At 35.7% G+C, this 72,089-nt stretch overlaps 4 protein-coding genes and 1 long non-coding RNA gene across 6 annotated transcripts; 2 read left to right on the forward strand and 3 right to left on the reverse strand.

Annotated features, from left to right (window-relative positions):
- Nucleotides 1–3,048: 3,048 nt before the first annotated feature.
- On the reverse strand, nucleotides 3,049–6,429 carry LOC121266547. The gene is made up of 3 exons (XR_005940826.1): nucleotides 6,239–6,429; nucleotides 5,974–6,039; nucleotides 3,049–3,317 (listed from the first exon to the last, which is right to left on the reverse strand). It is a non-coding gene; the product is annotated as an uncharacterized LOC121266547 (long non-coding RNA).
- Nucleotides 6,430–12,596: 6,167 nt separating this feature from the next.
- LOC121265253 lies at nucleotides 12,597–16,808 on the forward strand. Its single transcript, XM_041168812.1, has 7 exons — nucleotides 12,597–12,949; nucleotides 13,428–14,039; nucleotides 14,496–14,683; nucleotides 15,306–15,544; nucleotides 15,643–15,842; nucleotides 16,257–16,382; nucleotides 16,489–16,808. The coding sequence occupies exons 1-7, from the start codon at nucleotides 12,794–12,796 to the stop codon at nucleotides 16,585–16,587; spliced, it is 1,620 nt and encodes a 539-aa protein (XP_041024746.1). The 5' UTR covers nucleotides 12,597–12,793; the 3' UTR covers nucleotides 16,588–16,808.
- Nucleotides 16,809–16,968: 160 nt separating this feature from the next.
- Nucleotides 16,969–19,809, reverse strand: LOC121265254 (GDSL esterase/lipase At5g45670-like). The gene is made up of 5 exons (XM_041168813.1): nucleotides 19,433–19,809; nucleotides 18,264–18,388; nucleotides 17,901–18,146; nucleotides 17,548–17,803; nucleotides 16,969–17,444 (listed from the first exon to the last, which is right to left on the reverse strand). Exons 1-5 carry the CDS (start codon nucleotides 19,680–19,682, stop codon nucleotides 17,221–17,223), a joined length of 1,101 nt encoding a protein of 366 aa, XP_041024747.1. The 5' UTR covers nucleotides 19,683–19,809; the 3' UTR covers nucleotides 16,969–17,220.
- Nucleotides 19,810–39,930: 20,121 nt separating this feature from the next.
- LOC121264915 (zinc finger CCCH domain-containing protein 6-like) lies at nucleotides 39,931–45,711 on the forward strand. Its single transcript, XM_041168284.1, has 4 exons — nucleotides 39,931–40,304; nucleotides 44,049–44,258; nucleotides 44,404–44,528; nucleotides 44,616–45,711. The coding sequence occupies exons 1-4, from the start codon at nucleotides 40,245–40,247 to the stop codon at nucleotides 45,559–45,561; spliced, it is 1,341 nt and encodes a 446-aa protein (XP_041024218.1). The 5' UTR covers nucleotides 39,931–40,244; the 3' UTR covers nucleotides 45,562–45,711.
- Nucleotides 45,712–47,408: 1,697 nt separating this feature from the next.
- On the reverse strand, nucleotides 47,409–58,430 carry LOC121264916 (floral homeotic protein AGAMOUS-like). Of its 2 annotated transcripts, XM_041168285.1 has the most exons (9): nucleotides 58,144–58,424; nucleotides 57,615–57,850; nucleotides 52,471–52,552; nucleotides 49,717–49,778; nucleotides 49,523–49,622; nucleotides 49,331–49,372; nucleotides 48,645–48,686; nucleotides 48,252–48,421; nucleotides 47,409–47,711 (listed from the first exon to the last, which is right to left on the reverse strand). In XM_041168285.1, exons 2-9 carry the CDS (start codon nucleotides 57,839–57,841, stop codon nucleotides 47,708–47,710), a joined length of 729 nt encoding a protein of 242 aa, XP_041024219.1. In that variant the 5' UTR covers nucleotides 57,842–57,850; nucleotides 58,144–58,424; the 3' UTR covers nucleotides 47,409–47,707. The 2 variants fall into 2 exon arrangements, with proteins under 2 accessions (XP_041024219.1, XP_041024220.1); XM_041168286.1 differs by lacking the exon at nucleotides 47,409–47,711 and having other exon boundaries at nucleotides 48,248–48,421; nucleotides 58,144–58,430.
- Nucleotides 58,431–72,089: the final 13,659 nt, after the last annotated feature.

Consider the following 72,089-nt stretch of genomic DNA (forward strand, 5'->3'; position numbering starts at 1 on the left):
GTACTATTTTATGGTATCGCAGATTTTGATGCAGATGAGGATGACGAGCCTTAGCTTGGCTCTGTTGGTGGAGTGATCTGGGATTGCTCCTGTTTATCAAGTTTCGTTTTTATCAATTTATGTGTTGTTTTTGTAATATATTTGGGATGACTATATAACTCTTTAAATGTAATTTGTTTTGAATATTTGTATTTAAATTTCTGGTACTTAGATGACTTATTTATATTATCCGCTGCGATTTTTATTGTGCACTCTTGCATGTTGCACACACTTGAGCACATTTCGTTGGGATACGTGACCCGTGTTATCATCATCCTGACGTCATGATTCCCTTATTTTTGTACGTGGGAATTGGGGCGTCACATAAGCTGCATTTAGATGTTGAGCTGAACTCTGCTGAGTTGAATTCTTTATGAATAGTAATGAGTTAAGTAGTGAAAAGAGTTATGTAAGACCCATCTAAACTGAGTTTAAAGTGTGTTTAAATATTAATATGAGTTTAGTATTTTTTATGGAAAATTAAAAAAAGTTGTGAATCTCACGTATAAAGATATTTTAAGTTGAAAAAGGTTGTGAGTCCTATGTGTTAGAATGTTTTGAGTTAGGATGAGTTTAGTAATTTGATAGTTGAGTGTTTAGATGTTACACTCAGTTCAAAATTAGACTGAACTCAGCTGAGCTCAGTAACCAAACAGAGCCTTAGTCATTAAGAAAGTATGTTTTAATAATATTGTGATTTTTTTTAAATATTTAAAAGTATTAAGAAATGATGTAAAAAAGACAAAAAAAAAAATCTTAAAATGCATTAGCGAGAGCCCCAACGGTGGATGTAAACCCACACAATAATATTTATTATTCATACACACTACACACTATTTTTTTTTCCTTTTACCAAATGTGTGATATATAAATGATGAGTAGAAGAATTCAATTAGTTTAAGAATAATAAAACAAAAAAAAAATTAAAAAGAAAAAAAGAAAATATGGTGTGTGATGTGTGTGGATGATAAGTAGCAAAACTTATGTAACATATGAGAATACGCTAATTACTATGAGAGACTAAACAACAGGCATTCTGATTACTATTCTTATTTTTTATTTTTGGCATATAGCATTTTGATTACATGTTTTGTTGATCATCATTCTTATACATCACACATCATACTTAATTTTATTTAATTTTATTTATTTTTTTGTTTTTATTTATTTTGTTATTTTATTCTTTCTAAACTAATTGAATTATTCTACTCATCATCCATACAACATACATTTGGTAAGAGAAAAAAAATATATATATATATATATAGTATGTAATGTGAGAATGATGAGTAGAATTTTTCTTTAACTACCATTCACACAATACATGAAAAAAATTCCTTCATGGTGCTCTTCTACACCTTATTGAATTCATTCTTGAATCAGAACTTTAAAATCAAGGACTTGGAACCCCTGCGATACTTCCTTGGCATCGAAGTGGCAAGATCATCACAAGGGATTCAAATATGTCAACGAAAGTACACCCTCGACATCCTAGCCGACTCGGGGTACCTTGAAACCAAACTAGTCACAGTCCCCATGGATCAGAATCATAAAATTAGCAAAGACTTTCGCTCTCCACTACACGACCCCAGCTCATACCGACGACTAATCGGACACCTCCTTTACCTTACTATCACACACCCACATCAGCTACCCAGTCTAGATCCTCAGCCAATTCATGGCACAACCATCGACCGCGCATCTTGCTGCTGCACACAAAATACTGAAGTACCTGAAAGGCACTCTCGGCCAAGGCATCCTACTTTCTTCTTCTTCCCCACTTCAACTCAGGGGCTACTACGACTCCGATTGGGCCTCCTGCCCAGACACAAGACGATCAGTCACTGGCTACTGCACCCTACTAGGCAACTCCTTGATATCAAAATAAAAAAAAAAGAATGTCGTCTCTCAATCATCTGCTGAGGCCAAATACAGAGCTATGGCAACTGCCTGTTCAGAACTCACTTGGTTAGGGCAACTCCTCTCTGACCTTCAAGCGTCGCATCCTCGAGCCGCACTCCTTCTCTATGATAACCAAGCTGCACTACACATCGTGGCCAACCCAGTCTTCCATGAGCGCACTAAACACATAGAAGTCGACTGCCACCTCATCCGCGACAAAATCCAAGACGGCAGCATTGAAACAACTCATGTTCCCACGCAGTCCCAATTGGCAGACATTTTCACCAAGTCCCTTTCATCCAACGTCATCTCCTCTCATCTCTCCAAGATGGGAATAGTAAATCTCTATTTTCCATCTTGCGGGGAGGTATTGGAACATGATGTTTATCTTCATGCACCAGAGCACGCAACAGATACCACGTATAAAGGAAATCCACATCCTCGCAAAGCAATCAAGCCGCAAGTAGAAAATGGATAACAACTCAGTCCGTTGCATTCCAAGGACCCTCCACTACTCTTCGCATTCCTTAATTTATTAGGTTGTTCCTCCACTACTCTTCGCATTCCTTAATTTATTGGCTAACAACCTGACAATTATATATTCTCTCTCCTTTTTGTTAGACAGTTACGTAGCTTAGCTCTATTTAAACAGCAGGAATATTTCCCTTAATGTAATGCATTTTCTTCTTTACGTGAAATAACATTTCTCTCGAGGACTTCACCTCCTTCCCAGACTTTTGTTTACTTTCTTACACGATGATAAGTATAAGTAACATTACTCAATCAAAACACCAAGTGAATCAGAATATATATAATGTACATGTGCGCAAGCGGGTGATACCTTTTACCCAGTTATCAGCGTCAATGAATGGATGTAATGGGTAAATATCATGCATGCAAGTTGCAAGCATCAGGAAAGAACCGTAACACCACCGGCATCATTGCTACAATTAAAACCTCAATATCACAAAAATCAAAGGGGAGAAAATTTCACCTTCATTTCCAAAAAGTATGATCGATCTCCACCCCCTCCTTCCCTTCTCTCTGTTTGGTTATTCCATGACATCCTGGTAGAGTGATTCACCCAATTTTTAACTCTAGAAATAAAAGTATAAACCACCATTTAGGGTTTATTATTGATATAAAAATAAATATATGCATCTCCTTCGACAATTATGTCGCTAGCCACAAGAAGCTAGCCATCTTCCACTGATAAAAGGACATCATGAGCCAACAAGTACCCGAAAAACAATTTTCATCTTATAAAATAAACACAATCTCTTTCTTCCTGCCAGCAGCCCAAAATATGTAACGAACACCACAGTCCATCAGTGATGAGCCTTGGCTTGATCTTTTTGATGTGACTTTGCCTTCGCCTGGCAACAAAGAGGGGAGAAATATGAGTCATAATTTTCAACATAACTGCAGTATTGAATCTTATTTTTCCATTAGATATCCATTTTTGAAGGAGAAGGATAAGAATAAGGAGAAGAGATTATAAAGGAGGGGAAAAGAAATTTAAAAAACCACAATCATTACAATATAGGTGAGAAAAGACACTTCTGGAAAACAGAATAGGTGTACTTTACAATACAGTTGGTGCAAATTGGAGTGCTGAATACCAGGAGTTTGGAGGTACCATTGCAAAACAGGTGATTGTTTGGGAGATAAATAGTGCATAGCAATAAAACTACAAAATAGCAGTGAACTTGTAAAAGCACCACATGCAAAAATGAAAAGAGAGTTTGCAGCTCTGGAAAATCCGAAAGCTGTAAAAATTATTATTTTTTTATTAGTTGAAATCAGTAAGTATTATAAAGTTTTCAAATTAAATACTGCTGTTTTATGGGGGCCTGGGACATTGTATCCTCTCTTGAAATGGTGCCTAAATAGGCATTATCTTAATTCTGCCAACAGAGCATTATCAAAAGAAAGTTTTAAAATCCACAAAACAATCCTCAATAGACAGACCATTCTTTCGTCTATCCCATCTTTTCCATCCCTTTTCCCTTAGCAACCTAAGTATCTCCACCAACTTAAATTAGCTCCATATCACAATGAATCAACACTATGAATCTTGGATTTAATATCAAGAGCAGTTAAAATGTGAGCACAGCTGCTCTGGCTAGCACAACTTCTAGATCCGGCGCATAATAAGGCAGAGGCCAATTGCTTTTGGTGCTTCAAGCATATAGACCTCCAAGCATGGCCCACTGATATTTTTTTTTATTTTATTTTATGTAGGCATCCAAAAAAAGTGCCAAGAAGAATTTCATAAAAGTCATCAATTGGGCTGCGAATGATGAAGATGAGTTTAACCAGAGATCACAATGATGCCTACATAAAAGTTTTCCATGATGAAGGGTTGCGAATGATGGTGGCTCTTTTTTCTTTTGGTATGGAAGATGAGTTAAACCTTAACAGAGTTCACAATGATGAAGGGCATACCACACAAGGTGTTTTGGCTGAGCAGGAATTCCTGCCTCTCGGTTGGGTTTATCCCAAAAAAGTATTCTAAAAATTAAAGGACTAGCTCCCACTCTAAAAATTAAAATCCATCCTGATCAACAATCTCTATGTTTGGACAAAAGCTCGCAACAGCCCCCAAGTTTCCAGCCTATTAGATTTTGAGAATTTTTTTTTATCCTTCTCTCTCCTTGCTTGTTGGGTGTATCCTTTGGTATACTTCCTATGTACTTGGGTTGCACCCTTCTGTGACTTGAAGAAAATTAGCATTACTAATAAATAAAAAATTATATATAGAGGACAAGGCTAGCCTGCATCTTCTCCCCTTCTTTTACAAATGTTCTCTGAATTTAACATATTCTTTATACATACAATCTCCAATATGTAGACTTGGCTCAACAAAGTGTCATCATGTAATCCAAATGCTCCACCTCCCCTATCCCTCCCCCCAAACCCACTCCTTCCCCACAAATGTACTGTCATCTGTTATCAACTACCAGGATTCATGAATCTTTTTTTGATAAGAAAGTATAAATCAACTACCATGAATCTTAGTTCAAAGTATGTATAAAATGTTATTAGCTGATGTATTGCACCATATACAGCAAAATATCAACCTGCATTCACATTTATACTTATAGTGGGAGTTCACTCGGACAATGTATTCATATTAATACTGATACAGTAAAAAAAATCCGCACTCTTTCTTCCTCTGCCATTATTCACTTTCTTTAATACAAAAGCGCTTTCAAAATATTAAGTAATATATCAATACTTTTGAAGATAAATTATACTATTTTATAGGTTAAAAGAAAATTATCAAAATTTAAAAGGCACAAAATATATACAAATTATGAAAATGGTTTTTTTATCAGTAATAAATAATGAAACTGATTTAGGTGTTTATTAGAAAAGAATAGAGAGAGGTTGTTTACATGTCATATCCTGTTGTATTGATGAAAAATGGATCATGCCAACAAATCGTACCAGTATGTATGGAGTGGAATTAATGCCCCAAACCTTTAAGTTTGTTTTTGTTTTAGAATAAATTAAAAATGGATCTTTTAGAAATGAAATAACTTTAATCTGATATCATAAAAAAAGTAAGCATTCTGCTGACTTCTCAAGAGAAAAAGTAACTTAATTCTCTAAAGGTTATACTGGATGTCAAAAATATATAATTGAATCTTATACAATGTTTATTTTTAACCGAGTGATCTAACTAGACCATAAAACATCATTCAGAAAAAAAAGGTCTCTTCATGTAATGTCTTCCAAAAACCATCCAAAAGAGATCGGAAACTTAAAACATCAATGCCACTCCATACATACTGCTTTAGACCACGGATATCTCCTAAGCTTTCAGCCAACATTTATAAATTTGCAACTTGTAGCAATTTCGCATGCAGATGCGCTAACTAAAGTACCAATTCTTTTGATCGTTAGCTACAGCACCACTTCTACAAACAGTAAAAACAGATCATTCTGGTCTAGATCCAACCAGAGAGGAGCACACATAGCAAAAGCTAAAATTAAGTAACAAGCAGCATTCATTCATGAAAGCACCTTGAGAATCTTAAGCTTCAGGCTTCCATAGACCACGCCGAAAGTGAAGGCTGATGCACGAGCCACCTGCAAAGAATGATGAAATCAGATTTCCGATCTTAAAGTTTCCATTCTCTAAATTCAACTAAACGTAAAAAAAAAAAAAAAAAAAAAAAAAAAAAAAAAAAAACCATTTGACTGTAAGGAAGCACGAAAACACTCCAAACTTAATAGGATCCGAAATAAGATTTGACGAAAAACTGAGAAGAGAAGATTGAAGAAATACCAGGGCGAGAGTGCTGGTGCCAGAATAAGGGCCTGGAGGCGGCGCCATCGGATCTCAGACCGAAAATGGTTGAACTTGACAAGTCACTGTGTAAAGAAACCCTAATCGGATCAAAGTTATGAAACTCCAGTCCTCTCTAGTCTCTAGTCTCTAGTATTTGATCCCCTGTGAATGTGAATCGCGTAGGACGTTCGTGTATAATCGGGTTTATTGAAACTGAGCATGTAGACCCGCACCGTTTTGACCCGTACCATTTGGGCCCAAACTCGAAAGGAATGGCTATTATACTTTTTGATCTCATCTAATCTCATTATCATAATTTTTTTAAATTTTTATATAAAATATAATAAATAATTTAATTTTTTTAAAATTTAAAATAATAATAATAATATTAAAAAATAATATTTTAATAATATTTTATTCAAATTTTAACTTTCATCTAAAATCATCTTATCTCACTATCCAAACGAGATCTTAGAATAATAATAAGCTTACTATCTCCTACAACATTTTTTTTCTAATCCTATCTCCTACAGCATGTTTACTATTACATAATGTATTTGAAACTTTTATTTTTTATTATTTTATTTTAAGTATTTTTTTTAATAACCTTAGTCGTTAAGAAAAAATTAAAATCTCAATAAAAAATCATTTTGTCATTTTCATTTTGAATTTTGTCATTCCTTAATCAAATTTTAACAAGAATCTCAATTTTTAATAAAATCTCAATTTTTTTCATTCCTTAAATCAATTTTTTTAACATCCTATATCATCTGAATTTTTTCATTTTCTCACATCTATGGTTTGGTAACTTAAAATCTCAATATTTAATAAAAATTCAATAATGTGACAGATAAGTTGGTGTGATTGAAAAAACAAAATATAATATAAAAAATAAGAGGTATTCTACTTATCATCTCTACACTACATATTTGCTAAAAGAAAAAAATAAAAATAAGTATGTGGTGTAAGAATGATAAGTAAAATTTCTCAAAAAATAATATTTTCAAAAAAAATCAACCAATACACCTCGATTGTTTATTTAACTACAACTTATAAGTGGCGTATTACTTGAGGTAGGCGTAGGAAGGAAGTTTGGCAATTGTTGAAGGCCATTTCAATTTCTATTGATACTCCTTGGTTGGTTTTTGGGGACTTTAATGAAAGGTGGTAAGGTTCGTTTTGAATGGCAGATGTTGGATTTTCGGGATATCTTAGATTATTGTCATCTCAAAAGTTTAATCACAGCGGGTTCATTATTTACTTGGTCAAATAAGAGGAAATGGGAGGCATTCATACATGAAAGGCATGACAGATTCCTTATTAATCCTGAGTGGCTGACCATTTATCCATCTACAAAGGATAGTAATGTTCCTACTTCATATTTTGTTCATAATTGCTTGATTCTTAATACTATTGGAACTGTGAGTGCAACAAGGATAGGTAGGAAACCTCTTAGATTTGAAAATATGTGAATTAGGGCTGAGGGGTGTGAAGATATAATTTTCAAATCTTGGTGTAGTCGAAATGATGTTGATGATGTAATAAATTTGAGAGAGGCTATTTCCCTGTGTAGTAGTAATTTACATGTCTAGAAATATAAGCAATTTGGTCACATTTAAAAAGAATTGCATGCTAAAAGGGAAAAATTGACTAGGGCAGTAGCAGCCAGCTCCTCATTTAGTTTTTTTGGTGAGGAATATTAAACATGAAATTAATCTGTTATCAGAAAGGGATGAGATGATATGAAAACAAAGATCTCAGGCGTTATGGTTGCATTCAAGGAATCAAAACTCAAAGTTTTCTCATTACAAAACTTCTTAACAAAGGAGTAGAAGTTTTATTGATAAGCTTCTAGACGAAGATGGGTGTTAGAACATGTAATTGTTTTACCATATTTTTCATATTTATTCTCTCTTTCTAACCCAAGAGGCATGAACAATGTACTTGATATAATGCAGTCTAAGATAACTACACCTATGAATGATGTTCTTTTGCAACCATTTTCTATTGAGGAAGTAAAGCAAGCTTTGTTCCAAATGCAACCAATGAAGGCACTTGGTCCATATGTGACGTTTCCCATTTTTTTCCAGAAGTATTGGCATATTATTGACATATTTTATAATAATTAACGCATATTAGTATAATATTGAATTTAATTATAGTCTATATAAGTTCTAGATTTTTTATATGAGTATATATGATCAATTGTGTAAAAGTGTATTTACAAAAGAAATATATATATTATAATTTATTATGTCAAAAATGTATTTATCCTTGATATAAATATATATATATATATATATCAAAAGTAAATTTATATTATTAACTTAATATTAATGTTTATGTTTAAGACTAAAATTTATATATTATATCAAATGTTATATTAAAAGTTATAAGATTAATAGACTTGAATAATAAGACTAAAATTTCATGTTATATTAATTATCAATTTAACATATAGTATATATAATATAATATAAAAAATTATAAATATATATACCGGTTCGGTTTTGATATATATACATATAAATTCTCAAAACTGACTTTATTGAGAATGGGTATTGTATATGATAATATTTGTGATCACTGTAATTTGCAACTTGAAGATAACATCCATCCATTATGTTTGTGTTCCACTGTTAGTTAGGCATGGGTTACTAGATGCAATAAAATTTTCAAGTTGTTGTATGGTGAAAATCCTATTGATGTTTTGTTGTGAGATTTAATGGAATATGGTATGTCTATAGCTCCTACTTTTCTTAATATCTCTTTGGGAAATTTGGAAATATAGAAATCTTGGACTGTTTGAGAATTCTGCCTATACAATTCAAAAAGTTGTTGATAATTATTTTAGAAAAATTTTACTCATCATTCTCACACTATACATAATTTTTTAATTTTTTTTTCTCTTACCACATGTGTGGAATATAGATGATGAATAGAATAATTCAATTAGTTTAGAAAAAATAAAACTAAAAAATATAAAAATAAGTATACTGGTATGTGGAGAATGATGAATAGCAAAACTCATTATTTTAACTATGTTGAAAGTTTCAATTCTATTAAAAACTCTCAGTTGATTGTGAGGAATGAAAATGTACTTATATGGAAACTCCGCCATACAGTAAGGTTAAATTGAATTTTAATAGGGCATTAATTTGAAATATAGACACCACAAGAATTGATGTAATTTAAAGGGATGCTACTAGTAAGGTTTTGTTTGCTTTGAGTAGGAAAGAAGTGACAGAATTTAATGTGAATGATATTGAAGCTTTTAGGAGTTTGCAGATGATCTTTCATTTAGGTATTTCTGGTTTGATATTGGAAGGAGATTCTTTGACTGCTATTAATGCTATCAAATCCAAGAACTGATTTTTTTTTTTTTTTAATAGGAACCTTTGTTAATAGAACTTCTAAGATTTCAAGATTATGAGTTTCTTCATGTTGGTATTCAGGATAATGAAGTTGCACATTTGCTAGCGCAACATGCTAAGATATTGGTTGATGATATAGCTCAATGGTGGCATTCTTTTCCAGAAATTGTTTTGAATAGGGTTTGATAGATGTTGATATGTAATTGTCATTTGTACATAATTTGTAATTGTAAGATCGGATGTCATTGTAATTTGTTCATGGTTTTCCAAGTATGAATGAAGTCTAACTTTTATAAAAAATAAAATTTAATACATTAATCATCATTGATGGGAATGCTTTTATCATGGATTTGGTCATTTTAGTCTCACGTACCAATCTGGTATGTCTTAAATGAAGGCAAATTAGTAATGATATAAACACGAACTTTTTTTTTAATTATTATTATTATTAATGTCTGGCTACTAAGATGTTTCAATTCGCCAGGTTGTCTCTTGCCTGCCCATGGATTCAGCAGCAGTTTGAAAGATTGACCTATTCGGGAATCTCCGGATCTACGCTTATTTTCAACTCTCCGAAGCATTTCGTCGCTTACTACGCCCTTCTTCGTCTCTAGGTGCCTAGGTATCCACCGTAAGCCTTTCCTCGTTTGAACCTCGCCCTTACTTAGAAAAATAAGTCAATAAAAAATCATTTCAATCAGTAAGAAACTCAAATGAAAATGATATTTGTAATTGTAAAGTGTACAAATACTGCATAATTCTTTTGAAAAAATTTGAGTAAATATGAGATTTACATGAAAAAAATTAGTTTTTTAATAGTTAATCTCACTCATTTTTAAAAGAATTACGCAACGCTTACGCATTCCACAACTTTATCTGACATTACTTAATTCAAATTTCCTTTTTCTAGAATTAACTTTAGCTCAAAATCAATAACCCCCTAATCCAAATTGTATAATAACAGGTGCCAATAATCAAGTTCATGAGATCCTTCAAGTTGGTATCGAGTCCCAAGTTTGTGTAGCGTCACTTTTTATTTATTTATTTGTTACTTTTCATAGTTATAGTAACACTTAATAATGGATTTACTTTAGTTATATAATTATGATATATGTTTCTCATGAGTCATTCGTATTTACTTTGTCACTCATTTCCGGAATCAAGACGTCAACAACATTCATAGATATTATAAATATGAAATATTTAAATTTTCATGTATTCGAATATATATTAGGTACTAGAAATAAGCAAATTGTCAATTATCATAATAGATATATAAGATATTTTGATTATTTCATTAATATTTAGGGTCAAATTGTCACTAAAAACTTGTGCATGTATTATTAAGAATTTTTTAATAAAATTGCATACCATAAAAGATGTATAATATAAACGGGTTAGTTGGGTCATCCTGTAGGTTCCTCGAGTTGAAAATGATCCAATTAATAATCAAGTTAATTGAGTTTATGTTAAATTGACTCGAGTTAAATTATTTTCTATCCTAATTCTATTATCATGTGTCGGATTTATATTGAATTTGCGGATTGAGGCCTGAGCCATATTTGACGAGATTATATTGATTTATTTTATCTACAATAAAAATTATTTTCCAACTTATTCCAATGTATGCAAAATTCCACTCGACCATTTTAATAGAGATGTTATCTAGGATTGGGCTCCGACTTCGACGGAGTCGGAGTGCTTGTTTCCGACCTCCGACTCCGACAAGAGTCGGAGCCAAATTGGAGCTCCGACTCCGACTCCGAATTGGAGTCGGAGTCCGACTCCGATTCCGACATAAGATCGGAGCTCGACGTGCGCTCGACGTGGCGCTCGAACGGAACTCTTTCAGAGAGGTTCGCTCGACTTCTGCTCGACATGTCTCTCGAGCGAACCTCTCTGGAAGAGGTTCGCTCGACTTCCGCTCGACATGTCGATTGAGCCAATGTTTAACACAACGTGTGCTCGACTTGCGCTCGACACCTCGCTCGAGCGCAAGTGTACAGTAAAAAAAATTTCGGAGTCGGAATCGGAGTTTCTTGGAGCTCCGACTCCGACTCTGACTCCGAATAGATATTCGGAGCTACTCCGATTTCCGACTCCGAATTCCGATGACTCCGACGAAGTCATAGTCGGAGTCGGAGTCGGAGCGGAAGTCGGACGGATTTGGAATTTTCAAAATTTCGCACACCCCTAATGTTATCCCATCCCCATAGGGGTGGGTGAGTTTGGTCCCCGGCCCTGTCTTGTAGGGGCGGGTGATCTCGTCAGAATACATGGCTGATGGATTGACCTATAGGTTCTTTGCCCACTTGTGGTTGTGAGCGATCAATTGCATCGACGGAGATGTGAGTGATCGACAACGACAAGAGTGACAGAAATAAAAATAATGGTGAGAGAACTATTATTATAGAGACATGAGTGACCAATTCTTATCTGAAGGTTGAGAGTGGAAATTGAGCAATGGCGACAAGCTACAACCACGACAATGACACAGTGGCTACTGAAGCTCAAAGAGACTCATAGAGCATTAGAGAGATGTAAGAGATGGGAGAAAATGAGAAATATATTTATACTGCTTTCTTAATTATTAAGTAAAAAAAATAAAAAAATAAAAAGAGTAGTACATGAATGATAGGAAGAAGTAAGGCTATCATTGTCCTTTATGTTATGCATACTTGGTCTAAATGAAATTGTTTATAGAGTTTTTTTAACTTCCTAAACGACGTCATATATATATATATATATATACACATAAAATATAAAATATAGTATATATATTGAGCCGGGCAGGCAGGTAAAAAGAGCAGGCCCAACCCGGCAGCCGTCCATCCGCCGTATGCAAGTGGATGCCCTTGCCCACCTTAGGTGGGGGCCGAACAGATGGGCCGGCCCGGATGCGAAGCCCATGCCTTGATTTTAAGATGGAAATTGGGCCCATGCCTACATTTTAAGATGGAAACTTACGCAAAAACTCACTTTTCATTTCATTTTCCTTTTTTTACTGTTCACGAGAAACTTCCAACTTTCTACCTTCCAACCAAATATACACGAAGCAGTACTCATCGTTGATAGGAGTTCTTTTCATCTTGTCAATGACCAAACGGTGACGATCAGAGAAAAGAAACCTCGCGACAAAATACTGGTTTTTGAGGAGAAAATCGCAGCGGCAGCGAGGATGGGAGCATCGAGTTCGACGGACCAGAAGGTGTCGACTGATCAACGAGAGGTCGAAACCTTAGCGGCTTCTACAGGAGCTCTTCCTATGCTACAGCAAGCTTTTTCCAGGCTTGCCGATCCTCAATCAAATGCAGTTCCCCTCAAAAGCTTGCAGGTACAATAACACTACGGACATCTAAACCTTGCAGCCCGGAATTCAATTCAATTCCCTATTCTATCATCTATGCCTCTATCATCTTTCTTCATGCAAGAACTCTTTCCAAGGAAAGCCGAATTATTGGGTCTTATGCGCTCGATTTGGCTGCCGCGGGAGCCGATGAAAAGTGAATGGAAAAGAAATCTTTGGACTTTACTTTTGTTCTTCGGGAAAATGAAAACTCGAATCAACTTAGCCGAATTGTTGCATTTGTATGGTTTCAATGGAGTTTCAAAGGCTGGCTATGTTTGGTTTTCACTCTTTTTCAAAATTTCTGAAAAAATAAATCAACTTCACTCCAAACATTTAGATTCTTTTGTTTCCTCCTTTTTGTTTTCTTCAACACTGGTTTATTTTTGTCTATTGAACTTAACGGCCTCATTATAGGTCCCAGGGTTTTTCGTTTTGTTCTAATATAGAAACTCAATGGTTACAGCAATGCTTCTGCTTAGCTTATGAAAACCTGATCTCTGAAGCACCCAAGATGCCCGGTACCTTCCTTGTGTTTTTGGATAATCTCAGCTCATCCATTGTTGACGTATTTTTCATGCCCCAGAAAGGGGGAGTAAGTTGGGTCGAGTTTGTTAGAGGTTATGTTAAGTGCTGTGGAAGGATGTCGGCATCAATGTCACTTAATACATTACTTAAAGTGTATGCTGCGACGGTGACAAAAGCGGGTCTTCCTTTGAAACTGGAGTTTGAATCTGATGAGGCTGACTGTAAGATAAACGGTTCACTTTTGGCAAGCGATGTGCATATGCTTCTTTGGATGTGTTGGACTATGTCGTGGGATGTCAGAACATCGAGAATTTCCCAGGCAAAAGCAAATCTATGTCTTCCGGACATCAGTCATCTGGTATTATCAGCTGTCACATCGTGTACTGAAGTTGGCAGTGGCTTGAATGTGTGGTATTGTGATGTCTTAGGCTTGGAGGTTCAACTTCCTGTCGGTAAGTTTCTGACATGGGCTATTAAAACGGCACCGTGCCTCCCGGATTGCTTGACACAATTTGTCCATGCGAGACTCCAAAACTTTCGAGCTGCAGAGGTATTTCTCTCTTTTGAGTTTGAAAATTAATGGCCTTCATGAGTCCGTCCATCTATATGCGGTAGCATTGTGCATATGATCATTTTGTTTATTGAAAGATATTCTTTTTTTTTACAAGTATCAAAACATATTTCTCTTTAAACCTTCTTAAATACCACAACTTCCAATTTGGCTTGAGATTTCAATGGAGTATAAAAAAAGGAGTTTAATGGTGAGTCAATGCTTGGTGTTTGGTCCCAAGGGGATGGGAAGAGTCAAACTAGTGATCTCCACTTCATGGGGCCATAGTAAACCAAGCAGTTTATGCCAGTTGCCACTCTGAAACTGCTAAGCATAATTATATCCCATGAGCTTTCTTTGCTATGATCATTATGTAGTAAACCACACACACACACATTATATATTATTTGATTAGAAGGAATCCTTGGACCAATGTTTTTTCTTAATCTATTTCAGACTGAATGTGCTTCTTCAAGTTCGTCAGTAGGAGATCTTTCCTCAACTAAGACATGCAGTTCTTTCCTTTTAACCCGGGGAAGGGCATGGGCAATTTCCCTTACACTCAGAAGTACCATAAGTGAAGAGATCTCACAAGTTTGCTTTCCAAGCACTGGTGATGGAACACATGAAAACCTACTTTATCAGTTTGTCATCTTACTCATTGATCTTACTTTACTCAACTGTTGCCTATCACATGTTATGCTGGTTGACATTGTTAATGGTCTATGGAGGTCCTCAAATATGAATTGTCATCCTCTTGGGAAATTAAATTGCTTTAGCATTTCTTACTTGATTGTTGCCTGAGGTGTTATTTAGTTTTGCTTGTCCAGATTCTGTCAGATAAGTAAACTTCTGTCCTTAGTATGGCTGGCAATAACATGCAGCCACTTGGTACTTATGGTGTTCACAATTTGTTATTTCAAAAACCAAGTTTCACTTTAGAACCTAAGTTTTTAGCTCCTGTTAAAATATAATTGTTGTTCATGGTGCAGATTTCCACATTATATTCATCACTTCTGCATTTTGTGGCTATGACTTTTCATAAGTCGTTACTTATATATAAAAAAAAGACAAGTTTTTCTATTCTATTTAACACCCTTTAAGCTTATTCTTTTCTACCACAAATTTTATTGTTCTTTTCTTTCCTTAATAATTCATTAAAAAGTGAGATGAAATCATTAAGTTGACTATGATATCATCCTTTATACATCTAGATGCAAAGGCATATGCAGAATTTCTTCTTTAGCATTTGCTACTGTTCTGTAGGTCATCTCTTCATGGGAGAGGCTTGAACAGATTCTGGTCTAATATTGAAGGATACAAAGGTCCAGTGCTGATGTTGATTTCTGCAAGTTCAGGAGATGCAAATGAGAGTGGCACCAATCTTAGGAAATGGATTGTAGGTGCACTTATGCAGAATGGGTTTCAAAATGGGGATCTGTTCTACGGAAGCTCTGGATGTTTGTATGCCATAAGTCCAGTCTTCCATGTGTTATCGTCAACTGGTATGTGACATAGAGGGAGTGTGAAGGGGGATCATTTCCTTTCTCTTTTTTCTCCTGCAAAATTGCTTGCATCCAATTACTTAAGTAACCATTGACAGGAAAGGACAAGAACTTTGTATATAGCCACTTGCATGCTACTGGTAAAATATATGAGCCAAAGCGAAAACCTGTCGGAATTGCTTTTGGAGGAACCATGGGAAATGAGAGAATCTTTGTGGATGAAGATTTTTCTAGAGTCACGATTCGCCATCATGCCATAGACAAAACTTACCAACCCGGTTCCCTCTTTCCAGATCAGGTATAATTGTAATGCTGCAATGACTTATGCCCGCCCTTAGAGTTTGATACCAATATTGCCTTAAATCAAGTGATGTTTTGTATAGGATTTTTACCTGTGATCACTATTATGTGACTTATGTCTGACTTGCCTACCATTTTGTTCCTAGTTTTCAACCTGAATTTTATATATTCGAAAGAAATTTGACTGCTCATTCATGATATTGTAATTATTATTTTTTATTGCTGATCTTATATTTTTTCTTGTGAACTGATGTGATTAGAATATCCTATCATGCACCGAATGGATCTTGAATAGAAATTCATAAAATAAGCGTGATCTTGGAAGCTATGCGATCTTTGTGTTAGCAAATGCCACTTATACCACTTGCAAAGCTTCACTCTGTAAGATGAGATGTGAATTGGTGTATTTCAGGGTTTCCTGCCTGTGGAAGCTTTGATTTCAGAAGTAGAAGTTTGGGGATTTGGTGGGAAAGGGGCAAAGGATGTGCAACATTCATATAAGAAGAGAGAAGAGCTGTTCACCGAGCAAAGACGAAGGGTAACCTATTTATATCAGCTTAAAGGATGTTATATGGTTTTGAATATAGGATTTTAAAGTTGAATGTAAATGGCAATGATACTATGTTTATTTGCTTCTCTCGCAGGTTGACATGAAAACTTTTGCAAGTTGGGAAGATTCACCTGAGAAGATTATGATGGACATGATATCAGACCCCAATGCAGTTCGACGGGAAGATCGTTAAATTCTACTGCACATGTTTAAGCATAATTTTGACACTGTTACTTTTTGGCTGTTTAGTGTTGTATTAGTATTTAGAAGAGGTGAATTGGGCAAATGATTTTCTCGAGTCTAAAGAAAATTCTATGGGAGAGACTGGCCATAAGTTTCGTAGAGCGATCTTGTTACGTAGCTTATGTAAATGTTGTATAGTGTTGTAGATTTATTGTATTGTGCTTACATCAATTTCTCAGTATCATGCTTAGAAGTATAAACAATGTTAAAGATCATAAGAACTCTGAAACCTATCATACTTAAAAGAACTTTTTTCTTCTTTTCTAAAGAAAGAGGATGGATAATTGAGACACCCACACAAGATGGTTGGTGTCATCAAGTTTGATGGAGATTAACTGGAAAGTACATTTCGACTGAATCATTAACTAGAGATCGTACATATAAGCAAAACCTTGAACTATATATATTCTAAACCACCTTCATCCATACATAACAACCAGATGATTTTGCAGTTCGTTGAATTGATCATGATCACAAAGTTCTTAGGTTCAAAGTAACTATAGTAGTAGTGAAACATATATAATATCAGTATCCATAACTTTTTATGGATCTTATCCTGCAACTGCACCCGTTATCTCCCTCTTCAGAGCTGGGCTAAACGGCGGATATCGATCGGGTAAGCGTCCGATGCAGATTGAGCACTATAAGCTCTTCTTCCCACAATTGTATTCCCTGCCTCAGTTGGATGAAAAGCATCCCAAAAGAGATACTCATTCCTGTTTTGGCATGGAGTTTGATAAGGTAGACATGTGATTTGCCCATTGTTCCTCCCTACACCGCAGCACCCAGCATTTATTACCCTAAAACCTGCATGCAGTTTGCCAAATAAATGCAACCATGAATACCTAAACAATGTCACCTTTTTTTTTTTTTTTCACTTTTCAGCTTCAACTAAAGCAAATGTTTTTACCAAAAGATGAAGGGCTGGTTATTATGTCTTGGAAAATCCCATAAGCGTCTATATAGATCAATCTTGCGTCTGCTAGATTGTTGTTGAGATCATTGACAAGAGATTTCAACTTGTTGTTGAAGATTTGGTTGGCAGAATTGATTCTTTGTACACATGTTGAACCGTCCTGACTATTTTGAGCCAATTCATTTGGACTGCAGCCTATTTGACCAACTCCAAACAAGACCATTTTCCTTGCTCCATAGTTATACATGTTCTGTACAACAAATCATTTCAAAAGAGTTTTGTTGGAATGAATGACTAAAAAAGGCAGCTTTTTTGCAAACTAACAATCAGAGAAATATGGAACTGACCCTGATTTGCTCTGAATATTGTTGAATAAGAACATCAGCGTATTGTTCAGGTGTATACTGTCTGCTACTAGAGTAGTATTGGGGCATGAAATAGTTGTTAAGGTAGTCATTGCTGCCCAATCCAACTGAGTATATACACTTGCTTAGATACTGTGCTGCCGAATCTTCATCCCCAAGTAAGTTCACCACTTGGGAGACTGTGTTTTGGTAATTTCTCACCTGCCCACTGAAGCTAATCCGGCCTCCCTGCACAATTTTAAGGGATTGTATATATATATATATATATGAGTGAACCACAACATAGAAGGAATGAAGCCAATAAATGAAATGACAATGAAAATGGGGGCAAGAAATCTTAGGTACCAGTTGCCGCCCAGTTTCCTCTCTAATTCCAGCTGCTGCTGATGCATAGTTCACTCCTTTCAGTATTTCTTGGCCTCTTGCACTCACATAGGGAGGTATGTAATCATCGAAGCCTAAAAGCTCAGCTGTAGATGGAAAAGTCGTTTAGTTTTCTTGCATAGTTTTGCTAAATATTTTTCACTACCACAATCTACTTGTTCTCCTTTCCCCCCTTTAAAGATCTTGTGAAAGAAGGTAAAGGTGGCAGATTCCATGCAGGCACTCAAACCATGTGCAACGAAATTAATATGCTCCAGATACTCTGCACAAGATATGATACGAAAAATCCTTCTTCTGCTTCTTCTTTTGTTTGCATGTTAAACTACTCTGTTAGATTGGAAAGAGAAGAGAGACATGCTTCCATGAAATGTGCTTTGTCGCACCTATTTCTTTTTTGGACCACAAGGAATTGAACTAACTAAAACGACAATCCAAACTCTGCTCTCTTCAAGCAATAAGACTGCATATATGTACCCAATAAAAACAGTTCTCTCTTCTTCTTCTTCTTCTTCTTTTTTTTTTTTCACTCTATAAAATCAATTCAAAACTAGAAACAAATAAATCAGTAGGAGAAAAGGATGTCTAGTTGGGATGTACAGATATTCTCAGGGCTGTTAGACAATTTGACTTTTCCCATGGCCTTTTGATTAGCTTATTGGAACTCTTTTCTTTCGCACTTTAATACAACTAATGGACAATGTCTTTCTCTGGGAAAAAACATAATCTGGGGTTGAATTGTCAGTGTTCGGCACCCTTTAATACGAATAATTTAATATTTCGTTTTCTAAAGACAAGAAAACATAAAATTGTAGTCTCCTTGAGCAGGGAACTGCCTTTTTCATAATAATGATGAGGCTGATAGTTGCTACTGTGTCTCCATAGCAATAGCTACCTTATAAAGAAGAGTATTTAGCTGAATTTTCCATAAATAACACTTCAGAAAGAGCCACATATCTGTCACAAATTGGTGAAATAAAGGTGTCGTGAATCATGCATATATTAATGTGAAGTTCCACGTCGAATAAAAACAACTGTGAGTGATACATGCATGCATACACGGACACACACCACATCTATATATATATATATATGATTAGGTCTAACTTTGGAGAGAAATTAAACTAGCTCACCAATAACATCAACAGTGGTTTTTCCATTGGAGAACCTTCCGGTGGGTCCAGCGGGGAAATCAATCCCATAAGGCCTGTAGTTCGCTTTAGCCAATGACTGGAGTTGGTTGTTATTGCCATTATCCACCAAGGAGTCCCCAAATATGAAGTAGCAAGGTACTTGAGGCTCTGCTCCTGCCAGCTTGCACCATATATTCAACACAAAAACCAGCACACACATCACACCCATTTTCTTAAGCTCCCTCGCCATTGAAACAAGCTGTAGAAAACAAAATAAAACAAAAACTCCGAGGAACTAGAAGGGATCGTATAATACCCGATTAGGTGTTTGTTATGTGTGTGTTTGTGAGGGAGAGAACGAGTAATTTAAAGGCTAGGTATATAGAAGTATATATAGTGGAGGGGAGATAGAAAAATTGTTTGAGGAGAAGGCTTGACCATGGTTTTGCTTTTACAGTTGAGGGAGTTAGATAGAAGCATTAACTTCACGCGGATGTAATGTGGGACTGTGTGGCAAAGGACGGCACTGACACAGTACCTCTCTTTGCTCATTTAGCCCTTGCATGTGGGTTTGCACTGGATTACACTATGGGATTGGGATTTTGAAATTTGTTCTGTGTTTAAAGTGATTTAATAGCAAAAGATCTTGTCGGTACCCCATAATCATGCAACGAGGGCCATCTATATATCTAGCTATATGCAATCACAAATAAATATGGAAAATGAAAGAAGAACAATAAATTATATTGCAGTGTCGGTTTTAGTTTAGTCTTCTAATTAGTAAGACGTAGCTAGGTAGATTATTTTGGCGAGTTTTTGCTGCTATCAGAAGGTACAGCAGTTTTTCATTGAACTGCTTCATCACTTTATTTATCCCTATATATTTTGTACCTTTTTCAAAGTAATGGAGATATCAGATAAGCATGTCTCTTGAGACTATATATAACATTTCAAAACACTTAAGATCGAGTTTATGCTTGTGAGCTTAAAACTTGTTTATATATATATATATATATATATATATATATTATATGTTAAGTCAGCCCCTCATTTTTTGTGGAATTAATATATAATTATCTGGTATGTGTATAATATATACTGTAACTCCTAGATCTTAATTTTTACTGCTATTACTTGCCAAACTCAAACATTTTGAAATATCAGTACTAAGAGAAAGATCAATACCCTGACAGGCACTACGTACCGAGTGTATGCCTTTCCGAAAGTGATGATCATCAGTCATTCGATCTTTCTGGTTCACTTGATCAGTGCATGTGTGTTAAACTAGCTAGCTAGCTTGGATATTTTCCAATACATATGGCTGTCATTATCAAGATATATGCATATCATGATGACACATTATCAAAATATTAGTGCTTAAAAACAAAAAAGTTTTGGTCGACCTAAGGATCATGAATAACGGTAACGCATTTCTCTTTTTTTGAGATGAATATTAATGATGGTAACACTTGCACGCAATAAATAGGTAGAGCCAATGACATCTTTGGATCCTTTTTTTTGGGTTGACTTTCTGACTCTCACTTCAATGCATGTTAGAAAACCGATCGACTAAGAAACGTGTTTATGGCGTGAAAGTTGGGAAAATCAATATATTGAATCAACGGCTGAAAAACAAGATCATTTTGCTACAAATTAATCCAACAATAATATTGTAGCAGTAGTTGTAGTACTATATATGATCTAGCTGGCACAGCTTATATATGCATAACATGCAGAAACCAACCATGCATATATATTGTATGCATAAATGGTTGTGGGGCTAGCAAAAATAAATGTTGTTTTGGCAAAGTCAAATGCCGAGTAATATGGGTCGATCTGCATTAATTCTGCATACGTAGACGACCAAACTATGCACAGTTAAGGCATTGGCCTCCAACATCATTAATATTCAAACTAGGAAAAGTTCAACTCAGTTGGTTCATACAAAGCTGTCCTCATTGACCTAGAACCGTACGTACGCGACGTCGGTGGCAACGTGTGTAACAAATACGCTAGCTCTAAGAATTACTTCACTAAAATAGGTCAATGTGGGAAAGAACTTTAAAGGACAATGGAAAATGTTCCTCTAGTATATTTCATATTGCAATTAGCAATTGCAAAACATAAGGATTGCCAATACCTACCATTACCAAAGACATTCTATGGCTTTTATGTGACTCGACTTAATGGGTTGATCCCTAATCATATAGGAAGCAGTCTCTTCTCTAAGCTTACCATATTCACCCCCTTTTACACGGTGGAAAAGACTGCTTTTTAACACATTTTCAATGTAAAATTAATTTCCAAACAATATGATGATGACAATGTTTTTGTATGTATACCTAGATCTATGCAAACAACGAGACGACAAGGTAACTAATCCTCTCTCTCTCTTTCTCTCTCTCAATGTATATCAAACCCTTCAATTTTGGTACCAGTTAGAGAGTGAAATGAGCTCCTCCCTCTCTGTTTCTCCCCACAGGCCCAATGGTCATTCTTTATCAAGCCTTTTTATATTTGTTATTTTTTTTTTTCTTTAGGATGAAAACGGATTGATGATCTATATTTTGCCTTTCGGCCATTTCCAGTCGACACGGGCCCGATTAGGGCTGTGCAGGTAACTCGAAAATTTGTTGGACTCGATTAAAATGGCCCGATCCAACCCGAAGTTTATCGGGTTATTTGTGATTGGGTCTCTAACCCGACTAATCAACGAGTTTACATTTTGGTTTCAACTCGTTCGAGTATAAAATCACAGTACTTATCTTCAGTTCTCCAACCCTAGCTCCCAAAGTTCTCCAACGGGTCCTTGATTGCCAAGGACAAGTGATATTCATATTTCACTCAGGCTTTCTAGAAACCAGAAAGGGTTGCTGATTGCCAAGGACTTTTCTAAAGCCATTCTACAGCCATCATTCCAGCTCATTTACCCAACCAGGAGTATTGAACGAAGTATTTCTGGTTGGAATAAATAGAGCCACTACAGAGCAGAGTGACGGAACCTAGCGTTGGGCAACGAGCAGAGAGACGCGGTGGTGTGGTGGTGTGGCGTAGAAGTCATCCGTCTGAGACGTGACTTGCTGTTGTATTTTCGTGGGATGAGGTGGTGGCCTGCGTCGGCAATTAGAGAGGAAGAGTGGGCAACAGAGAGAGGAAAAATAGAGTAAGGAGTGTGGACAGAAAAAAATGGAGAGAGAGGCAATTGGAAGGAGAGAAATTAGAGAGAGTTGGGATGCTGTCTGTCGTATGGAGGAAAAACGGAAGAGAAGAAAAAAATAACAGTGGTTACTTCAGCCATTTCGCTGACCAAGTTGAAGCTCTTCGTCTTTGTTCTCAACAAGGATGGGCATTGGTGTGTGTGTTTAGACTGAGTGTGTTTGACATTTGTTATGGCCTCTTGAGGAAGGGGAGATGGGAGTGGGTCACTGGGAATTGCAGAGAAGAGTAGGGAGATGTTCTGTTGATGAATTTTGAGAAACTCCAAACGCAGCACGTTGATGATGGCGAATGGGTTTCTGGGTTTTCATTTGTTGGGATATTTGTTGTCTTCGATTACTTTTTTCATGTCTATAGATCTCGTCTTTGGGAATTTTCATTTGCAGAAAATGGGTACAAACAAGGTCCTTTACAAGCTGTCGATGAAGAAGAAACAGCAGTATTTTTTTTTTAAAACAAGAGGTCAGGTCATACGGGTTCAACCCGATTCTATTTTGATGGGTCAGTTCGGATCGGGTTGGCACCTTAAATAGTAGTGTTTCGGGTCGGGTCGGGCACAAACCCAATGTTTCCCACTCGGGTTGTAGGCCTAGGCCCGACCAAGGCATCCATATGCCACATATCTACCAATACCGCTATAAGGTCTTGCCGCACGGTTGACACAAGCCCATGCGCTACCCAAGCCGTGCATGTATAGTTCACAACTTCACACGCTGCCACTACTCCGAATGTCAAATGCTGCATCGTAAATATTGTGGTTTCTGAACTAGTTTAAGCTTTTCAAGAGCCGACCCGCCACATCCCTCTCTTACTAGCATATGGAGAAAGCTTACACCAAGATACAACCATGCCAAACTACAGGAAGTGCCTCAATTCTAGTTGTTTCGTGTGCGTGCATGGTTTGTGGTGGGTTGAATTAAAATTTTCAGTTAACCAAAAAAATTATAGCTTGTGAACTCAACCAAACTATCTAATAAATCTCCATTGAGGTTTTCGAAAAATATTGGCCCATTAAACGTACCACTTTATGTCCAATACAATTTATCCATAATAAATTTTAGGTGAAGTCGTTACACATAAGTACTATCCCCATATATTATTGTTTTTCTTAGATCTATTCAGCGTTGCACACCCCATGCATGCATATATAACAATTGATTGTAGAACACAACTAGCTAGGTATTGCAGCTAGGGGTGGGCAGCGGGGCTGCGCCCTCACTGCCCCCACCCCGGCCCCGCATGGGCTGGCAGGCTACCCCACTCCGCCCATGCTGGGGTGGGATCCCCCGCCCTGCATGGAGAGGGCCCAGCGGGGGCTGGATGACCCCAGCGGGGCCCCGCCCCACCCCCTGCCCCCGCTCCACATATATTTATATATATATATAAATATATTGTATATAGATATATAAAATTTATTAAAGACTTAAAATTTATTCAAGTTGTTGGATTATCTTGGCCTCCTAAACTAACCTTTAAAGGATAATTATTGTATTTCCATGGTTTCCTATATAAAGGTTGGCTTAAGAAGTCAAGACAATCCAAAATTTAATTCTAATGAGTTTAAGTTGTTTTTATATTTATAAATTTTAATTTATTATTTAAATTATATTATAATTTTGGTCTAAAAAAATATTTTTCGACCAATTTTTTTTTAAACACAGCGTGTTGGCCTAGGCGAGGGACGGCAGATGGGATTCCCCCCCCCCCCTCCCCTCCCGGCATAGGGGTGGGGGGCAGAAGAAAAACCCCAACCCCCACATAGTGTGGGGCGGGGTGCGAGGGAGGGTATCCCGTTCCGCACCATGCAGTGCACCGGGGCGGGGGGCGGGAGAAAAATCCCAACCCCCACATGGTGTGGGGCAGGATGCGAGAGAGGGTACCCCGTCCTGCACCATGCGGTAGCATCCATAATTACAGCTTACTGGTACCATAACTTAAGAAATTACCCTTAGGAGCTAGCTAGCTAGGATCCACTGCCGAATTTCTTTTGATTTTAATTTCAAGGCAAAATTATTTACGAAGAAAAAAAGATGATAAAAATTGAAGGAGAAGCGTTAATTTAAAGCATGTGATTGCAATAATGACACCAAAATTTAAGATTTGTGGGGCCGAAGAGAGATAGATAATTGAATTAGGATGGTTGAAATGTTTAAGCACTCGTATGATGAGTTTCCTCCTTGAACACGCTATTTATCGTGACTAGCTAGGCTAGCTCTATCTGCACTGGCAAGCCTTTGTCCTCATTGTCAAACTTATAATACCTATTCGGTTGAGTTTGAGTTAGTGATGTATTTTCAAAGTATTTTATCAATTGTAGTAAAAGGATAATTAAAAATAATAATAAAATATTAAATAATAGTTAAAATTAAGTGAAAAATAATAATAGAATAATAAATAGTAATGAGATATTTTAAAAATATTTGAAGTATTTTTCCGACTTTTTGTGAAATTATTTTTTGTTTATTTGATTACTTACGGGCTACAATCATTTGTTTTAATTAAATATTTTCTTTACAATTAAGAAAGAGATAAATATATTATGTAGATAAATGTATTTAATATCATTTAAAAATAGTTTGCAAAATCCATTAATAATGGTCATGACTACGTACGTAGAAGCTTAGTCTAGTGTGGCTTCATGCATGCTAGCTAATTAATGTAGCCATATATACAACAATAATGTCATGGTGCAACTCGATTTATTCCCTAATTAAGAAAAGAAATATATATCCCTCAACAACATAAAGCTTAAAGCCTTGAACAACCTGCAAATAAACCCTAGAGAAAACCATGAGGACTTTGGTAATTAATTAGTTGCCTTCTCATTCAATTGGGTTATAATTTGAGGATTTAGGGATGGAGTTCTTGATCATGTAGTTCATGGTAACACGAAAACAACAAAGGCATGCTACATACCTGAACTCTAAAGCAGAGGTGGATTGCGCCCTTACATGAATTATGTTCCGCTTCATTAAAGAATAATTCACCCTTGACAACCAAGAAGAGAAGTTATTCTCACTGCACATGATTCTCTGGCCGATAAACATAGAAAGCCTTTTCATGGCGAACTTAGCTTGGAAGACATTTCATGGATAAGGTGGATGGAACAATCCTCCCTAGAGATGGAATGAGCTGCTATGTTTCGTCCTACTATCTTTCATATATGAAAATAATATAAAACTTAAAAATTATAAAAGAGACTTTCTCATAACTTCAAAATTCAAAATAATATGTATGTTTGTCAAAATATAAGATTGTCACATTAGTTACATATTTAAACCATAACTATTTAACTAGTAGGAATATCTACCATGTTTACAAAATGCTTGTTTTCTCAAAATACATAATCCAAACGGTTTCACAAAATCAACCAAAAACTAAATTTCATTCACTAACCCAAGGCTACTATTAAGCATCCGTCTCTCTCATTCCTGAGTAGTATCTTGCTCTGCAGCTTCATCTTCGTTATTATTTGGACATTTAAAATATTAAACACAAAAGTAAGTCTAATACTCAGTAAGCAGTTATACCATACAATTAAAATAGCATGAAATGCATTCTTTTATGAAAGAAAATGCATCTTGCATTGGACTAAGAAAGATAATGAAAATATTATGAAATGAAAAAGGAAAGAAAAATGAGGTTAAGGTTTTACGTATGAAAATACGTAATGACCAGCGACCAAATGATGATGGTACCAAAGAGAGGCAGATTGTAATGTCGGATCGGTTTCATTGGTAGTGCACCCAGTGGTACCATCCTAACTAAGAGATTCCCAACCCACGACCACGGGTGGAATCGGGTCTAAAAGACCGCTAACCCTAACAAACAGGACATAATAGTGTGTACCGGTCAAAGAAAAGTGAAAATTATTTAGAATGTTCAATTGAATGTTTTAAACTTGTATGAGTTTTCAAAAGAAATGAATATGAAGCATTTGAAGAAAAATAGAGCCTTTAGTAGAAGAAAAATATTGTATAAGAAGCATGGTCATAGCTATTTACCTTCAAGCTCAACATTTGTTTCCTTTTGCACTTCAATAAATCATTTTCAATGAAATGAAATGAAAATATCAATACCCACTTCATACTAAGCTTTCCTAGCCATACTCTTAGTTGTTTACTTTAAATCCAAGAAGGAAGTAAAGCATTTTCCTTTACTTTCTCTTCAATTAAAGAAACTCAACTACAAGGCATAATATCTACCCTTTCAACTTCTTTCCATATCAAACAAGCTCAACAAGAAACTAAGTCAATCCAACTTTATTCGTTCCTCCTCACTCTATTTCTTTAAGGAATAACAATTTCATGTTATACTTCCATACTTAGCACTAAGTCAAGCTATTTCAAACTCCTCATTTCGAGCATTATAAAGAAATTCATAGACATGTTTAAGACTTTTCATCCAGGCCAAATTTTTTTTTCGGTCTGGTTCAGAACCAGGATTGACTTACCCAGTTCGGATGCAGTTATGCAATCCAAGTACTGGATTTAAAACCTAGTAAACGGTTTCTATTTAAAAAAAAAATACAAAACAAGCAATGGAGTAACGCACGGGTAAAATACTAAAACCCTCGAGTCCCCCCAAAACTCAAAAGATCTCTCTCTCTCTCTTTCTCTCTCTCTCTCGTCTAAATAGAAAACCTTAGCTCCGGCCTTGAGAGAGAAAAATTAAATTTTTTGTTATTTTTTATTTGAAAATTTGGAAAAGTTGTAATGAATAGTTTGAAAAAGTTGTAATGATTAGTTTGAAAGTATTTGCATTTGAATGTTGTTTGGAAAGGAAATAAGATAAGATGAGATAAAACATGTTTCCAAACATCCCCTAAGTCCCTAACTGAGTACATATGTGGAGGAGGAAATTAGTGAAAGAAAATAAAATAGAAAAACAAAGTGAAATTTTTTAACAGGAGCTATAAGTACAACCAAGTCTGAAATTGTTCATTTCTCCCAATATTGTTGATAAACTCGTGTACAGGGGATGGAAGGGAACTCAGTACATGGGAATGATGGACTGCCACGATTTGGTTCATGGCTCTGTGCTACTCATACTCCACGGAGAAAAAGTTTAGAAAGACAAAACAATAAGAGTAGAGAAAATGTAGAAGATGAGGGATGGGGGGCTGAGAGGAAGAAATGGAGAAGGGAGGGAGCTTGACAGTAAATTGTAGTTCAGGTTAGGTGGGGGCGAGCAGAAGGAGGATGGTTTGGTGGTCTTTAGAACACCAAGATCTAAGGGAGGTCAGTTGGAACCTGAGAAGATGGGAAAATATGTGGATAATGACTGTGCTAATGAAGTATTTGAAAAAAAGTGGTGAAAGAGTTTAGGAGGGTGGTCTAAGTGCACATACCAATCAGAGGACAGAAGACTAGAGTAACGAGTCAGATCCTATGTCCTTTCTAGAACAGCAGAGTAATGACTATGTTGACATTGATAATGTCAAGGGCCAGATCCTACCTTCAATTGATGACAAGAAAATGATGTCAAGGGAAAGATGGAAGATGAGAGCTAGATTTGCAGGTAATTGTAATATTGTCAGAGCTACCATTGGATGCAAACGTACCTTAATCACTAATGAATATGTTGATATTGATAAGGGGTTAGTAAAAAAAAAAAAAAGGAAAAAAGAATGAGGATTAGATGGAAGTGACAAGTTCTTTGAGATTGGCAGAGGCTACCATTCAGCCTCGCCAACCATTATGAAAATATTAAGCTGGAACTACTGGGGGCTTGGAAACCCCCTGAAAGTTCAAGACCTTCACCATAAGGTGAAGGAGAAGAGACCCAATGTTGTTTTTCTTTTGGAGACTAAAATGGTAGCTAACGAATTTGAAAGTATAAAAAGGAGGATAGAACGAGAGGGTTGCTTTGTTGTAGAACATGTGGGTAGAAGGGGGGATTGGTGTTATTATGGAGTAGAGATGTAGAGGTTGAGATAGTTAATTTTTCTTAGCATCACATCAGTGCATACATTGGTAAGGAGAAGAGGTGGTTATCAACTGGTTTTTATGGCCGTCCAAAGACATACAAAAGAAGAGAAACTTGGAAGTTGTTGTCATTGTTAAAACCAACAAAGGAAATGCCCTGGTGTGTAATTGGTGATTTTAATGAAATGTTATGTCAAGGGGAAAAGGTTGGTGACAAACCCAGAAACTCAAATGAGAGATTTTTGACAGGCCTTGGAAACTAACAGTGTCTATGATTTGGGGTGGAAGGGGTGGAAGTTTACTTGGAGTAATAGACATGCAGACCATACTTTTACCAAAGAGAGATTGGACAAGGCAGTTGCCAACTGCAAATGGTCAGAACTCTTCAAAGATCGAATGGTATAAATTTTAACTGCATGACAATCTGATCATAAGGCACTTTTACTAAGCATGGAGAAGAACAACTTTGTGAGAATGAAGAGAATGAGGGTGTTCAAGTTTGAAGTAAAATGGGTTATGGATGAGGAAGGTGGAGCTACTATAGAAGATGTGTGGGCTAGAAGTGCAGTAGAATAGAACTTGTTAGGACATGTGCAGGAGAAACTGAGAAGCTGCAAAAAAGAATTACTCAATTGGAGTCATAAAAAAGGAAAAAATGTAGAGCAACAAGTAAAGGAAAAAACAGAAAGATTAAGAGATTAACAAGATAATGAAGGCCCTCATAATGCTGAGTTAGTTAAAATCTTACAAAGAGAGCTGGAAGTGTTGCTAAAGCAAGAAGATATGAAGTGGAAGCAGAAAGCAAAGAGGAACGGGTACTAGATGGCTGGTAAAAACACCAAGTTTTTTCACTTGTGTGCTAGTCAAAGAAGAAGAAAGAATTGGGTGAAAGAAATTAAAGATGACCAGGGAAGGGTAGTGACTGACCAAGAAGAGATAGAGAAGGTCTTTTGCAGTTATTTTCAGAATCTATTTTGTTCCTCATGCCCTACAATGGAAGCAATAGAAGAGTATCTAGGAAATATTGAACCGAGAGTTACAAGAGCTATGAATGAAGATCTTCAAAAGGAGTTTACAAAAACGGAAATAGAGGAAGCATTGAAACAAATGACCGCTTGAAGTCCCTAGGTTCTAATGGCTATGGGGCTTGTTTCTACAAAACCTATTGGAATATTGTAGGAGAGGAGATTTGTAAAGCTTTAGTAAGTTTCCTAAATGGGCAAGGTGGGTTAGAAAATGGCACAAACTATACTTATATTGCCCTTATCCCAAAAGTGAAGAATCCATCTGGAGCTAATGAGTTTGGACCCATCAGCTTATGCAATGTAATGTATAAGCTGGCTTCAAAGGTCCTAGCTAATAGATTGAAGAGACTGCTCCTAGAAATTACCTCCAGCAACCAAAGTGCCTTCATACCTAGAAGGCTAATAACTGACAATGTGACGATAGCTTATGAGACTTTGCACACAATGAAGACAAGACAAAGGGGGAGGGTTGGAAGCATGTCATTGAAGTTGGATATGGCTAAAGCATATGACAAAATTGAGTGGGCTTACTTGGAGAATATGATGAGAAGGCTAGGCTTTGTTGACAGGTGGATAAATTTAATAATGTAGTGTGTCACTTCAGTAACATATTCAATCTTGGCTAATAGGCAATTTGGAGTTGTTATTAAGCCAACTAGAGGGATAAGACAAGGGGAGACCCCATCTCCCCTTACCTATTTATCCTGTGTGCAGAAGTACTTAGTTCTTTGATTAATTATGTTGAGAGAAGGAATGAGATAAAGGGTGTAGCAGTATCAAAGAGTGGAACAAGTGTCAACCATCTGCTTTCTAAGTCTTTCATTCCCATGTATTGAGTTCTCTTCCAAGCCATTGTATCCTTTTCTCTCCATGGATAATCATCCCACATTTGAAGCACAGTTTTGGTAGCTTTTCATATTTCAATGGGATCCATATTCTATTTCCCATTATATTTGACATTCTTCCTCTAGTCACCATTTTCTGCAAGTCTATCTCAATTTTTACCCTCAGAAATTTACCCCATCCAATTCCATTCTCACTCACATCCACTTCTCTAACCACCCCTATTGTTGCTCCTATTTGGAACCCAATATGGCATGTCATACATGCTAGAGGAAGGTTATTCAATTGAACCCATGACTCCTCTCTATCAAATTGCATCATATGAGGAGATGTAAAACCTTCGAAAGGTTTAAGAACTAGAAGGTGGTTATCAAATAATCATGACATACCTTCCAGAACTATACCTTTATCCCTCTAGTTTTCAAAGGTTACCACAAATAAATTCGGATTGATCTCATGAAAAGCAAATGATCCTCCCACTCGCCATATATTTGCCATTGTTGATTGAATTACATCGTTACTAATCTTCCTTTCAGAATGCAGTTTCCCTACCAGACTTCTTCCCCCCTCTTCCAGAACCTTCCCCATGTGCTCTGTTCCCAATTTGATAACACCATTATCTTATTTTGTAAGCCTTAGTTTATCCCATATTTCCTTTAAATCCTCAATTACTTCCACCCCAGGTTTGCAAGCAGACTCAGAGGATCTATCCTTTTTCTTACTTAACGAGCAATCTAAGACTCGCACTCCACCCGCGCTTTCTCCTCAGAGAAGCCTAGAGAAGAATCTTTCTATGTCCATTCAGATTTCTTTGGTGATTATACTTGGAAGTTTGGATGGTCGTTTTGTTTTGAATTTCTCTTCGGGGCTATGTAGTTCATGGTTTTGGATAATTCCATTAGATCTAGGTATACAAAACATGTATTCTACCTATTTGTGGATATGCTCCAAAGGACTTGGATAATTTTTGTTCAAGTGACCCACATGTAGCTCTTCACAATAAGACCCCTTTTACTACATCCACATATTAAATGCTTTTGACCCACTTTAAAATGTATTGGCTATAGGAACTTTGTACAGTAAGGAAAAAGTGTGGTGTGTTCTTTGCATTAATGGATGAAGCTTTAGTTTAGATTTAGAATGCACGTATGTGGCATCTCTTTCTTACTTTGGCTATTGTGGTTGTCATGTTGTGTGTAGCAATGGGTTTAAGGGTAGAAATATTAGACATTTTGGCTGGTTGCTTCATGGCTAATATGATAATTAAATAACATCAAAATCATGAGCATAAAGGGTACATAATGGCAAGGAAAATAAATTATATTGATGGTAGGATTACGAACTTTGTACAAGTTCTCATTATTGTTAGTTTGTGCACGACAAGAAATTTTTTTTAGAAAGATAGATGCTATAACTATGAAATTCACTAAAGGTGGATGGATGGTAATGTGACCCAGAATTTAAATTCTAAGACTCGTGATTATGATGGTGAAATTGGGAGTGCTATATATATTGTTAAATTTGTATTAAAACTCATAAGAGCTATGTCGTGTTCATTTCATTGCTTATAGATCCTACCAAATAGAGTATTGCTGGATATAATCATGGGTTGTGTAAATGTCGCGTACTCTTTTTGAAAAAAAGTAGGGTTTATCATTAAAAAATTAATTTTTTTATGTAGATCTTATATTTACTCATTTTTTTTTCAAAAGGAATGTGCGGCGGTTGCGTACTTTATAACTACAAATATCATTTCTCATCTACATCTTGTAGTTATGTAGTGCACTTATTTTTTGTATCAAAGTGTGTTTTCCATTTATATACTTATGTTATTTAAAATGTTATCAGTTATTAAGCCAAAGTAGATTGGGCTAAAGGTTATGGCCCACTAACATCTGTTATGGGAAGTTACCAATTGTTTCTGTTATGGACACTTGATCAGTTAAATGATGGGAAATATAAAGAAGGAAGTTGATTGGCCTTGTGTTTTTTAGAAGTTCTATTCACGATCCCTACACAACACGCTATGCATTATTTTTTATTTTATTTTTATTTTTTCCTTACCAAATGTGTGATGTATGGATGATGAGTAGAAGAATTTATTTAGTTTAGCAAAAATAAAAAAATAAATAAAAAATCATGTGGTGTTGTGTGGTGTAGAAATGATGAGTAGAAAGTCTCTATGTTTTTAAGGGAGTGGCTTATCGGACAATCAATTATGTTGTGAACTTAGTATAATTTATTCATGTAAGAATTGTGTGTTAATTAGTTGGGTACCTTACGATACCACTTGATGTTAAAGTTGCCAATTGAGAATAGAGTTGGTGAAGTCAAGAGCGATTACCTTGCCTCTTGGAAATGCTACAATTTAGCGTTAAAATATGCAAGAGAAATGCTTACAATTGAGATTTAGATGTGAGATTAGTGAATGGAGAGCTAATGGTGGAGATCTCAAGGGTCTTGTATTATCAAACTAGAACATTTAAAGAAATATTATCAAATATGAGTAGTCAATGTACTGGCTCATTAGCCATTTTATTCATGATAAGAGTGCATATTTAGTTAAAGTGAATGTGTAGTTCCTCATCTTTCTAAGGTGCCACTATAACTATGCTCATATTGACTCTCGAGCAAGACACAAAGATCACACTTGGACAAGCTCTTGAGCAAGGCACTAAGACCTTGCTCGGACTGGTCCTAAGCAAGGCACTAAACCCTTGCACGGGCTAATCTCTGACAAGGATCTAAGACCTTATTTCGACCGATCCCAAGAAAGGTACGACAAATTTTCTTGGATTGACTCTTAAGCAAGGCATTAAGATCTTGCTCGAATTGATGATTGATCAAGGCCCTAAGACCTTGCTTGGACTGATAACCATATAACATACTAAGACCTAGCTCAGACTAAGCCTGAATAAGGCATTAAAAAGTTGCTTGGATTGATCCAAGAGAAGGCATCAAGATCTTGCTCGGATTGATCCAAGACAAGAAATTAAGACCTTGCTCAAACTGAATCCTAACATTATGTGACTTGATAACCGATCAAGGCACTAATATCTTGCTCGAATTGAATCTCGGCGAAGGCATTAAGATCTTTCTTTGCTTAAGCCGCAACAAGACACTAAGACCTTGCTCTCATTGAATCCTGAGCAAGGCACTGAGACCTTGTTCGGACTAAACCTCTACATGGCATTGGACCTTGCATGCCTTGATAATCAAGTAACCTTGCTTGAACCGATACTGAGCAAGGCATTATGATCTAGCTCAGGTTGATCCTAAAAAAGGTATTGAAACCTTGCTCAGATTGACTCATGAACAAGGCACTAATATTTTGCTGAAATTGACTCTCAAGCAAGGCTAATCACTCCCACTTTCTTGCATAAAGTTCTTCAGGATGACACTAGAAAGAGCCATAGATGGATCCCGAAAAATAACATGAGGCTTAAAAGATCCTGAAATCCCTTGTCTTTGAGATGTTTGTTGCAAGTTACTAGATGAGGGATTAGTAGGAGCCACAAGGAAACTATGGTTGAGTGGTGGCAGATCGACCAAAACTTACTTAGCAATAAAGAATTCTATTGGCTTAAGTGAGGAAACTGCAACTTGCTCAACTAGGGAGTTCCCATTGACTCAGTAATGGGGTTTCTATCTACCTGGCATAGGAGACTCCAACTTGCATGGCAAAGGAAGTTTCCACTTAATTGGTAAAGGGCACTCCTACTTCCTTAGTGGGAAGCCTCAATTTGGTTAGAATGAAAGACTGCTCCTTCAATAGAAGAATCTTGGTTGTATTAACTCAAAATTCAATTGCCCAAGAGAAAGCTTTGAAAGAGAACTAGCTTTTAATATTCAAAGTCTTCAAATAGCCAAAGAGATGTTGTTAGCTTGCTCAAGATATGAGATGATCAGTACAAGAAGTAAGATCCAAACTCAAGCTTAGTTTTAATACAAAGGAAGTTATCCACTCTCTCTCTAGTCTCTCCCTATAAAACAACTAGAACCAGCTAAAGAAGCTGCCAAAAGAACGTTTAATCTTGCTTTAGTGGGTAGATTGGTGGCAACTAGGCCTATTAACTGCTTTGCTATGCTAGCTAGCATCAAAGTTGTATGGCACTTCATCCCTACTTTCCTTATTAAGGACTTGGAGATCAATTTACTCCTCTTCACCTTCCAATCAATTCACGGAAAAAATCGCATTCTGAACCATGTGCCATGGAAGTTTAAAGGATATTTGATGATCTTAAAATCATGGCTGCCTGGTTGTACACTTTAAGAGACCAAGCTCAACCACACTGTATTCTACATCCAAACAAATTGTCTCCCTTAGAGCTAATGACTTCAGATAATGCTAAAAAAATGATAGGGTGATTGGAGATTTACTTGAAGTATACAAGACTCCATTTTTGTTATAGCATGGAGAAGATTCATTTGAATATGTCTGGGCATCAATATCTCACAACCTCTGAAATCGAGCTTCCTCTTATCTAGACCACCCAATGAGCATACCTGGATATCATTCAAATATGAGAGGTTATCTGGCTACTGCTATGCATGTGGTAGACTTTGTCACTCCCAACTATTTTGTATCTACCTCAAGTTCATTCATTCTACTCTCCCATACGGCCCTTAGCTACGTGCATACAACGTTCACCCCAAGAGGTATGATCGAGGTCCCTCTAGCTCTTCATCGCATTCAAAATACAAGTGGCAAGATAATTGGCTCTACTTCTTAAGACCCCAACAATCAGGACCACACCTCCTAAGGAAAGGAAAGAAAAAGGTATTGGACTTTTGCAAAAGTTTTGAACCCAGCCAACTTGCCACTATCAACCCAAAGCCTACATCTCCATACAACCATGGCAATTTCCTCCAAGGTGCTATTCCACAAAACATTGTTCATGTTACAATTCCAACTTACTCTTTCAATCTAATCTATATTACCGAGCCTTCTACTAAGTTCAATTGTCCATGTGGCAAGGACTTAATGATCCGGAACCATTACCCTGCAGTCTTTGGTGCCCATCTACCTTCTAAAGTCCAACACTTCAACTCCTACAATAAATCCTTTCATCCCCAGTAAATATCTACTTATCTAAAATGAAACACTTCAACGTAACCAACTCCCTCAACTCAACTCGACTCACCATGCTATCTAGATGCCAAGAAGGTACCAAAGCCATAATAAAACCCTTGCAGTCTCATAAAAAATCATTGATATGGCACTCTCTCAAGATCACTCTCCCAACAAAAAGTATTTTTGTCCCATTACAACCTGAAACCATCCAGGCCCAAGCAAAGCCAACATTGTTTCAAGGGGTACCACAAAAGTAAGGCCCATCTACAAATAAGTTGTTATCACCATCATAGACATCTCAAAACCACCAAACCTAACTCAACTCCATCCAAGCCCACCAATTTTCTTGCCCTTGAAATCAAGTGTTCAGACTCCTAATAAAGCCGATGAGCTTTCTATTTCAACCCAATCCGCTCATGGACTCATGGAAATCTTCCACCCTAACCAAAACTATTCAAACCTCCCAAATCACCTTTTTCAAGCATGTACAACAAAGCTTCCAAAAGACAACTTTCTCCCACCAACCCAGAAGACTTGGAACCCTAGAAAAACCTAGCCTCGTCTCCTTCAAATGTGCAACTTACAAGCGTGAGAACGATTTCCACTACAAATATTTCTACTAAAAACCTCATCAATCAAGAACCCCCCTGAGGAAGACACACTTAATTCTACTAGACTTTCACTTGAGAAACCTTAGCAAGACAAGAAAAGGGTGCCTGAGGACTGAGCAATCCAACCCATAAGAAGCATCAAAAGAAGTAGAAGAGGAGAAGAGCTGCATTCCACCTCCACCAACCAAATGAGGATCATAATATGGAATTTTTGAGGCCTTGCTCAACCCTAGGCACTTAGAAGCCTTAGGAAAAATCTCAAGAATCATTATCCTAATTTTATTTTTTTGTCGGAATCCATGTTGCAGGATAAAGCTAGGTTTTCATCACTATGTACATATTCCCCATATTGTTAAAGGGTGGACTTTTGTATGTATGACATCTTGGTATTGACGTCAAACCTGTGCATATTAATATGAACTCTCTGTCTATTTTGGTGTACTCAGATATTTCATATAACTCATTGCTTATCACTTTTGTTCACGTTCTAGCCCCATGGCATCAAAAAGAAAATTTATGGCAACACTTGGAAACAATTCACAAAGCCTATCCTGGTGCATGGCTTTGTGTTGGGAACTTCAATTTCATCCTAAATCAATAAGAAAAATTTGGAGATCGCTCTGTAACCTCTTGTTTAGCAGGTGGATTAGGCACCCTTATATATAAACATGGCTTAGTTGACATTGATTTCATTGGTCCCTCATACACGTGGACTAACAAAAGGTGAGGTTACACTCTTATTAAGAAACAACTGGATCGTGGTGGTGACAACTAGTAATGGAGACTCCTTTTTCTGGATGCCAATCTCCACCACCTTTCATCCTTAGCTTCAGATTACATTCGATTGTTGTTAATGGTAACCCAACATTTGTCCTCTGTCAAAAGCTTAAGGTAACTAAAGAGTTCTTGAAATAATGGAATAGAGCTCACTTTGATAAAATTCAAGACAATATCCAGAAGCTAGAATGAGCTCTATTACACATTCAAAGTCTTAACCCCTCCTCACATAACCCAACTAGGCAAGATGTAATGGTGTAGACATTAATTTGGAAAGTACTCGGTTAAATCCACCTACAATCTTGAATCCTCATCCTCTTACACATCCCTTTCAAACTACCCAAGTTCCTCATGGAAACAACTTTGAAAACTAAAGATCCATGATCGCCACAGATTACTTCTTCGGAAAATTTTATGGCACCTTTTGTCAACTCGCTTCCAATTGAATAGTGTAATCCCCTCACCTCATCTTGAAGGCATGATCTGTCCCATTTGTAACAAAGAATATGAAACTTTGGCTCATTGATTTTTGGTTTGTCCCTTTACATGCATCATCTGGTGTCAAAGTAATTGGCCATTGAACATCTCAGCATTTCCATATTCCATTATATACTGAGTACAAATGATTATAAACCCATAATCTCAATTACGTCTATCAGGGGATGAAACTAATAATTTTCTGCTCCTTGTTGTTCTCATTATAGACATCATATGGCAACTTCGCAACATAATTATCCATGACCAAATCAAGCCTAAAATTTGGAAAATTAGTCTTCTCCTTGTAAAGTTCTATAGATAATGTATACAAGCATGGGGAAAGAAACTTCACCATATGTATCCTCATAAATGGACTCCTCCCCCTATCAACTTTTATAGTTTAAGCTTTGATATACCTGTTAGGGACACTTTCATGATTACAATAGTTGTTTGCCACAATTCAAGGGAAAATTCTAGAAGCTTGGACATCAAAACTTGAATCAACCAAACCAGACATAGGTGAAGCTAATAAAAGGAGATGCTCTTTTGGTCAAAATAGCCATTGAACATGTTGGCGCACAATAGATTGGCAAATTTCATCGATCATTGAGGATGTTCATCTCGGATTGAAACCCTTTGATCATTGAAAAGTTTGAAAAATTCACCAATAACAAAACTAATGCACGCATACAATTGCGCAATGGGCTGTGACCAATCCTATTATTGGTTGTACACCCTTAGCTACTCTTCCTAAATGTATTCTCTTGATAAATAGAGAAAATGATCCACATTCTAACTATGTAATATGAACATTTTACTCTATTAATATTATGCTTGCTTGGTTAGAAAAAGAAAGATTCCAAACTCAAGAAACTACCATTATATGGGGCAATTGTTGGGAAATTTTAAACTTAAAAGAAAACAAATGATAATGAAGATGAAAGATACATGTTTTAGCAAGTGCAACATTTCGTGTATTGAAATTCCCTTGCTCTACTCTTAAAGAGTAATTTAAGGGAATTAGATTGATAAAAAATAACATTACACAACTTTAACTATTGAATCTTAAATGGTGATAATTGTAACTTATGTTTAAATTGGGTTAAGTTACAAATTGATAGTTTGGATATCATCTTTTAAAAATGGGCAATGATCTAATTTTTTTACAACTATTTTACAACTCATTTTCAATAAACCAATACAATCATGCCACTCTATTAAAAATAAATTTCAATATTACAAAATTGCACTTAATTTTATGTAGAGTTGTAAAGTAGTTATGAATAATTTTTTATTAAAAATAACTTGTAGTTTAATTGTTTGAGGTGGTAAAATTCAAAACTAATTTTCAGTAGTGAATCCCTTAACAAGGACTCTAAAATGTTTATATTTTAATTAACCTAATCAAGTTGGGATTGAAATAATTGTTAATGTTTTGGACAATGGTGCAATGATTGGGTAATGTTATTTATCATATTTTCATTATTTCATGATGTGATATATTAAATAATTAAATAATTATTTATTATGCTTTATTTGTCTACCAATCATTTGATGTCACGTCAATAAATATTGAGAGTATGATAATTAAAAATAAAATAACAAATAACATTTTTTCTTAAAAATAAAAAGAAAAAAAAAGGAGTGAAGTTTGATGCGATCCAATTCTTCGAACTTCCTCGAGAATGTCTCTTTAGTAGGCAGGTTCCATCTATATTTCTTATTTCCCTCTCTGGTTTTTTTTTTTTTTTTTAAATCTTTTTAAAAGTTACCTTACCCTAAACTAATGCAAGGAATCCAATCTTAAATATTTTATATTTGGATTCTGCCCATGAATTATGATGAAGTATGTTGTAAAAAAAAATTTCTTTATCATTTATTTTTTCATCATTTTTATGATGTGACATTATTCTATGTTATAATATCTTTAAAAATTATTACGTTGATTCTTCTTGTTTTGAAATTTTCTAGGTATATAGTATACTTAGAGTAGTTTGGATTCAGATATGAATTGAGATGAATTGAGATAGTTTGTGAATAGCAGAATAAAATTTAAATTATTTATTATATTTTGTGTAAAAATTTAAGAAAGTCATTTTAAGATTTGAAAAAGTTGAATTATTTATTATATTTTATATGATAATTTAAAAAAATTATAATAATAAAATGAGATGAATTAAAATAAATTAAGATAAAAATTTAATACTTATTTATCAATTGACCCAAAAAAAAATGGGAAAACATATGAGACACGTGGCGAAAAGAGGCTGCCACATACGTCCTTGTGGCTGTTGAGCATTGACCGCCACCGGACCTTAGCTACACCAGTACACCCTTCGTCAGCGACGGTCCTGTGATCGTCGTTTTACTCAAAAAAGCTAAGCTTACAAATCAACCCCACCTTTTATTTGTAGCGCGTGATCCACAACTAATCCTCACTACCACACATCTCAAAAGTCAAGCACTTCAGATGCGCGTGTGACAGCAGATACGTGAACAGAGAACAAAAAACAAATATAAACAAGTAAAATACGGAAAATGTACAAAAAAGAAGAAAATAAAAGCTAGGGTTTCTATGGACTTCTTTGTTAGGCTTGAGAATTATATGGCAGTAGAAGATTTCGATCCGTCACTGTGCGTCTGCCATTCGATGGTGTGAATTTCGTACAACTAGAATCCTCAGAAAGTGCTAAATTATATAAGGTCTTTGACACAGTAGGCCAGGGTTTCGAATCCGAGAGCAGGGGGTTTTTTTAAACTCTAAGCTCTGTGATCGAACCCGAATTGTAACCTATCATAAAATATATCTGACATCGGAGCTGGGAAAAGAAGTTGGGGAAAATTTTGGTTCTTCTGTAAACTATGCGGGGATTGCACAAATCGAAAAGGGTTTCTTGGGCTTCAGATGTAAATCTTTGTCAGGTAAAAATTGCATTTTAGATAACCGAGTTGAAAACCCGATTACCTAATCTTTGTGTGATTCAATTTCAAATCGATTACATCCAACATTCCTTTGTTTGACTCTAACGTGTGTGAATTTTATTGGAATCTTTTGATCTCACTCCTTTAATGTTTCTGTTAAAGGAACTTGTTCTTCATTCTTTGCGATGTTTGGTTCACTGTCAATGTTCTCTGAAGGAATCTTTTCTAGAGTTCTTGGTAACTTTTAATTGGCATCTGAAGAAAACAATTTTAACGTTCATTTTATCTAAATGAGATGTTACATAACTCTATTATCAATTGTGCATTTGAAGCAAAGCACTACTCTCAAATGTCAAAACTGATAAAGGAAAAAAAAAAAAAAAAAAAACAGAGAAGGGAACTTTGTGAAACCATGCAGCAGTTGGCAGGAAATCTGTGTTAAATGATATGAGAACATATATTTTAACACCAAATGCTGAAAAGAAATTACATTACTTTCCATTTTTACGTGACTTATGGAAAAACTTTCTTATTCAACCAAATTTAATGTTCTATTTTGAGTAAACTACTTGAAAGTTGAAAGCAATACATCGGTACAAGGGGTAGAGCTGAAAAGATCTGACATGACTTATATCTGGAAGGAGATGGAGAAAGCTGGTTGTTGAATCAACGAAATAAGGAACCTCTTTTCTGGAATAAATGCCTTGAATTTTTCACATAACAACTAACAAGCAACTTGTTAAGTAAAAGAATTTTGTATGTGAAACCTGGATAAAAGTGTCTTACAATATACAGGGTTATGCTGTGAAGCTATGCCCACATCCTATATGGAAAGAAGATAATTGTCAATTTATATCTATATTAACACTAAAGACTACATCCTTCGATAGTAGGTGTTGGAAAATTTTTCATACATATTGAAACTGCAATGAGCATGCTGAATGAAGAAGTAACCATATAGGATGAAATTAAAGTGAAATAGAATAACAAGTAGATGCAAGTCAGAAGTGCTTCAGGATCAAGTTAGAACTAGAGGAGTTACATTTATGACAAGTTATGGCAACAAAAAAAAGTGGAAAAAAATGAGGGATAAGGGGGTGATGTGATAGTCTCTTATTCCACAGTGAATAGTACTTTAGATAGAGCTTAATGGCAGAAGATATATTGTGAAAACGACCCCCAGTGTTGTGGAAGAAAGGCCTTGTTGCAGTAATTGAAGCATATGAACTTTATGGTTCCTTCCAGGGTCAATTAGTAGGGCTTTAAAAAAAAAAAAAAAAAGAACTGCCATGGAAAGGTGGTTTGTTTGCGTTAAAAGATTAAGCGCGATTCAGAGTTAGTGAACTAAGGAAGGGAGGTTAAAGTGTAAATTCCTTTTGATATACATTTGATTGCAGTGTACTCTTTATAATAGAAGATAGAGAAAAGAAGAAAGAGAAACTTTAAAGAATCGTTACAAGCGGACTTCAAAACAAGAATTATAAAGAGCCCGTAGAATAGAATAGTCTTGCATGTGCACACGCTTCCTTAACCTAACATTGCTAACTGAAAATAATTTATTTTTAAATCATGCATGTGAAGGGTTCTGTGCTATATTGAAATTATATCTTAACCAGTCGGACTTTGAATTAGAAGCTTAGTATAAGAGATGAAATACGCATCATATTGCAACATTGTGGAAAGTGTTAGTACAGAAAAAAAGGTTTAGAAGAATGTATCATACTGCTTGATTTGCAGCTCTTGAGAAGTTCCGTTTAACTGTAAGCTGGTCTCCTTCAATAATTGTTATTCCATTAGGTGAACCAAGGATCTGTATTTCTGCATGCTTTCCTTAAGGTGTTAGTTACCTTTATATTTTTTGTATGTTTGTTGCTGTACCATCCTTATGGCCTACTTTATAAATGTCTAGACTCGTGTTAAGGATGCTTTTTATTTGGGGGGTGCTTTCATTTGGCCTTTGACACGAGTGATCTTCTTCTGTATATCTTACAGAGTCATCTCCGGTTGTCAACTTCTTTTCTCGGTGACATGCATCAAAGTAATGTGCTACTGCTGCTATAACTATTTGTTTCCTTTCTTCCTCTTTTTTTTTGGGGGGTGGGGATGGTGGCGAGACTAGGGATGCAACGATCGGATCCCACATTGGGAAAATGAATAACCTACATAAGAGTGGGTAAGTTACAAAGGTAGTCATGGGTGCCAAGTCTCACTTTCATTACTAACTAGGTGAAGCTGCGGTTTATAAGTGATCTTAGGTAAGCTTCAAAGTTACTAATCCTTTTCGCTTTATAGCGCACATGTGGCTAGTGCTTTCTCCGGATTGTTACATGGTATTAGAGATAAGTTGTAAGGCCAGACGAGCCATACTAGAGCACAGTATGATGAGGAATTTAGGAAATGAAGTGAGGCATTTGTAGTACCCTAGTTCCACATTGGGAAAAAGAATAAAGTACATACTAGGTGAAATTGGGCTTTACAAGATAAGAAGCTTTGAATTGACTATTTTTTTTGGGTGTGGGGTTGCAGCACAAATGTGCCTAATGCTTTCCCTGGGTCACTTGGATAGTTGTATTTGCGGATGGTTAATTTAATTGTCTCATGGCGAGACTTACTTCTATGGGCAGCCTCCATGCTGATGCGCTAGCATGGAGTGATGGAACTTAGCAGTGCTTTTTAATTTTTCCTTCTAAAAGGTTCTTTTTCTTTCTTTTTGCAAGGAAGTCTTGGTCGAGAATTCAGCTGCTTCCAACATGGGAGGTTCAATTCACTATGATAAGCTCCATAGACATGACCTAGGGACTGCAAAAGAACTGGACTGAAAGGCAACCTAAAGTCCTGGTTGGCTAGCCATTTAGATGAATGTCACTTTCCAGAGTGCCTGTCACACAAAGCATCTTTACTCTTTTTGATCAGACAAAGCATCTTTAATCTTGACTGGATATGAGGAATTGTCCACAATACTATTTGGTTCTTTGGTTTCCCGGTGCCACAAGACTGAAACTTAAGTGAGGAAAGTTTAGATGCTGTAAAATACCTCCTCCAGAAACTATGAAGGATATAATAGATTTTTTTACCAAGCAATTGTTCAGAGTTTGAGAGTAGAAAGATTGCCTGCAGTTCCCAGTAGGGCTTGGGGTCAGGCTGATTTGTAAAATCTAGTCAAGCGGCAGTCTCGAATTATACCTCATGGCCATGCAGAGTTCATCTGAACCTTAGTCCAAAACAAATAGCTCGTAGCTGCTAATTCCATAGCAATTGCAATATTATATTAGCTTTTGCGAAAAAATCTCTCATTCTAAATTGCTTTTACATTTTTGGTGAAATGTAACGGAATTGAGATATGTACTTATTTAAAAAAAAAGGTAATGGAATTGAGATATTCAATAGTCCTGGGAGTGATCTTTATTTATTTATTTATAGTTAGACAGGGTCAAATGGACATAGAACTCATATTACGCATAACTGTGTCTGGTAGACAGACTTGCTTTGAAATTTTTTCCCTCCTTTGCTTAGTCCTTATTTTTTTTGTTTTGCTTGTACAAATTGATTTGACTTCGCAATTCTCGTCAGATATAAATTGAAAAAAGGTTAGAGAAAATGTTGGTTTTGAATTTTCTGTATTAAAGTATTTGTTTAACTACAGTTTCCTTGCGTGCCAAAGTTTGAGTTTATTGTGTGAAATTTAAGGAAGATCAAGCATCTTATGATACTTTCTTATTTGTGATGGTACTATGTTTTGAACAGGTTAGGCTGTTCCTATTGGAGGAATCGCCTGCACAAGTTGGGTTGGGTGGTCAAGATCACCTCCAAGCAAAGACATCATTGGCATTGCATTCAACTGGATCAGGGTCTGATGATAATCTGCCCCCTGGCTTTGAAGGAGCTCATCCTTCTAACCAGTTGCAGATTAAGCTGTCACAAATTGATCTAATTAAATGGAGATCTCCTCCTAGGGTAAGTCAGGCTTTGAGGAGTTTATATTTTGAACATTTTCCTTGTACTTCTAGACTGAATCTGCTGAATGTTCATTATGCAAGCTTCATTTGAGCTCATTGCTTTGTTTTTCTAAAGTTTCTTTTGTTATTTTTAATTTCTACAGATTGTGCTGGATTTGTCTTGGCAAGTGGTTGCTGGGGAAGAAAGTGAAGAGAGTGAGGTTCAAAGTCAGAGGGAGGTGAGAGTACTTGAAGCTGTTTATCCACGTGCCTCTGCCATTCCTCCGAAGTATGAAGCTTCTCCTTCCTTGGAAGGCTTTTTTACTCTTGGCTTTTACTCTTCCTTGGACTAACAAGTTTTTCTTGCTCTATACAGCCCTTCTGTTTCAGTGGATGCAGGAGACTCAAGTTACGATGATGAGCAAATCCTTATGATACCCCTTACTCCCATTGAAGATGAAGATGCGGCGGTTGAGACATCACCTGATTGCATGGCACCGGTGCATGTTTCTATAAGCAAACAGCCACTACCTTTGGCTCCTGGAATTCCATCTCTGTCCCAAACCAGTTTACCCACAGTTGGGAACCTTCCAGTTCAGAAGGCACCTGCTGCAATGGTGGTTGGTGCTGAACCTGATGTTGTAGCATCTGCATCTGCTGCCTTTAATGCAATCGTGAAGACCAATGAGCAGGGAAACATGATTGACCATGAATTGCTCGTTAAAATTCTAAGCAACCCAAAAATAATTGAGAAGTTGGTTACAGACTATGGAGCGGGCACCAACACACAGGACGTACCCAAGCCAAGTTCCCCTCCAGTGGCTTCATTGGAGCAATATCCAGTTCCCGTTGATTGGACTATAACCTCAACACCCTCATCGGCTACCCCATTAGGTGGACCGTTCTACCCTCAACCAAATGGCGTTGGAGTAGGACATCCAAATCCACGACTTCCTCCGCCCACAGTCCTACCAGTTTCCTCTCCACCCTCTGTTGGAGCTCCTCCTGCAAAGGACATCAACTATTACAAGAGCTTGATTCAACAACATGGAGGAGAAAGGCAAGAGGCCCTTCCACAATATGGTAACCGTCAGGGTCACCAGTCAGGAGTTAATCAGGAGTTGGTAAATAACCACAAATCAAGAGATACGAGGCCCAAAATCATGAAGCCTTGCATATACTTCAATAGCTCAAGAGGATGTCGGCATGGAGCCAACTGTTCATATCAGCATGATGCATCATTCCAGCAGCGGGGAAGTCGGTCGGTGCCAGAGGTGCAGAGTGAGAAGAGAATGAAACTGGATAGGGAGATCAGCAGTTAAGGTCTTTACTCCTGAATGTACATTTCTCCAGATGGAAAGGCTTTATTGCAGCTCTCTCTCCCCCAATATTTTAGTTCTCTTTTGGGCTTAGTCTGTCTTATATCAACAAATTGTTTACATTTTTATAATTTTACTCTTTGTTGCTTGAAACATAGAGAGTTAAATTCTGGCGAGAGATTTGATGTGACAATTAACGCGGATAATTAGTCAATGCGAGAGAAACGATGTGATTTCATCGTTAAGGGTAGGGGGGAGAGAGAGGAACAAATAAGGTGAGGGGCATATTCCATTCAGCTTAAAAAATAAACAAAGACATAAATAAAAGCTTGGAACTTCGGGAGAGGAGTCTTCAACGCTTTTTGTCCAGCTTTTTATTGGCATGCCAACTTGCCTAAGCCAATTAATCTGCACTATGCAATCGAATGATCGTGATGGATAATTTACACCATCGTTGTATGGTAGAGATGATGACATGTCATCGTTGGAGTGCCAACGCTCAGCAGTCTGATCAAGATTAATCCACAGCTCCAATCCTTCCAACAACACCCTTTGTACCCCCCCGTTTCTGGGGAGGACCCGAGCTTTAGCTTGCTGAAAAGCGGTGGATTAAATTCCTTGGAGACTATTCCAAGATAGATGCTCAGCCCTTTTACCATTGCATGTTCTCCGGGTTATCTCGGCAGAGTACTTCCTAAGTAGAATAGGACATCTCCCTACCTCAACTCAACGTGACCGGCCAAATGTCTCTTTGACATAGTGGTTAAGGTGAATACTTGGATTTGACACTCTTACAATGTTTCCTCTTTATACTAGTCTTTTTATAATTTTGACCGTAGCGGCCTAGTCCTCGATCTTCAACCTTGATCTTCAACCTTAGGATGAGGGAGATGCTCTCCGAGCAAGCCTTGCAAAGATGGAGACAGAAGTTCAAAGCCTAGCTACCTAAAGAAGCAGTCCGTTGAAAAGAATGTTGCTCTGCGAAAAGAATGTTGCTCTGCTCAAAGATAAGAGGACGCTACTTCACGAGTAGCAGAGCTTGCAATTGCTTGGGCTTAGCTAGATAACCTCTTTTTTCAAGCTCGAATTCAAGAAAGACACTTCTGACAAGGAATTATAAGCAGCCGCCCTGGAGGAGGTTGCTCATGAATTAGGAGCAAACTTAGTCGAGGTAGAGGCGCAAATTAAATGAGGCTTTAAATCTTGATTGTCTGAGGAGGTGGCCAAGTTCAACTGCAAATGAAGGCATAAAAACAGGGTAGTGAACTTGAAATAGCAACTTGAGCATGTGCCATGTGGTGACGTCCACAACTATTCTTGGGGCCTTGGCAATTACTGGGAGTTTGAGACCTACCCACCACTGTCTAGCACTGCCCCAAATCTACAAAAATGCCTGATGTAGAGGGCCCGACTGATGATGTTCCCTGTGTGTCACTTGCTTCAGACGCAGAGGGCCAGCCCAGAGGTTATACAGAATAAACTGGCCAATATTCCGAGCGGGAGGAGGAAGATGACGGTATGGCCAATGATGTTATTTCCTCGTAAACTCAATATTTTGTAGCCACAATAGCAATCAAACCCTGTATAGTTCAGTGTTCTAATAAAAAATCGTCATTTCAACCGTCTTCGATCATTTTTCTTTCTCTATTTACAATAGTTAAATGACCTGTACATTGTATTATGATCGACTTTGGCAGCTACCCTGCTCGTTAGATTCAGAGTAAGGACTTGCATGCCCCCCGCTCATTAGATTTCAAGGAACGATCACTATTATGTAATCAATAATGAAACTGAAAGTGAGGTTTCGGATAAGATATTCAGACTAAACGAACTGCCTAAACTATGACTGAAAATACAAAACACACGCAAACTTGTATATTTTGGCAATTCAAGAGAGTACGTACGTACTAGTTTTAAGACCAAACCAGTCTAATTATGATGGGAAATATGTTAGTCAACTGTTACAGATCAGTTCTTACTGCAAGCATAGACACACACAAAAGAAATCAATCTCTAATAACACACTTAAATGAGTCTTATAACGCTGTCTTACAAACCCGGCCATCACCGCGCCATGAGAGGGTAATAACCTTAGTTTAGTGCCTGACAACATACCCGTACGTAGCTTTCATTTGATACGTACGTACACTTAACTGCAAGGAAATCATAAGACAGTATATGTTAGATGAATATTTTGAAAGAGCTGTTAAAAGTTAATATTGGGCTACTTCAAAGGCGCAGAGACACAAACAACCAAAATTGTTGGATTGAAGGTGGAGAAAGATGGGAAGCGCAAAAACAGTAGGATGGAATCTGATAGATTTCAGCGCAATTGAGATAATAAGCCAAGATACGCAATAGTACTATGTATTAAATGAGTTAAAATTACAACATGATGAACACACTCCATATATTACTCAGAATTATTTGTCTACTGGCCTGTGATGTTGTAGGACATTTGCTGGCAAACAACATCCTATAGTTGATAATCACGTTATATTTGAATGTGATTATTTGAATGTGCAAACATTTTGAATAAAAGATCTTTTAATGAAAAACATCAAATGCTTATATATCATGATCATGTCCACATGCAAAACGATAGAAATGCATGTTACGGTTGTTGATCATCATGACAATGGTGAAAACGTTAATGATGAATTAGATCATATATATATATATATATATCTTACACTAATTGAAGGGCCATCTGATCTTGGCGCGGGTACTGATCATGATTGGGTTGCAACGCATCAACTTGGAAATAGTTTCGAGAATCAAATGGTTGAGAGTGCATGAGCTCAAAGTTCCCCCCTCCTGGCATCACGTTCAGGTTTTGCTGGTTCCTCTCATTCTCGGCTATCTACACCATCCAAAAAATCTTCATACAGCTTAATTATCATTGCTACGTACGATTACCAGCATGCAAATGGCCGGGGTGCACGCGTGCTAGCTCTATATGTACGGATCATATGTGTGCGTGTGTGCACGCACGTGCGCGCAAATATACAATATATGTATATATGTACTTGTATACATTTACATGTTATATATGCGCATATATTCATATGTGAGAGAAAAAGAACCTTTGCACGAAGAAGCTGGTTGTTGTTATGCAAGTCAACTTCCTGCAATAGATGGAAATTTTAATTATGATCGATGAATATATATATATATATATATATATATAACAACATACAGAAAATATCTTTTTAGGAAGTCAACATGAATGGATTAGACCATTCATTGAAAAATTGAAATATGTAAAGATCATGTCCAAATATGAGATGCTAGCTATGGCCTGCAGCTAGCTTTCCAGAGCTTTCATGTTAATTACAGACACAAAATAAAATGAGACAACTTTATGTTAATTCATGATATATTGTTGTTTGTCACATGAATTGATTTGTTCTCGAATGAATTGCTCGTAGCAACCGCAATTCATCAATGATTGATTTTCTTTTTAAGAAGCAAATGCGTTGATATAATTAAAAATATGCATATCATATGTAGGCTTCACAAAGACAATGAGGTTGTCCATATATCCATATATAATTACTCAGAAGTTGTTCCGCCACCCTAATAATCAAAGAAGCATATTGATTAGACATATAATTAATACAAGCTAGCCAACTTTCCGAAATGGTAATTAATTAAGCTTTGTGGAATGAAAAAACAGGCTCTACAAACATCTGATAAAAATTTTGGAACATTAGTGCAAAAAGAGGATAAATTTAGGCATGAATATTAGCACAAGAGAAGGATTGGTTACCCTTTTTTGCATATACTCAATTTCAGCAAACAAGAGCTCATTCTGCAGGTTGATTTACAAGGGAAAGGAAAGAAAACAAAAGAAAAGGTAAATTAGGGTGAATTTGGGATCTAGCAATAATAATCGATGACTTGTTAATTAATAAAAAAAAGAAAAAGAAAACTTTCATGGAGATCAAGATGAAAGAGCTACCTTTTTGGATCTGATTCTTCTAATTCCACTTTCTAATTTGCTCTCCAAGCTCTTGAGATCTTTGAAAGCCATACCGCTCAGAGACTCACCCAACATTTTCCTAGAATAACATCGTCAAAGAAAAATTTATTGCAACGTACTCATGTAAAACTCCAAGATAATGAGAATGTCATAGAGATACTTATATATATAACCTGTTTGATTCTTGCACACTATTTATCTGTTGTCGCAGAGTGGCAGCCTCTCGCTGGTAGAACTGACATAAAAATTGTTAATCAAGTACTGTTAGGTCTAGCAGCAATTTTCAATCTAATATATATATGCTCATGAGTCGTGAGCGATATTTTATACTTTTAGCGCAAACACCATTAACATTGCAACAACCATCAAGCACTATTTCAATTCAGTAAGAGCCATATATGCCAACCATTATATTTGTGTCTAGAAAAATCTCATCTACGATGCAGATAGCTAAGGCTAGAACAATGATTCTCAATATATACAAGCATAAAGGATTTGTTCCTCAACAAAGGATCGATTATCTTTTATACTTTTACATCCTTTCATGGTGAGAATCAATAGTAGTACTGAAGATATAATATCGCAGCTACAAGCCTAAAAGACCTCAACAAAAGACCTCAAAGCTTTTTTTTTTTTTTTTTTTTTTTTGACCTTTTAAAATTAGTTCTATATATAGGTTAACCTTTAACTAAGAATGGATATGACTTCACCTAATTTAGTCTGATGGAGCCTGTCTCAAGCTGGCCTTGTTGTGGTTGGGTGTCAATGTGTAGTGGTGGATGCCCATATATATGTCAAATTCAAGCCAATTTTATGTTTCTGTACGTACTTGTACTAGATGTGCAGTTTGATCGTAGTTTTCGAGGCTCCAGTCTTCATTGTGATGTATGTGCATGGCCATGGTCCAAATTCATGTAAAGGGTTGCTTGGTTTATATATAATATGTTTGCTTACAAGGAAAAAGAAATAGAAGTAAACATTCAGATCATTTGTACCTATCATCTATTTACCAAGCGTCCAAGCTACAGTACTATTAAATTAAACATGACCATATTTTTATCAATAAATTATAGAAGATCATGATATGAGCTAATTTCTTAATTAAAATCACGAAACATATTATAAGATACTATTGAACAACATAAATATTAATGGTTTAGGCCGTTATTCATGTTAAAAAATGAATGCTCCTTGATGAAGTTAAGGAGCGATATGATCGAGCTGCAGGAAATAGAAGTATACAATGAAATTAAAGGGAAAAGCAACTTTGTGCCGGGGTTGGGGTGGGGGAAGTCTTACTACTGGTGTTGTTAAAATAGATATAACATCTATTAACGTTAATAATTAATTAGGTAGATCATGTTTTCATGGTTAGATTCAACTGTTTCTACTACAGAATTAGTACTTGACTGCAAGGGCTTGGCAAATTACTAGATTCATTCTGTTTGCGATCAGATCTAATGATCACAAAATGGTGTTCAATATAAATTAGTGAATAAGATCTAAAAAATGGATAATGTGGATTGGATTTGAGAAGTAGCTAAATGTTACGTTAAAAGCGAATAGTACTCATCAAAATATAAGTTGGACTATTGGTGAAAGTAAAATAACAATAAATTAATGGCGATTGCCAAGCGTTGGATATAATATTATCAAATTAAGAATAGGGATTTATGTCTTGTATTCAATTATACATGATTTGGTTTTCTTGATTATCAAACCACTTTGATTTGATAGTACTATCTTGGTTTGATTTTAATAATGATTAATATATATAATATTTGTCTTATCTCGCCCCAATATAATTTTTCCTATAAATAGGAATATTCAATTACACTTAAGAATAATAAAGATGTAACTTGATCTATCTTTCTCCGGCCTCTCTCTTCTCTACCTCATTTTCTATTATATTTTATTTTCTATCATGGTATCAAAGTACTTGGCTAATGCGAGACTCGACCATGTTGACTATTTCTTTAAATTTATTTTACTATTTTTGCCTCTCACAAAATTTTCATACTATATTTCGTCTCAAACTCATGTATTTGGAGTATCTTTATTTGTTGTAAGCCTTTTTTATTGGATCTTGGTGATCTATTAATTGTGAGCATTGCTTGAAGTTTCAGGCCCCTTTTTTTTGGCATTTAGATTTTGGTCCTATAATTGACCAAGGCCATATATATGTAGACCATTATCGACCCAATTTTTACGCCTATTGTTAGCTCTTTGTTGTCTGCGGCCCGTTATTGTCCACAACTCCATATTTGATATTTCAACTAGCACTTCATCACCGTCACTTTTATTATCTCATCAATGATCAATCAACAAATATAAAGACTACAATCAAATTTCGAACTCAAGATTTCAAAATTCTTGAATTTCAGGGAATGTTGGAGATAATATCAAATCAAGACTTTGATTTTATATAATCTTGATTTGGTTTTCATAATGATCAAATCACTTTATTTGATATTATCTTGATTTGGTTATCATAATTATTATATATTTTTCTTGTATTATCTCAATGCAATTCTTCCTATAAATAGGGATCTATGCCTTGAATTCAATTACACTTGATAATTAAAAAAAACTTAGCCTCCAAAGTCTTTCTCTCTCTCTTTCCTTCATTTCATTTCTTATTATATTTTATTTTCTATCAGAAAGATCCGAAAAAAGGCAAAAATAATTCACAGTTGATCTTGTCCATTTAAATCGTCCATGTCTCAAGCATTTTTGTATATATATAATATCCTTATCACTTGTTCAAGATCATCATGAAGTTATTTCCAAACACATGTATGCATATAAAGAAGCTCAATTTCTTTTGTTTATCACAATGAGAAGTAATAACTAAAAAATATCTGATTTTTTCCAGGTAACATTCATTAAACATTGTATATATAAAATTAAAAAAAATAAACGTTTACCTGAGTATTAGCTTCAGAAACAGACCCAGTATTGGAGGAATCTGCGCATGCTTTCTTGTACCTGTCAATTGTTGATTTGACACTGCAATCATAATATTGGAAAATGAACAAAATGAAATGAGAATTCCAAGTTGCCTGGGTGCATGACGTACAACATAGCACAAATATGGGCAATATTTGAATTTATCATTATATATATATATAGATAGTCATTTTACACTACAAGAAAAATGTGCATGGATCACGGATTATTTATGATGAAAATAACTAATTGTGATAAAAATAGACTTAATTTAACAAAATATAATATTAATTTTAATAAGAAATAATTGACAATAAATTAATAGTTTTCTTATAGTGAATTATGCCATGGCAATCATTGAACACATGTTAAAAGGATTTTCGGTCTCGCTACTTGATCTTCTAGCTAGCTGGTATAATTAGGATTAAGAGATACTCAAGCTAGCCACAAGCTTGAATTTCCCAGCCATGACCAAGGTGCATGTAAAATCGATTGTGTGTTAAGCTCATGGATGAAATATGTATTGAATTTAACATAGGTACGTAGTTTGACTAATTCTTTCAAAATTTAAGCTTCTGGTGGCTTGTGCTTTTCTTGCATGACCATAATTATAAGTGCTATCTAAACCAATCACAATCTCTTGATCGTAAGACATGAACTGTGTCATGATCTATCATAGAGTACTGGCCTAACAAAGATATTAGGGATTTGCTTGGACCTCTCCAACCTTCTTTTTCTGAGTTTAATAACTCAATTAATCCAAAGAATTTCTAATATATACAATAAATAATGCAATATTACAAGCTGTAAATGGATTAGTCCCTTAAGCACATTATAGTATCCTTAAATCTAGATCGCCTAGAGTTTTTAGTAGAACACTAGGGCCTAGAGTATGAGAGATAAACATATAAAATGGCCCCATAACATTTATTAAATATTTAATGGTGCATGAGAAATTCACTCGAGTAAGCTATAAATGTTGCAGAGTCCACTTCATATATCTATCTGTTTCACACTCTAAACTTTGAAGTTCGGTCCAGGACTCTAAGAGATCCAAATCCTACACTAAGTACAATAACTAGTTACAATCAAAGGTTATCAAATCCAAACAAAATTAAAAAAACTAATCCCTTTTTAGAAAGTTTGCATCAATTTTCCTCTTCTTCTGCTCTCTACGCAACATACTCTATCCAAAATACCCTAATTAGAAGGAACGCAAGGATCGATCAAGAGGGTTTAAATTCTAACTTATCTTATAATCACAATCCTCCTGATCTTTACTATTCCCCTATTTTAATATTGGAGCGACCATCTGACTTTCCATGAGTGGCATGGTTCTTCCCTTATATTCATTCGTTGTTCTCATTTTTACTAGAATTCTTCTTTTGCCACACTGGATTAATGCATCGAAGATCGATGCACCGGTTCACCATTACAGTTTTCAAAGATATATATTAATTCCGCTTCCACTAATTGTACTGCTTGTTCACCATTACTAAAATAATTGAACAAGGACCTAGATAGCTCCTTATCGGCTTGATGAATCTCGATTTAGGTTCTAGCAAATGAAGACACCTCATGGTGCATGCATGCATGGTAGTGTAGCCATCCAAGTAAGAGAGTACCAAATGATGCTTTCTAGGCATTCCATATCCTCATCTATGGTGTCCACAACAGTATTAGATTTTGTAGAATTTTACCCATGCTGGTGTACTAGAAAACTCGTACTTAGAAAACATTATTCCTAGCGGCCTTGTGCTCACTTCAATAATATCATAAGTTTACATATTGAGTAATGTTACTCGTCATCCCTTTTATCATCATCCTCTAGCCACCATACTTGTTGGGGTATTAGATAATTGAAAATTATTTGTTATCTTCTATTTATGAGCCAATCATTTTATACCACATCAAGAAATGCTGAGAAGATGATCATGATAGAAAAGAATTAGCAATAGAACTTTTCTAAAAATATATATTTCCATAGAAGTGTGTGTGTGTGTATAGTCATTAAAACAAGCCTGCAACCGAGCTCCTGCATGGTTAATGATGGAAAAAGCAAATACATATGATCTCCATCAGATAATTAATTTAGACACACACAACAAATAAACTGGAAGGGTAACAATTAGTCAATAAAGTAGTTGAAAACCCACTACTTGAAAATGTTGTATAGTACTGATTCTACTGATGAATAAACTTGTAAGTACAATTCAGGGACGCGACTGTTGCATTTACATGGAGTAATATATATTAATCAATCTGCAGCCTGGTGAGCAGCATATATATATGCATGCATACATCTTCTGGTCGTCCTAGCTAGTTACTATTTAATGCATGTGAAAGCACTGGACCACGAAAAGCTAGCTGTGTAAAAGGGAAATCAACCAAACCATAATAAAAAATGGGAAAAGTGACTAAACAGCTCACTACTTTCATTTTTGTGGGAAACTTGTTTCATTTGTGTCAGGAAAAATAATGTATAAAATAGATGATAGAAATCCGAACTAAAACTACAACAGGCAGTGTACGTATCAAAACGTTACCTCTCTCTCTCTCTCTCTCTCTCTCTATATATATATATATATATTATATGCGTCATGATAAACGCTTGTTGATAAATCCTTAGAAGTCTACCATTTATGATGAGTTGGAAGACATGCATGTATATTCTTTTGTGAACAATTCATTAACATATAAACATCTAATTTGGCCTATATTTATATAGTACTGTGTGTCTAGCTAGCAATTATATATATATATATATACTAACTATAAAAGTAATATTAAGATCATTACCACCAAAAATACTAATAGCTTTAAGATCAATCATATCTCATGAGCGTGACCCCAAATGAATACACATATTATTTATCATGGAAGCTCATGCGGGAATTAAGCTGATTAAGCTCAGATCATTAGGGGGAAATGACAACTCTTTACGGTCAAATCAACTAATTTATCGGCTAACTGATTCAATATTTAATACGAAACCCAAAAGGCAACTGGAGGATTAAAATCTCAGTTTTCCGTCAGAGTTGCTCGGTAGGAATGTGACAAGATGTGACACCCAACAACGTAGGAGTATGTATAGATAAGGATAACGGGAAAGAAAATAAAGTGAGCCAACATTTTCCAGGTTCTGATACCTTAATTTCGTCGAGCAGCTGATTGGCTATCTCTGCCATGCTGGCATTACCTGCTGAAATATGATTGGCCAAGCAATATTATCAAGTACGAACGCATTACACGATGGATAACCCCCTCAAACTACAGCGTCTTACCCACCTCGATAGTTTGCGAAACCTCTAAAGAATTGGGTTTTGAATAGGTAAAAGTTGTAATAAGATATTAAACAAGTCTCTTTTAATCTGGAAGTCTGAGCATATGATATCAGAGCCGTCCGTTCCCGCAGCTAGCAGCTCAGAACTCTCCCATTGGCCCGCAGTTGTCGTACGACGTTGTCTCTCCTGACTCCTTTACTCTCTCTCTCTCTCTCTCTCTCAACCTTTGTCTTTCTCATGAAGCTTACATAAATATATCTACGCAAGATCTTTGAGCAAATGCAAAGGCCAGCGGCCAGCCTATATTGCCAGCAGTGACATTATGATGACCCTGGATGCGCCACTCTCATTGACTCGTCACTCTCTTTCAATCTGTCCCACTCCTCTTTGCTATTTCAGCTTTGGTAAGGAATTTTACTCCATGAATGCTAATTAGGAGAGTGAGAAAGAGAGCTCTAAAAGGAAAAGAATTAATTCCCCAGTGGGGAAATAATCTGCACCAATATTAAATATAAAAACTAGGGTTTCAACGGATGAAAGTCTGAAATGAAGACAACCCACTTATGCAAGAAAAAAAAAGGAAACGAAGATACCCCAGTATAAGAATCATGGCATAAACTCAGCTGTCAGAAGTTCAAGATGTATGACGTTACCAAAGATTCTTTGAACTCCGACAAATCTTAGTCCGATCCTGAAACCCTAACTTAACCTGTGCAGTTCCTAAGTAAATATTTGGAAAGGGAAAAAAGCGGTATTATATCCTTGGTTTTGATTGGCAGTACTGGATGACTTTTTTTCGTGATTTAAGATTACCCATTAGAGTCTTTGGACAAGTTGATTACGCCATGCTGTTGCCAATAAACCCTAATTCGGGTATATCTGTCGACTGAGAGAACATCTAGCTAGCACGTACGTGGTACAACTCAGATTAGGGATTTCTTTTTAGTGGTTAGTGGGAAAAACCTAAGTTAGGTGCGTGTTTCTGCGACTTGATTTGGTTGTAATTGGTTAGAAAGGGAGTTTCAACGAGTTGCAAGAGATCAAACCCATTTGGGTTTGGAACCCTAAGTTTCTCCTTTTATTTATTTTTATTAAAAAAACACTTGATAATTTTTTGAAATCGATCGTACTTTGATTTCTTGATGTCAAACTGACGTGCCATTAAGGAAGTGTTAAGGAGATGGAGGGGATTGGGCTAAAGAGAACGTGCCAGCTTTTGTTGTAGGCCTTTTTAGCTTCAAAGATGACAAGAGAGAGGAGAATAATGGAAAGGGAAAGAGAAAGGAAACAGAAAATTTAACAACGGATGGAGGAGATCGATAGAAAACAACGAACGGGATAAGAGAGCTGATCTCACAATCCCGCATACATTCCCAAATCTTTACTTGTTTCTACCAACAACTGTAACGCTTCTCTATGTCTATCTATTACACCAGATCTATGTATCTGCCTAACCAAGAACTAAAAAAATATGATAAAAAAGAGAAATAAGGAAGAAAACCTATAAAGCTCATGATAGAGGGGAAAAAAACAAAACAGAAGAAAGGGATAAAAGTGAATCTTAACTGCACCATTAAAATGATGATGTTCTAGTGCTTAAATTCATGACCCAAAGATCAATTGCAGAAAAAGAAAAAATATTTACAGATAAAAACGAAGATTTCAAACTACAGAGAGAGAGAGAGAGAGAGAGAGAGAGAGAGAGAGAGGCACTTAGAAATAAGAAGATAGAGAAGAAGTTGACCAGGTAGTTGAGATCGGTGAACAAGAACAAAGAAACAAGTCTAAAAATTTTGAAAAGTTAAAGGCCAGGCATTTACGAAGCAAGCCATATATACCTGTTGTTAGCATACTCGTAAAGGCGACCGCGGCTAGAGAAGACGATGAGGGCAACCTCGGCATCACAGAGAACAGACAATTCATAGGCTTTTTTGAGCAAGCCGTTGCGCCTCTTACAGAAGGTGACTTGACGATTAGTAGTGTTTTCAATCCGCTTGATTTCAATCTTTCCTCTGCCCATTTTTCTCTGGGGGGACACTGACATCGATTGATCCGGGTATGCCATGGTTGTTCACTGAATCAAGCAGGAACAGGTCAATAATTCATCCCGAAAGAGAAACACAAGCACTAATATTACACAAGAACATGATTTTTTTTCTATTGTACTGCCCAAAGAAATGAAATGAAAAAAATTGAAATCTAAGAATAGCTTTCGCAGATTTCAACATCTTGTGAGTTGCAAATTTACATTTACTTTCAAGTTGGGTATGCTAGTGGCTTGCTCAATCCAGGCTTGATGTGGAAAAGAATGATAAACCCAAATTAAAGAGGGGAAGCACTTGAAAATGGTTTATTTTGCTGACTAACCTGGTGAGGAAGCAGGTTAATTTTCTGCCTTTGTTATTCTCTCTTCTATTGCCACAAATCTGGACAGGAAGAAATGCAGAAAATTGAAGCAAAGATGGGCAAAGCTAAGGGTACGTATTTATAAAGAAAAAGGGACCTTTTAATCCAGTTTACTATTTTTGAATAAAAAGAAATATCTCCTACTTATTCTGCTGTATGCCTTTTTAATTGGGTGGAAGGGTCTCTTGTATTCAGGTCGTGGTAATTGGTAATAGAGGAGACGAAGCAACTCAGAAGGCTAAAATGGGAATCACGGCAAAGCACACACATACTCTCTCTCTCTCTCTCTCTCTCTGGTGCTTTTCTTCCATGTGAATGATGGGTGGCATTAGAGGGGAGAGAGAGTACTGTGGAAAGGGACTTCTGAAAGGGATTCCTTATGGGGTGATTGAGACAAATACAAATTATACAATGGGCAAACACCAAACAGTTTACATTTCTATATAAAAGTGAGAGGAAAAATGGATGAAACGACTAAACCGGTCTCATTTGCCCATTTAAGAAAATAACGGGTCTCATTTCATCTTTCTGATTATATTTTTTACTTCTTTCATGTATTTGAGGATGCATGAGAGAATTAGCATATAATTTATATGAACAATATAAAAGTTTCTCATTTTTCTCTTTTTAATTTTTTACTTTTGCGTTAATTGATGATATATGGTTAATTTTTTTCTACAAATTGCTAGAAGCAATTGGCTTCGTGTGCTTGAGTACTTTATATGCGGAGGCAGTCAAAAAGATTAAAGTACTAAGAATATTTCTACTAATTAGGTCATGAAGTACTTAAGGCCAGGAGATATATATAATACTAATTAGAGAGCTGCTTTGCACCGGTCCATCTATTGGCAAGGCTTTAACAGCCCTCAATAGCAATCCACCACGTCAGCAATTTCACACAAATCACAATAGGGTTACAACACTAGATAATCGATAGTTTCAGCCTCACTCAGAATTTCAGACTGTCGAAGAACACCATCTTCGTCTCCCACCGCCGCACGACACATGTTCCATTATCAACTAGTTCCATCGCCACTAGTCCTTCGCCCACAGGTAATCTCATACACCATATCTGTTGCCCACCAATAATTTTGAATACCATCTCCGTCGCCATTTTATGTTCCTCATACAAAAGCAAACAAAACCAACATTTCCACACACCATTTTATGTTCCTCGTACAACAATCTCACGCCAACACAAAAGCAAACAGAACCAACATTTCCAAGTGGCCCTCCTCTTATAAACCTCACACCACAATCTCACGCCATAGTCAAAATTGATAGCCATATTACCACTAGAGAAACAGAATTAGATTAATTCAAAAATAAAAGCAAAAATTGCAGAAGAATTCGTAGGCCAGTACAATATTTGGGGAATTCGTAGCTGCTAGAGGGCTAACGACACCAAATCAGTCCTCAAAATGTCATGGCTTTGAGGGTTACGTTATCGGTGGCGGTGGCTAGTAGCGAATCTACAAATTCGAACACCGCTGCTTGGGTTCCTGGATCTGGTTGGGAGAGACAAGGGAGGGAATCAAACATGTTCATCAAACGATGCCGTATTTGCCTTTGTTAGGATGAGAAAAGAAGAATCGGTTCGCCTCGGTTGGGGGGAGGGGAGGGGAGGGGAGGGGGGGTTCCGATAGCGGGTGGGGGGAGGGCTAGCGCCGGTGTGAGGAGGGCTCGACGACGGTGCTGCGAAAAGGAGGAGGGTTCGAGTAGCATATTTTGCCTGGGGGGTGGTGGGATGGGTTTGCCTCGGGGGGGTTCCGTGGGTGAGGGTTTCTGAAAGAGGGTGGGGGGAGGGCTCGACACTGGTCGAGATGGTGGGGGAAGGGACCGACGCCGGTGCGAGGTGGTTGCAAGAGGGGGGAGGAGGCAAAGAAGAATTTCGAGAGGGGGAGAAGATTTCTGAATACTCTGTGATGCATTTACAATGTTGATAAAATAGAACTCATGCGTGGCACTTTTTTATTGAATGGCTGCTATTTGAAGAAAAACAGTTCGACCGGTTCAAAGTTTTTCTCTACTAATTAATTATGAACTTTGTTAATATTCATCTGATCTTCTGATCTTAACCTCAAAGCTTTTTAGCTAGCTGATCAACTTGAGATCACTTCAATTAGCTTCTAATTAGCAGCTTATTTATTCGAATAATACTCAAACTTGGGCCTTGATGATTATTGGAGTAGTTTTTAGCTATGTTCTTAATTTCAACGATTGATCTGTTTATGGCTAGCTCTCTCCCTTGTGAAATAACCCACTAATTGAAAGCCTCCTGATCATCTCGATTCACCATATATACCATGCCTTGATTCCCATTAGGCTTTCTTTTTTTTTTTTTTTTTTTTTTTTTTTTTTCATTTTACCTAGTTCTCCTCTCCTAAATGTAGGGCGTTTAATTTGGTACCATTTAACCATAAGCACAATATATACCAATGGAAGGCCGGCCGCCTCCCCTCATGTACCCATCCCTTCCACCTTCTGCAATGGCTTTTATTTCCACAGGCTTTCTGTGGCCTTTAAGCACAATATTATAATTGTATTGCTCAGGGTTGTGACGACGGTGAAGGCGACTTCCATGTGACGCAAAATTATTTATGTGATCCCAGATTGTTTGGAAATGAGAAATTCTTGCTCTTTATAAACGTTCTAATGGGGTTCCAATTGTATTGTTGACTAATCCTTTTAGAGTATAAGTGTGGCTTGGGTCTTCCATTGAGGCGATCCAAATAGTATCAGAGCCTATCCAAACAAAAAATGTGAAGTTTGAGTTGTGCCACCTACGATGGACTGGCTTGACGAGGACATCGGAAATATAAGAGTGGACACTAGATAAAGTACTACTTACATGGCATAATTTGATTTGAAAAATAAATTTTAAAATTTGAATCTTACAAATCAAATCTTGTCATTTAAGTGATGTGGATGTTGTATTCTATACACCCGCTTGAGAACAGAATAATTTTAAGCTCGCCTTCTAGACTTTGTTAAATAATTTGAATTTTTGCATATCTTCTCAATCTTAATCCTTAGTTTCTGTTAAGTAAATAGCCATCAAGACAATTTTTATTTTGTTTAGCGTTTGTTGGCATTAGAGCTTTAACATTTTCCTGAAGTAATTTATCTTCAGTTTTCACAGCTGGTGATAAAGGTTGTGGTCGGCGTGGGTAGGTTCTAAATGAGGAAGCCCCTTGCCGTGATCATATCTTACAGGACGTGATGAGTGTAGATTTCCAAAGGCAGATAGCGAAATTAACCCAGCGTCAAGCGGTGCAGAACCTAGATGATCATATGGATAACCATGATTCTAACTCCAATTTTGAGACCTCGTATCAAAATCATATTTAGTGAGCACCGTTTTTAGGAGGAACAACATGAAGATCTAGGCTTCAGAGTTGATTTATCGGAATTTCGTAGTACTCTGTACGCTAAAGGTTTCATCGATTCGTTGCAAGAGGATGCATGGGTTTACTACTTTGAGGAGGAATATTCTTTCATACAATAGAACTCTATACCGATTTACGATTCCTAAAAAGACAAAAATAACCTAGAGGAGGAGGTAATTATTTTTATTGAAAACATAGAAAATTTTGAAAAAGAAAGTAGTGGTGAAAGTTTGAAGTTCGAAGATGAAACAACTTTTGAGGCAATTAATTATGTCCTAGGATGACAAAAATGAACATAAATAGAGCATTTGGGTAAAAAAACAAGAAATATTGCCTCAATCCAACGAAGTGAAGCCCCATTTGGATAATGAAATTATTTCATCTCATCTCATCTCATTTCATCATTACAATTTTTTTAAATTTTCACACAAAATATAATAAATAATTCAACTTTTTCAAATCTCAAAACAATAATAATATTAAAAAAATAATATTCTAATAATATTTTATTCAATTTTCAAATTTTATTTCAGCTCATCTCATCTCAACTCACTATCCAAACGGGCACATCAATGTTTCTTGTCATATTTGTGCAAATGTACATTCTTAAAGTAGTTCAGGGCATCTCATACTCCAAAATCAAGTTTATTTCCCACATCTCAAATTTGAAAGCAATATGTTGCAAAATAAAATTTGAAAACAAATCCTCAACTCCAAGGAAATCAACATAATTAATTGTTTCAAAAATTGTTTCATCTTCAAACTTCAAAATTTCACCACCATTTTCGTTTTTCAGAAGTTTCTTTATTTTCGATAAAATAGTTACTTCCTCCACTAGGTTATCTTAGCCAGGATAGGTATCGCAGACTGATATAGAGTTCCACTCAATGTAAGAATGTTCCTCCACGAAGTCTTCTTCCCTAAAGTAGTAAATCCACTCAATCTCATACAACAAATCAACGAAAGCTTCAGCTTGCAAAGTACCAAAAAATTTTAGTAAATCAACTTTAAAGCCTAGGTTTTCATGTTGTTCCTCCCAAACAAGGTACTCTTGAAACAGAGCATGATTGTGATGCGAGTTCTCGAAACTAGAGTCAGAATCATGATCATCCATCTGGCCCTTAGGTTTTGTGCCTCTAAATGCTGATTGATTCTACCATCTACCTACGCAAATATGCAATCATCACATCATGTACGTTACAAATGTGGTGAGGGACTTCTTTATTCGGAACCTACCCACCCTGACCATGACCTCTACCACCAGCCATGAAAACTAATAATAAACCACCTTAGGAAGACACTAAAACTCTGTTACCAATTAACACAGGGTAGAATTAGAGTTATTCAAACGGCTAGTTAATCAACAGAAACTATGGATTGAAATTGAGAAAATATTCAACACAAAGAGAAAACTTTGAAAAATATTGATTAATGATAAGATTCGAAATTATCTTATGAAGCACACAAGCCGGGTTTAAATAGCTTCAAAATTCAAATTATGATAATTTTCCAAAAAGGAAAAATCTAATTTATTGCATAAAAATTAAATACGTAAGTATACAAAAATCTTGCCAAACATTTGTCCAAAATTAAAATCAATATCACTTAAAAACCTTGGAATGAAATAATTCCTAAGAAGGAATTGCCTGAAGGTAAATAGATGATTTGGAAAAAAATTGATATTATCCAAATATAAGAAAGATTAAGTTTTTCTTGCCATATTTACGTAGATTACCTTCTCAAGATAGTTTAGTACAATCAACATAGAATCTAGACCAGGATGCCCCATATCAGTTTGGATTTGCATCAACATATCATTTTTCCATACCCCCTGGCCTCCGTGTTAAATGTTGTATATTGCTATCATATAACTTATAATAAGTTGTGTTCTAAACCACAAAAATGTGAATGTTACCTATAAACGATGGGAAACATGATCCCTGTTACTTTCTTATATAGTACAAATTATGGCCAGTTTAGTAATCCATAGTGCATTTATTGGTTGTTTGCTTCATTATATATGATGAATGTTTCAAAAGAATGAAGGAAATATGCCTAATGTGGATTATAATAATATGGCCTAATACTGTATTTTTGGAAGTTTGGTTTTAAATAAGAGTTAAAATAAAGTTAGCTAGCATTAGAACTTAATATTGTGAGTACAGCTAGGAATTAATCACTCATTCTTACTTGCACACATAAACCTTAATTTAGTTTAATTGGGACCCGATTTTGAAGTTTCAGTGTTAGAAACTAATTATCAACCGCCTTAATTCGATCCAAGCATCAAAAACCTGTATCACACATAACACTAGAGCTAGAAAGATACAACTATATATCCCTTATGCAACATTTGAGGGTATATAATTAATTAATATTTAAGGTATTTTTGTCTTTTTGTATCTTTTTCATTTACATCATAAATTTTATGGAGGGCCAGGAACTTAAATATATAAAAAGATTTAAATTATGAATATATGAGCTGCATGCTATATATACCAATCGATCAGTCAAAGTTTATATATAAATATAAGTGAGACTTATAAGCTGATATATAATAGTTTAGTGCATTTTGAATGTCAGCTTATATATATAATGTGAGTATTATATATAGGAAAACACTACTCCCACCTACAAAATCCACCAACAAAACCCAACGATTGGGTTGTTTTGTTTTTTTTACTTAATGGTTAATGAAGTATTTTTTAATGAATTTTTTATTTTTTATTTTTAAAATTGTTTAAGAGGTTTAAAAAATGTTAGAAAAAAGAAAGAAATAAATTTTGGCCCTTTGGTGGATCCCCTCGGTGGGGATCCTCAGTGGGAGTAGCAGCTCCCTTATATATATGGTGACAGATGATAGTGTTGTAATTGAGTACATTACTGCAACTATTAAGAAGATATATAGATTAGGACATATATTATATATCAATTAATTATCATGAAGAATATTTAACTCATGTTGATCAAGATCTTCAGGCTCTAGTTCTTTGTCGTAGCTAGCTAGCTAGGTTAATTCATGAAACACTGCTTTCTTTTGGAGTTCTTTTTTTTTTTTTCTTCTAAGCAAGCATATATATCATTTAGATACAGATAACGAGATACATAAGCAGGGGGTGAGGTTCCCAACAAACACTCCATTACAACGACCACAACGCAAAAGTGAAAACAAAAACGAGTTTTGGGACCAAAACCTTGGTCCCCACCCATACCTTGCCAAGAAGGCACTGTCTTAAATGAAATTTTTTTTACAGTTCCACAGCTGTGCGAACTGTGATTCCACCGCTGTAGACAGTTGATTCTGAAGGTGCACTGTAATTTATTGTTCTGAGATATTTTCTGAAGAGACTCGTATTCCCTTCCTTTAGATTATCGGTTAGGGAAAGCATAAACATAGTAAAAAGACGGGCAGCGAATGGCTTGGACTGTGGCTGACCGAGTTTCTAGGGTGGCGCATGGAGACCACATGCCGTTGATTGTGGGATGGGGTGGGTTAGATCTGGAAGATCTTAAGGTGGCAAGTCTACTGGTACGATGCATGTAGCTATTGGATACATTTTGGCACGACGATGCGTGATGGCAATGCGTGGAACAAACTGCGGGTGAGTATCACGTCCTGAGATTTTGCTTCGTCCCGATAGATCAACGGCTGGGGAGTTGTGTGGTGGGGCGCGTGCAGGCTATCGGTCATCGGAGTGCAGTAGATTTGACCAAAATCGAGTCGATTGGTGGCAATACAAGATTAAAAATATTAGCAGAGAAACTTAGACAGGTATTGGAAAAGGAACGGAGAGATGGATGAAAAAAGCTCCATCCTCCTCTTCAATGAAAATACTAATAAAAAAAATTAATAACTTTCCTAGAGAGAAGCAGGAGTTTATCTTTCTAGAAAGAGAGAAGCATGGTTTCTTTTGGAGTTATTGAATTCATAGTAGTGCTTGTTTGTGTAATCTCACATAGTAGTACTAGTGATCAGTGGAATTAATGAGTTGTTGTATTGCTTACAAGTTTTAATTATTGGCTACAAAAACATGATTTGGTGCTAAGAAAATTGGATTTCGATCGTTCCACTCCTCCTAGCTAAAAGGGTTCAAGGTGGTGAAGATTCCTCAAACTTATTATATAGAATAATGCTACTATGCCGTCTCATTTTGTCTCCTCATTTTGAACGCTCATGCATTTAATTTTTTTTAAATTTTTTTCTTTTACTTACTAATTAAGAAAGTGACTATTAGTGTATTGGTATTTTTCTTATTTTTTAAAAATATTTAAAAATATTAAAAAAATGTAAAGAAAAAAAAAATTCTAGTGGACACACCAACGGTCAAATTTAGGCAGTACATTAGCACTACCCTGTTATATATACACACACCTTCTAGATGTTGAATCCTTGCAAACTCGTATTCTGCACGCACTACTAGCGATGCATATATATTCATATAATTAATGGGTCAAAATATAATTGAGTTCTTTTGATAATTAAGCATTAATTATTTTATTTTAGTTTTTCTTATTATATTTATATAATATATATGAGTAAGGCTACATACATTCGTAAAATGGGTAAGCGTCATGCAATCGTTTTGAAAGAGTTGGATCTACGTACTATTAAAAATTATTATTATTTTCATATGGGTCCCGTATTTACTCACATTTTTAAAGAGATTGCATGGGACTTGCGCATTCCATAAATGCAAATATCATTTCTCATATAATATAGATGATTTGTACAATCTTACAATATATAAATTTCACTCATTTCATTTGAAAAAAAGTAGGTAAATATGGAAACCTACAAAAAAAAAAATCTCACCATTTTATACTAAAACCAACTGTTCTTAAAAAAGTATTATACAAGAGTTGCATGTTCTAAGATTATACGTAGCATTAGTACTCAAATATATATTCAGTCGTAAAAATCCAAATAGTAAGAATTCTCAAGATAGGGAGGTAAATTCCGATGTGTGTCGACACCCAATCACATCAACTTTCCCTGAATGGAAAGTTGTGACAATTTATGTACACTTACATTTCATCTACCTCAGCATTCTATTATGCGCGCAGTTGCCATGCACTAGTAATTAGGCTAGCTGCTACCCATACACATGATCATGTACACCCAATATATACCTAATACTGATCTTGGCTTCAAGCCAGGCTAAATTTGCTTACCTGATCTAAAATAGGAAGGCTATGTTAATTGTCCATCATGTCCTTGATCGTAGGTCAAATCTCTTTATGGTTTTGCAACAAGAAAATCTCCCCCGTATCTACTATGAGGACCACATTGTGGGCAACTCGTACCATATTCCTCTTGCATCACCGCATTTAAAAAAATATAAAATATAAACTAAAAAGAAAAGAAAAGAGTGTAGAAACCACTAGTTCTATATATATGGGTGGATTATTGTTGACCATGAGTCGTCATGTCAAGCTGGCTAGTTCGAGATGTATGCATGTGAGGCTCACACCCTAATTCAACCTTTTAATTAATTACATGCATGGGTCAAACTGGCCTTCAATCTCAACCAAATAATTTCGTGTCGGGTTAATGTTGAATTTGTGAGCTTTTACAAAAATTATCAACTCTAAATGCTGATCATCGAATTGAATCGATTCATATATAAGCCAATCTCTTAACCTGACCAATTTAATTAAACAAGTCAAATTCTTCAATCCTAACAAGCTGTTAATTTCATGTCGAATCCGCCAGCCTTTTAAAAAATTTGTCAAACCCATGGTTGATTATGAATTCCGTTGTAAAGCAATGTGGAAGTAGCAAAACAAAGCAAAAAAAAGATATATGAAAAGCAGCTGCATGCATATTGGATGAAAATCATGCCTTTCTTAATGCAAACTATATTTTTACCAAACTAGGAACTTGATCAATTAGAACAAAAGAAAACCACTTGATCTTTCATATTATTGATCTTGATCAAGTACTTAAGCGCTTTGTAAATTGAATTAATCATGTAATCAGTGCGAGAAATATTGGGTACTTATATATCTATATATGTAGAACTAAACAAGAATTCGAATACTCTCTCTCTCTCTCTCTCTCTCTCTCTATATATATATATATATATATGTTTTATTGATCTGTTTTGATGAAAAGATCACTAAAGTGCCTGGATTATTAACTTGTTTAGCTGAAAAGGGAAAATAATTTCTTCAGTTTTACATGATATATTGATTTCCACAGGCCGATGCATTCATCATCATCCTTAATTAGATGATCTGGTCGGTCTATAAGTTCTATATATATGCAAGCTGTATCATGAATAATACAAGAGAAACGCCACTAATGTTTCGTATAAAGTGTGTTGTCAATATATAAATAAGAAAGGCCAGCATGCATGCATGCAGGGTACATATATGCAGCCAAAACTGATCTTGTGAAAACTAATATTCTCTTCTCTTCCAAGGGTTGGGACTTGCAGCTAGCTGGACCACTATATATTTCTAGACGCGCGCACACACCCAAGGAATATTTATTTATACGGCTGTTGGACCTCCTTATTAATAATATTACTAGCTGCTGAGATCAGATGCAAGTGATGCTGCTGATCAATTAATACAAAACCTAATTAATTCACCAACTCATGTATGCGCACATTAATATTATATATATATGTACATATATATAGGTGAATCAACTGCTAAAATATATTCAATATTACATGTAAGTAATTAATCCCATGATCGAGGTGCCTAACTCGTTCCCATCTAAAGCTTCCCACGTACTGATCGTACTGGCGCCTCGATCCCCTTGATCTCAACTTCCATCTAGCTATAGTAGGGCCGCCGAAGGGGAAACCTCTCTGTGACACTTCATCAAACAATGGGTGGGTTTCGCCCATCTCGATCGGACTCTTCTTCTCAAGCATGCATGCATATATATATATATATATATATATATATATATGTATGTATGTATGTATGTATATCCCATATAATGTCATGAGGGGAAGAAGAGCCCTTACTTAGCTCCTACGTACCATATATAGCTAGCTATCTTAATTCTTCATGATCATGACATTTACAACGTTGCCGCTCTACAATTTTGCAAGTGGAAATAAATGAGTCTAGGAGTACTACTCGATCGGCAAATGACATGAACACAATTAAACTGATCACCGGCCAATTAGACATGATACAATTATATATAAGCCCTATCTTTACAATATATATATATATATATATATATATATATATATATATATAGATCTCTCTTTAATTATTATTTTTCAAAGTAATTATATAAATGAGATAGTTATGATCAGAAGCGCGCTAGCTAGCTAGCTGCATGCATGCATCTGCATCATTGATAGGCATATATGTTTCAAAAGCTAACATATATATATTGAAATATATATACATGAGAATAATATAAAATCTCATGTCAAAAATGCAGAATATCACAGCTTCTTAATTGCCCACTAAAGTACGTACGGAATTAATTTCAATTTCATGAGTATCACGTATTCTTGTTAAGTAATATTGTACAAAGTTTTATATATTCTCCCGGCCCGGCCCATTGGATCACATCAAGATTATTGTCAAGTGTATAATCCTTATATAAAGTCGTTGGAATATTTATTCCAGAAATATAAGGAATCTCTATATATATTTTTGGCTTTGTCATTGTCAACATTACTCAGCTCTGTATTGGGTTATATAACTTATCAACTTTGTTGATGATCAATATCAATTCGAGATTATTTATTCATTAAAAAAAAAAAAAAAAAAAAAAAAAAAAAACATTGGAAATTGATCTTCAAGCTAGCTAAGAGGGTTCACATAATTTGCATCATTAATATGATGTTACGTACGTTGTTGGAATTCCACCTAATTCTTGGACAGAGACAGTACTATATATATATATATATATATATATATATACTGGCATGTGTGAGGATCATATATATCCCGTACGTGCCACAATTAACTCATGATGATGGATGATGATGATCGATCTAGGCATTCCAGGAAGATAAAAAAAGTGCATCATGACTAGTTTCATATATGATCACTCTCTATCAAAGAATTACAGCTTGCTGTTGTAACAAGAAATTAATTAGCATATTATATATGATATAAGATCTTAGCTAGCTAGCTAGATTACTTGTGTTATCAGCCAATTAATTTTATTTGTTGTTACCTATTTGGCTACGTACCATATATATATGCATTAACTTGGGATCATAGGAGATCGATTACTTGCTATTTCTTCACTCTCATGATCTTATTCACTAATATTGAATAAGATCAACACTTGCTATTTCTTCATTCTCATGATCGATTGCTATTGAATAAGATCATAGGAGATCGATTACACATTTTCTAAATTAATTAAACTTAATTGTGAAAATTAGCAACACTAAAAAAAAAAAAAAATAATCGCGATGGGAATGCAGAAATGAATTTTCTTAAGAGAAGCATGCTTCATGTAGCATACAAAGGACATTTAATAGGTTTTCTCTAATTACATATTTAATTAAGACTATTGCTACTAAGTCATCTGAAACTTTCCGTTCATATCACCACCCTCTTGACGTAGCACCACCATGTAGTAGTACCACATGGTTTATTAAAAACAAAACAAAAACACAATATATATATATATATTCAAACCAAAATGGCATCCAAAAATACAAAGAAGAAAACTGAAACTCTATATTCCCTTTATTCCTTTTATGTTTGTATTTTTAATTTTTTTTTTAATAAATCATATAAACATAACATGATGGAGTCACATCAAGAAATCTATTTGAGCAGTAAGTTTCAGATTGCCAAGTATCATATTAGTTGTGGATAAAGGTCAGAGAGATTTTTGAAAACCAAACTTAATTATTGGTGCAAAAGGTTGTAATTGAATCCAGTCAAGCTCTGCTTAACTCAAAATACTTGAATTCGAGAATTTTATCTTATTTTTGTTCAGGCTTAACTCGGTGAGTTAAACTTTCAACTCGAGCTTATTTATTTTTTTAATAAATTTTAATAATTATAAATTATAAAAATTGCAAAAAAAATCAAACTTTAATGAAATTTATATAACTAACAAATAGACCACTGTTGAATTAGAAATTGTTAAAATTTATAAATAACTAATATATAAATAGTTGATTATCCATAATAACCATATATTATTTATCTTCATAAATTACTAATACAATACATATGATATAATAGTATATATCAACATTTTATATATGGTGCCTACATACTAGTACGTAAAATTATCAAGTCCTACCGACTAACTATTTTACAATGGTGAAGAGTTTTAGCGTTTAGGATTTAGAGAAAGTAGTAATTATTTTTATTTTGTAAAATGTTGAACTGCATATGCCCTAGCTAACTAGCTACTGTGTCACCCAAGTGATTAATATTAGAAGGCAAAGTAGAGATATTTCTTGTTACATATAGGTTTCATATATAAGAAATATTCCCCAAGTTGTACTTTTGGTACTATATATAAATAGGCATTTCTTATATGGTATTAGGATATAGAATCCAGTTTCTGATTTGGGTCATCACCAACGTACTAGCTAGACCTATATACTGCTTCCTACACAGAAGAAATAAATAAATAAATCTCGTCTTATAATTAATTATTAGGACATGGAAAATATTAGACAGACTGGGAGCCAACCTAGCTGGCTACCCTAGATATCTATCTGGTGCAATCAAGGAGGAGGTCCATAAGAAGTTGGACTTTCAGTCTCTTGTAAAAAGGAGCAATTATTATTATGCTTCTTTTGTTTTTTTGGACGGGAAGTATAATTATTATTTTATTTTCCTATTTCATGAAACATCTCTTTGTTTCATTGTAATCGCCAGTTGTAAGTTCTCCCTCCTTATAGACGACCTTTAAACTTCTGAACTTGGCCCACAAGACCCTACCCCACCTACAATCTTTGGTCTTTTGCCTCTATGTTATTGTTCATTGAGGGTGACGGGTAGACCTAGCAGTCAGTTTTGGCATAATGGCAAGTAGAGCAGTAGACTCTAAGCATGACAATTTTTAAACTTCTGCGTTCGTAGTCACACACCCAAAATGGACATATATGGTTCAACGAAAGCCCCCATGTTCTACCATTCTCGCACATTATTTATTGTTATCCACTTAAATTTTTACAATATTAAAGTGATTCGTTTCATATTATTTCATATAATCTCATCATTATATTTATCAAATTTTTACATAAAATATTATAAACAATTCAACTTTTTCAATTTTCAAAATAATAATAATATTAAAAAATAATATTATAATAATATTTTATTCAACTATCCAAACAACACCTAAATTCTTAAAAAATATTAATATATTGTCTATCTCTTCAGATTTAAAATATTTGAACGAAAGTTGTTTTAACATTGGAGAATGCAATCATTGCACACGATCTGTGTTCAGACATGCCAACAGGCGAGCCTGCTTTTCGGACCAAGGATGAATAATTTTGAATGGTTTGTAGCCTCCCAAACCTGTGTTTCCTGAGTCAATAGGTAATCCAT

The sequence above is a fragment of the Juglans microcarpa x Juglans regia genome, chromosome 5D, assembly GCF_004785595.1.
Source record: "Juglans microcarpa x Juglans regia isolate MS1-56 chromosome 5D, Jm3101_v1.0, whole genome shotgun sequence".
NCBI classification, from domain to species: Eukaryota; Viridiplantae; Streptophyta; class Magnoliopsida; order Fagales; family Juglandaceae; genus Juglans; species Juglans microcarpa x Juglans regia.

Bases quoted from the DNA above. Each gene is read 5' to 3' on its own strand.
- LOC121265253 (XM_041168812.1), top strand. From the start codon at position 12,794: ATGGGAGCATCGAGTTCGACGGACCAGAAGGTGTCGACTGATCAACGA. The intron at 12,950-13,427 runs GTACAATAACAC...CAATGGTTACAG, and splicing joins TTCCCCTCAAAAGCTTGCAG to CAATGCTTCTGCTTAGCTTA. The intron at 14,040-14,495 runs GTATTTCTCTCT...AATCTATTTCAG, and splicing joins AAAACTTTCGAGCTGCAGAG to ACTGAATGTGCTTCTTCAAG.
- LOC121264915 (XM_041168284.1), top strand. From the start codon at position 40,245: ATGCGGGGATTGCACAAATCGAAAAGGGTTTCTTGGGCTTCAGATGTA. The intron at 40,305-44,048 runs GTAAAAATTGCA...TGTTTTGAACAG, and splicing joins CAGATGTAAATCTTTGTCAG to GTTAGGCTGTTCCTATTGGA. The intron at 44,529-44,615 runs GTATGAAGCTTC...TGCTCTATACAG, and splicing joins GCCTCTGCCATTCCTCCGAA to CCCTTCTGTTTCAGTGGATG.
- LOC121265254 (XM_041168813.1), bottom strand. From the start codon at position 19,682: ATGGCGAGGGAGCTTAAGAAAATGGGTGTGATGTGTGTGCTGGTTTTT. The intron at 18,147-18,263 runs GTACCTAAGATT...AAAATTGTGCAG, and splicing joins AGGAAACTGGGCGGCAACTG to GGAGGCCGGATTAGCTTCAG. The intron at 17,804-17,900 runs GTCAGTTCCATA...TTTGTTGTACAG, and splicing joins AATATTCAGAGCAAATCAGG to AACATGTATAACTATGGAGC.
- LOC121264916 (XM_041168285.1), bottom strand. From the start codon at position 57,841: ATGGCATACCCGGATCAATCGATGTCAGTGTCCCCCCAGAGAAAAATG. The intron at 49,779-52,470 runs GTAAACGTTTAT...TTTTTATGTCAG, and splicing joins TTTCTGAAGCTAATACTCAG to TTCTACCAGCGAGAGGCTGC. The intron at 49,373-49,522 runs GTAGCTCTTTCA...ATCAACCTGCAG, and splicing joins GAAGAATCAGATCCAAAAAG to AATGAGCTCTTGTTTGCTGA.